The 67,767-nt window shown below is 44.6% G+C and overlaps 4 protein-coding genes across 5 annotated transcripts in view; 2 read left to right on the top strand and 2 right to left on the bottom strand.

The window, feature by feature from the left end:
- Window positions 1-7,235: 7,235 nt before the first annotated feature.
- On the top strand, window positions 7,236-33,005 carry LOC120644006. The gene is made up of 5 exons (XM_039920537.1): window positions 7,236-7,467; window positions 28,776-30,765; window positions 32,005-32,076; window positions 32,210-32,649; window positions 32,767-33,005. The coding sequence occupies exons 1-5, from the start codon at window positions 7,268-7,270 to the stop codon at window positions 32,819-32,821; spliced, it is 2,757 nt and encodes a 918-aa protein (XP_039776471.1). The 5' UTR covers window positions 7,236-7,267; the 3' UTR covers window positions 32,822-33,005.
- A 12,246-nt stretch (window positions 33,006-45,251) lies between these two features.
- LOC120645479 lies at window positions 45,252-45,749 on the bottom strand. Its single transcript, XM_039922262.1, has one exon. The coding sequence runs from the start codon at window positions 45,747-45,749 to the stop codon at window positions 45,252-45,254; it is 498 nt and encodes a 165-aa protein (XP_039778196.1).
- An 18,406-nt stretch (window positions 45,750-64,155) lies between these two features.
- LOC120644005 lies at window positions 64,156-66,869 on the top strand. 2 transcript variants are annotated; one of them, XM_039920535.1, is made up of 5 exons: window positions 64,156-64,372; window positions 64,725-64,821; window positions 65,466-65,700; window positions 65,778-65,974; window positions 66,058-66,869. In XM_039920535.1, the coding sequence occupies exons 1-5, from the start codon at window positions 64,338-64,340 to the stop codon at window positions 66,742-66,744; spliced, it is 1,251 nt and encodes a 416-aa protein (XP_039776469.1). In that variant the 5' UTR covers window positions 64,156-64,337; the 3' UTR covers window positions 66,745-66,869. The 2 variants fall into 2 exon arrangements, with proteins under 2 accessions (XP_039776469.1, XP_039776470.1); XM_039920536.1 differs by lacking the exon at window positions 64,156-64,372 and having other exon boundaries at window positions 64,379-64,894; window positions 65,465-65,700.
- A 322-nt stretch (window positions 66,870-67,191) lies between these two features.
- The window catches only part of LOC120645477 (putative nuclease HARBI1), a 1,396-nt gene continuing 820 nt past the window's right edge, over window positions 67,192-67,767 (bottom strand). Inside the window, exon 2 of the mRNA XM_039922261.1 lies at window positions 67,192-67,767. This exon is cut by the window's right edge and continues 490 nt beyond it. Within this exon, the coding sequence (XP_039778195.1) occupies window positions 67,192-67,767 (576 nt within the window).

Raw genomic sequence — 67,767 nt, 5'->3', positions numbered from 1 at the left:
AGCCATAAAAGTTATTGAATACGGCATAAAAAGTGGCTGGTTATAACTTATATTAACTATCCGCACCCTTCAACGTGTACACTCCCGAATATAGCAGTATGTACGTAACACGTCGTGGACCATTAATCTTTAACCACTCAGGTTTCTTTATTCGTTGCTTGCACTTTTAGTCTTTGTTATTATTATTGCTCCATGCTAGCTTGTAAGCGACAAAAGATTTCCTGACAGACAGCTAGCATGTTGGACAAAAGCTCTAGTCTGCTTTTATGCATGTGTAACGTTGTTTGTTGAACTACAATAACGTGCTACACCACCCTAGTATCTATGTGTGTGGTTAGTGCCCATTGCTAGGATAGCCCAGGGAAAGCCTGAAACCATGGTTTTGGGTTCGGATTCTAATTTTTGCCCGCGGATTTGCGAGTTCAGATACCTGAAAAATTTTAGATTTGGGACGGATTCTAAATCTAACCCGCGGAGCTCCATCAGCGCCCGATACAATCAGCCCAATAGAAGCCCACTAGAAACCCTAGGTATATAATCTGAAAATCCCCTTCACCCAGCCTCAGTCCCTCTCGCCTCTCCCTCACCTCGTCGACCACTCAGCCGCCATCCCCCTCCCTGGCTGCTGGCTCACTCATTCTCTCACCAATCTGGCAATCCCAGCGGCGCTTGGCGGCTCCTAGGCCGATGAACAAAGGCCGCGCAGCCGCGGCCACAGTCAGGCCGCGCTGCTGTGGCTCGCGTTGGCGCCACCTGCCCCGCTCACTCGCCGGCTCACGCTGGCGTCGCTCGTCCTGCCTCGCCGCCTGCTGGCGCGGGCTCTGCCTGCCATGCCCCCGCGCGCAGGCCGGTAGGCATCGGGCGCAGCCTACCCCGCACCCAGCCCCCACGTGGTGGAGGACCAGAGGTCGCCCGTGCCCAGCACGCAGGCACGGAGGCGCCCCACACGGCAGCCTCGGTCGCTCGGTCACTGCTAAAAAATCTAGCATTAGTACAGATCCGCAACCCCGTTTTGGTACTAGGCGGCTGACCGGTACCGCTTGATCGGTAAGCCAAAACTTCCGGTACTAAAGGGACCACTTAGTACCAATCGGTAACACTGACCAGTACTAAACGGTTTTGCGCCCAAAAATTAAAGAAAAAAAGTGATGAGCAGCTAGGAGGTCCCGCACACGCACATCGTAGCAAGACACACGTGAATTTCGCACGTAATATGCGCGTGCGCGGTCCATGAGAATCGAACTCACAACCTCCGGCCTCGTGGGAGCCTTCCTTACCATCCCACCTATGCATCACTTGTGACTGGGTGGGAGATGCATTCCATTTGAAGTAACCCCTAGAGGACCATCTAGTACCGGGCCAAACCACCGGCTGGTATTAAATGTCGCATTTTAGTACCAGTCGGTGTTACCGGCCGGTACTGTACCGGCCGGTAACACCGACTGGTACTAAAATGCGACATTTAGTACCGGCTAGTGGCTTAGCCTGGTACTAAAATGGTTTTGGGGACTTTCAAATTTGGACCCGGTACTAAACTGATGTCGAGGCAACTTTAGTACCAGACCAAAGCATGACTGGTACTAATGGCCGGGGATGAATGAGCCATTTTCTAGTAGTCGGTGGCAACCTGGACGAGCGAGCAACCTGTTATCCTTGTTGCTGGAACGTTTGTTTGTAAAAAAAAAATCAGGTTTTGGATTACCCGTCGGGTTTTGGGTATCCGTGGGTTTCAGTTTTGGGGATGATATCTGACCCGAATTGGAGTTGGGGCGGGTTCGGATTTTAAGTTCGGGTTTTGATTTTGAGTATCCAGGCACTCCACCTGAACCGAACCCGACCCGTTGCCATCCTTAATTTCTATTCACTTAAGTTTCTTTTTCTCCTCTCCGGTAAGTGGCGAAGACCAGCGGCCTAGTAACAGATTACTAAATTACCCTTGACCTATACCTTATAGCACTAAGTAGTAGTACAATGCATTGTCACACAAGTCACGCATAATGGTGTTCAATTCGTCGGCGCAGAGCCTCAATAGGTACTCCAGGTGCGCCATTGCTGCCATGTCCATGTGGCCATGTCTACGTCCTGGCACTGCAACTAAGAATCATTGCCACGCACGTCAGAATAGAAAAAGAATCTGAAAACAAAAAGAATGTCTGTGTCCTATCAGTTTATATCGGAGTATTCTCTTTTTTTTACTTATTTTCATCTCATTTTTCTGAATGATTTATGTACTTGTTTGAACTTCGATTTTGAAATGGATCCGTGCCTGATGTGTCAAAGCCATAAAAGTTATTGAATACGGCATAAAAAGTGGCTGGTTATAACTTATATTAACTATCCGCACCCTTCAACGTGTACACTCCCGAATATAGCAGTATGTACGTAACACGTCGTGGACCATTAATCTTTAACCACTCAGGTTTCTTTATTCGTTGCTTGCACTTTTAGTCTTTGTTATTATTATTGCTCCATGCTTGCTTGTAAGCTACAAAAGATTTCCTGACAGACAGCTAGCATGTTGGACAAAAGCTCTAGTCTGCTTTTATGCATGTGTAACGTTGTTTGTTGAACTACAATAACGTGCTACACCACCCTAGTATCTATGTGTGTGGTTAGTGCCCATTGCTAGGATAGCCCAGGGAAAGCCTGAAACCATGGTTTTGGGTTCGGATTCTAATTTTTGCCCGCGGATTTGCGAGTTCAGATACCTGAAAAATTTTAGATTTGGGACGGATTCTAAATCTAACCCGCGGAGCTCCATCAGCGCCCGATACAATCAGCCCAATAGAAGCCCACTAGAAACCCTAGGTATATAATCTGAAAATCCCCTTCACCCAGCCTCAGTCCCTCTCGCCTCTCCCTCACCTCGTCGACCACTCAGCCGCCATCCCCCTCCCTGGCTGCTGGCTCACTCATTCTCTCACCAATCTGGCAATCCCAGCGGCGCTTGGCGGCTCCTAGGCCGATGAACAAAGGCCGCGCAGCCGCGGCCACAGTCAGGCCGCGCTGCTGTGGCTCGCGTTGGCGCCACCTGCCCCGCTCACTCGCCGGCTCACGCTGGCGTCGCTCGTCCTGCCTCGCCGCCTGCTGGCGCGGGCTCTGCCTGCCATGCCCCCGCGCGCAGGCCGGTAGGCATCGGGCGCAGCCTACCCCGCACCCAGCCCCCACGTGGTGGAGGACCAGAGGTCGCCCGTGCCCAGCACGCAGGCACGGAGGCGCCCCACACGGCAGCCTCGGTCGCTCGGTCACTGCTAAAAAATCTAGCATTAGTACAGATCCGCAACCCCGTTTTGGTACTAGGCGGCTGACCGGTACCGCTTGATCGGTAAGCCAAAACTTCCGGTACTAAAGGGACCACTTAGTACCAATCGGTAACACTGACCAGTACTAAACGGTTTTGCGCCCAAAAATTAAAGAAAAAAAGTGATGAGCAGCTAGGAGGTCCCGCACACGCACATCGTAGCAAGACACACGTGAATTTCGCACGTAATATGCGCGTGCGCGGTCCATGAGAATCGAACTCACAACCTCCAGCCTCGTGGGAGCCTTCCTTACCATCCTACCTATGCATCACTTGTGACTGGGTGGGAGATGCATTCCATTTGAAGTAACCCCTAGAGGACCATCTAGTACCGGGCCAAACCACCGGCTGGTATTAAATGTCGCATTTTAGTACCAGTCGGTGTTACCGGCCGGTACTGTACCGGCCGGTAACACCGACTGGTACTAAAATGCGACATTTAGTACCGGCTAGTGGCTTAGCCTGGTACTAAAATGGTTTTGGGGACTTTCAAATTTGGACCCGGTACTAAACTGATGTCGAGGCAACTTTAGTACCAGACCAAAGCATGACTGGTACTAATGGCCGGGGATGAATGAGCCATTTTCTAGTAGTCGGTGGCAACCTGGACGAGCGAGCAACCTGTTATCCTTGTTGCTGGAACGTTTGTTTGTAAAAAAAAAATCAGGTTTTGGATTACCCGTCGGGTTTTGGGTATCCGTGGGTTTCAGTTTTGGGGATGATATCTGACCCGAATTGGAGTTGGGGCGGGTTCGGATTTTAAGTTCGGGTTTTGATTTTGAGTATCCAGGCACTCCACCTGAACCGAACCCGACCCGTTGCCATCCTTAATTTCTATTCACTTAAGTTTCTTTTTCTCCTCTCCGGTAAGTGGCGAAGACCAGCGGCCTAGTAACAGATTACTAAATTACCCTTGACCTATACCTTATAGCACTAAGTAGTAGTACAATGCATTGTCACACAAGTCACGCATAATGGTGTTCAATTCGTCGGCGCAGAGCCTCAATAGGTACTCCAGGTGCGCCATTGCTGCCATGTCCATGTGGCCATGTCTACGTCCTGGCACTGCAACTAAGAATCATTGCCACGCACGTCAGAATAGAAAAAGAATCTGAAAACAAAAAGAATGTCTGTGTCCTATCAGTTTATATCGGAGTATTCTCTTTTTTTTTACTTATTTTCATCTCATTTTTCTGAATGATTTATGTACTTGTTTGAACTTCGATTTTGAAATGGATCCGTGCCTGATGTGTCAAAGCCATAAAAGTTATTGAATACGGCATAAAAAGTGGCTGGTTATAACTTATATTAACTATCCGCACCCTTCAACGTGTACACTCCCGAATATAGCAGTATGTACGTAACACGTCGTGGACCATTAATCTTTAACCACTCAGGTTTCTTTATTCGTTGCTTGCACTTTTAGTCTTTGTTATTATTATTGCTCCATGCTTGCTTGTAAGCTACAAAAGATTTCCTGACAGACAGCTAGCATGTTGGACAAAAGCTCTAGTCTGCTTTTATGCATGTGTAACGTTGTTTGTTGAACTACAATAACGTGCTACACCACCCTAGTATCTATGTGTGTGGTTAGTGCCCATTGCTAGGATAGCCCAGGGAAAGCCTGAAACCATGGTTTTGGGTTTGGGTTCTAATTTTTGCCCGCGGATTTGCGAGTTCATATGTCTAAAAAAATTTAGGTTTGGGGCGGATTCTAAATCTAACCCGCGGAGCTCCATCAGCCCCCGATACAATCAGCCCAATAAAAGCCCACTAAAAACCCTAGGTATATAATCTGAAAATCCCCTTCACCCACCCTCAGTCCCTCTCGCCTCTCCCTCACCTCGTCGACCACTCAGCCGCCATCACCCTCCCTGGCTACTGGCTCACTCATTCTCTCACCAATCTGCGGCGCTTGGCGGCTCCTATGCCGATTAACAAAGGCCGCGCGCAGCCGCGGCCACAGTCAGGCCGCGCTGCTGTGGCTCGCGTTGGCGCCGCCCGCCCTGCTCGCGCAGGCGCCGCCTGCCCCGCTCACTCGCCGGCTCACGCTGGCGTCGCTCATCCCGCCTCGCCGCCTGCTGGCGCGGGCTCTGCCTGCCATGCCCCCGCGCGCAGGCCGGCAGGCATCGGGTGCAGCCTACCCCGCACCCAGCCCCCACGTGGTGGAGGACCAGAGGTCGCCCGTGACCAGCACGCAGGCACGAAGGCGCCCCACACGGTAGCCTCGGTCGCTCGGTCACTGCTAAAAAATCTAGCATTAGTACCGATCAGCAACCCTCTTTTGGTACTGGGCGGCTGACCGGTACCGTTTGATCGGTACTAAATGGCACGCCATTTAGTATCAGCCAAAACTTCCGGTACTAAAGGGACCACTTAGTACCAATCGGTAACACTGACCAGTACTAATTGGTTTTGCGTCCAAAAATTAAAGAAAAAAAAGTGATGAGCAGCTAGGAGGCCCCGCACACGCGCATCTTCACAAGTCACATGTGAATTTTGCGCGTAATATGCACGTGCGCGGTCCATGGGAATCGAACTCACGACCTTCGGCCTCGTGCAAGCCTTCCTTACCATCCCACCTATGCATCACTTGTGACTGGGTGGGAGATGCATTCCTTTTGAAGTAACCCCTAGAGGACCATTTAGTACCGGGCCAAACCACCGGCTGGTACTAAATGTCGCATTTTAGTACCAGTCGGTGTTACCGGCCGGTACTAAATGGCCGCGCCATTTTAGTACCGGTGGGTAACACCGACCGGTACTAAAATGCGACATTTAGTACCGGCTAGTGGCTTAGCCCGGTACTAAAATGGTTTTGGGGACTTTCAAATTTGGACCCGATACTAAAGTGATGTTGAGGCAACTTTAGTACCGGACCAAAGCATGACTGGTACTAATGGCCGGTGACGAATGAGCCATTTTCTAGTAGTGGGTGGCAACCTGGACGAGCGAGCAACCTGTTATCCTTGTTGCTGGAACGCTTGTTTGTAAAAAAAAATCAGGTTTTGGATTACCCGTCGGGTTTTGGGTATCCGCGGGTTTCGGTTTTGGGGATGATATCTAACCCGAATTGGAGTTGGGGCGGGTTCGGATTTTAAGTTCGGGTTTCGGTTTTGAGTATCTAGACACTCCACCCGAACCGAACCCGACTCATTGCCATCCTTAGTTTCTATTCACTTAAGTTTCTTTTTCTCCTCTCCCGTAAGTGGCGGCGACCAGCGGCCTAGTAACAGATTACTAAATTACCTTTGACCTATACCTTATAGCACTAAGTAGTTGTACAATGCGTTGTCACACAAGTGACGCATAATGGTGTTCAATTCGTCGGCGCAGAGCCTCAATAGCTACTCGAGGTGCGCCATTGCTGACATGTCCATGTGGCCATGTCTACGTCCTGGCACTGCAAATAAGAATCATTGCCACGCACGTCAGAATAGAAAAAGAATCTGAAAACAAAAAGAATGTCTGTGTCCTATCCGTTTATATCGGAGTATTCTCTTTTTTATTACTTATTTTCATCTCATTTTTCTGAATGATTTATGTACTTGTTTGAACTTCGATTTTGAAATGGATCCGTGCCTGATGTGTCAAAGCCATAAAAGTTATTGAATACGGCATAAAAAGTGGCTGGTTATAACTTATATTAACTATCCGCACCCTTCAACGTGTACACTCCCGAATATAGCAGTATGTACGTAACACGTCGTGGACCATTAATCTTTAACCACTCAGGTTTCTTTATTCGTTGCTTGCACTTTTAGTCTTTGTTATTATTATTGCTCCATGCTAGCTTGTAAGCTACAAAAGATTTCCTGACAGACAGCTAGCATGTTGGACAAAAGCCCTAGTCTGCTTTTATGCATGTGTAACGTTGTTTGTTGAACTATAATAACGTGCTACACCACCCTAGTATCTATGTGTGTGTGGTTAGTCCCCATTTGCTACCAGGGAAAGCCTGAAACCATGGTGATGGAGGCCTTACTGCCGGAAGAGTGGCTCAATTTAGCTATCCTCTGCGAGGCAGTTGCCTACAAGGCGATGAGCATCCTGGGGACGCTGGCGACCGTATGGGCGACCGTCGTCCTGCTCGGTGGATTCTCGACGCTGGTGAAGCAGACAGACTTTTGGTACATCACCATCATTGCCTTCCTCCAAACCATCGGGTATGTACATGTATCTTATATTCACATATATATGCATCATATTTAGCCCTAATACCACATGGATTATGGAACAGCGAATAATAATAATAATCTTCTAAACAATAATTCCAGTGACATTGTGTTTAAAAATAAATATCTTAGGATCCCCATTGGAACAAGGATAAACTTAACTGGTTCAAACAAGTTTATTCTTTATAAATAAGGTTAATTATGAGTTTTCACTTTTAAGAACAGTTTTATGAAAGGGACTAAATGGGGAATGCTTTGCTCTTAGAGCTAGAACCCATCCATCAATATGTGCTTTTAAATAATTAGTGGTAGAAGTTCATGAATAAATTTATTTTAATTTAGGGCCATAACTAATAAAAATTTCTTATCTTTGCACTCTCTCTTCTATTCATATCCTAATGCAATGCTCGTAAAGACATACTGTAATCTTTGTCTGGTTATGATATATATAAGTTACTAATCTCTATATGATTTTTCGCTCCTATTCATACTATTTTCACTTTACATCGCACCTCTTGGTGTGACTGATATATATGTGTTTAGTTGCAAGCTAAGCTTAAGCCATACGTTTAACATGGAAATTGATATTACTCATCCTTTCCTACATATATCTATATGAGGTCCGTGTTGTGACACATGTATTTATGTATACCTGGAGTTAGTTTTTTCTATTGGAATATTTACAGAACTATGTAATTCAGAAGCATATTACAATATAGTATTAGTATATTTTTCAGGGGCAAAGGCAGCGTACTTTAGAAGGAGATTTTCATAATGATATATGTGGGTACTTGAGATGTAAATTTAGAGGTTACTTTATATTATGTCTTATAATGGCATATGTGAGTAATTTAGATGCAGAAGGGGGGGGGGGGGGGGTTACTCTAAACTAGTTTTCATAATGGCCGAGGTGGATAACTTAAATATATAATTGGGATGTTATTTGTAACACCCCAGATGTTCACACACCTGGAGACTACCAAATAAACTAATAAAATATACTAAGTTATGAAATTAAAAAAAATTCGGCAGAGTTTCTGCTGTATTTCGAATGTCCCAGATAAAAATATATACATTCACAATAATATCCACATGAATGATATTTAAGAATAACAAAGCATCACAACCAAACCAATAATAAGCATTTAATAGCCCAACTAGATGACGGTCTCATCCACAACTACTGTCAACCAATTAAGTTATCACTCACTGTTTCATAGACAATTATTATTAAGTGCCATAAATAAAGTGTGTACTGAATAGGATGATGCTACTCCCAATTCCTATGCATGCCGTGATCACCTGGAACCTAAAAACCAAATAAACATAAAGCAAGTACAACTAAGAACAAGAAGAACGAATATAACATCACTTCTTGAAAAAACAATGACAAGAACCTTGATAACAAGAATCATCCCAGAAATAGTAGTTTTCATCTTAAACAAACAACACATGTATACATCCTTAGCATTTACCGGTAAAGCTGAGCAAATAGGGCCAGCACTTACTCACAGAAACGTGAATTTAAGAACTAATTTGCACGATCCACTGGAACATGAATTGAATGAAAAGGAATGATTTAAAAGCTTGAATAATGAAACTGGAACATAAACATAAAACCCGAATATCATGAAAAACACATGAACATGGAATAGCGAACTCAAAAGCTCAAGAACATAACAAATAAGCTAACATGTCACACCCACAAGTTCCCAAACATTCAGCACCACGCACTCAGCACTAGAACTCCCCAAACATGTAGCACGAAAAAACACTTAGAACTACTGCACATTGATCACAAGACTATATAATTATTACTTGTTATACTGAACTGGGCAAATTCAGCCTCTAGACTGGTGTGAAATAGATAACTTATTATGCATGGCTGCCCAGATTTCTTCTAGCTAGATGGCAGCACTGTTTCAACCATTACTCCAGAACTACTTATCTGATTGAGATGAAACCAGCGCCTTTAGAAAGATATTGATATCAATATCAATGATGAAACTTCGACTTTCGTTTCTGGCAAAAATTCAGTTTTCCCGTAGATTACTCGCAGATTTGGTATTGGCATTGATGCACGAAATTGAATCTTTTGGCCCACGAAGGATTCTTTTGATTTCTGAACACTTGATACTCAGCCTGAGGACGGTTACATATAGAGGAGGAAACTTGGCTTTCAAGTTACCCCTAGCGAACTTGATAGGCAAGTTTCCCCTTGACTTAGTCTAAGTCTAGGTGGCTAAAAATCTGCCGTGTGATCCAATTTATGGTCGAGATCACTGCAGGGACTATATATACCTAGTCCTATCTAGTAACATATAGATAGATACATGGACCGACATGTGAGAGACTTATCTAACATTCTCCCCCTAAGTCTCACACAGTGGTTCGGGTCATGCCAATCCTGTCCAGAAGCTCGTGGAACTTGATCTGACCTAGTGACATGGTCAGAATGTCGGTCAACTGGTCCTGCATGGCGATGTAGTCAGCCTTGATGCTTCCCTCCTCTAGGAAGCCATGGATGAACTGAAACGTCACTTGGATGTGCTTGCTGTAGTCGTGAAAGACCGAGTTCTTTGCCAACGCCAGGGCCGACTTGACGTCGACTCGGAGCTCCACAGCTGCAGCTTCTTTGCCAAGTAGGTCGCAGAGTAGCCAAGCGAGCCACAGTGCTTGAGTGGAGGCCGAGGAACCAGTGATGTACTTTGCCTCACAGCTAGACAGAGCCACTACGTGTTGCTTGACTGACTACCAGCTGACAAGGCATCGGCCGAGGAAGAAGAGGCTTTCGCTTGTGCTCTTGCTAGTGTTGATGTCTCCAGCGTGGTCGCTATCACTGTAGCCGATGAAGTGCGCATCACTGGGACACTGAGGGTAGTGCACACCATAGTCGAGGGAGCCCGCTATGTAGCGGAGGATCCTCTTAACCTCTTGGTGGTGCTCCATCATCGGTTGTTGAATGAACCGACTGACGTAGCCAACAAGAACGCCAAGTCTGGCCACGTGTGGATGAGGTAGCAGAGGCTGGAGGCTCCCAGAAGGTGTTGGTACGCGGTGGTGTCCACCACCTCTGCTGTGCTATCCCAACTCAGTTTCAATCACTTCTCCATTGGAGTCGAGGCTGGGTTGCAGTTGGTGAGGCCTCTGAGCTCGAGGATGCGCTTGTCATAGCCAATCTGGTGGAGGGTGATGCCAGAGTCATCCTGGTGCACCTCGATGCCCAGGTAGAAGGAGAGGAGGCCGAGGTCACTCATTTGGAAGGCCGACTTCATCTCTGACTTGAAGGCCTCCACTTCTTATTCTTTGGAGCCATTAATGATCAAGTCGTCGACGTAGACACCAACCGGTAGGATGTTGCCTTCTCTACCCTTCTGGTAGATCGCGGCTTCGTGCATGCTCTACTGAATCCCCGACAACTTGAGGGTGGCATCCAGCTTCATGTTCCAAGCTCGCAATGCCTTCCGCAAGCCATAGAGGGCCTTATGCAGGCAGAACACTTTGTCTTCCTTGCCAAGGATGATGAATCCCAGCAATTGTCGTATGTAAACTTCCTCCTTCAAGTCACCATTGAGGAAGGCCGACTTGATGTCCATGTGGTGAATGCACCAGCCCTCTTGTGCTGCCCGCGCGATGAGAACTCATATGGATTCCATCCGAGCAACAGGATCTAGCTCCTGCTGGATGAATCCGCGTGCGACTAGCTGAACCTTGTACTTGACAATAACACTGGACTCGTTCTTCTTCAGCTTGAACACCCAATTCAGGGTGATTGCACGTTGGCCGACTGGGAGATCAGCCAGCTTCCATCTCTTGTTCTGCTTGACCGAGTCCATCTCCTATTGCATTACAGCATGCTAGACCGAGTCGCCCTTTGCCTCAACGAAGGAACGAGACTCACTGTCTTCTTGTGCCTGGTTTAGCTTCACCTATCGCTGAGGATATCCTCCATGGTGTGGTTGTAGGGATATGGGTTGCAAAAACAAATATTTTCTACTGCATAAACCAGGAACAGCTGCAGTTATAGATCACAGATCGTTACCACTAGACCCGCAGATGCAGCGGAAACATGTCGATGTAGAAGATCGCGTCGAATTGGCAGTGCCGAGCAGTTGCTCATGTCCGTCTGGTTCTGCACGTGCGGTTCGTCCCAGTGCTCCAGATGCAGCACCTCCGATGTATCCACATGTACAAGGATGGAACGCCGTGCGCTGGTGTGCCAGCACCAGGGTGCGCGTGGCTAGGAGAGCAGGAGGCGTGGCGTGGAGGGGTGGCTAGGGTTGAGGCAGCGGCCAACTGATTAGGGTTAGCTTACCCCTACCCCCTCCCACGTATTTATAGGCTGTGCTAATGGGCTGCCATCTCATGGGCCCATTAGTACCTTAATCCCTCGTGGATCAATATCCTTTCAAGCCCACTATAGGATCCAATCCAATTGGCTCTTGGGCATATCACCAATAGTCTCCCACTTGCACTAGAGACAATCACTTAGGCAAGCTTTTCAATGTTCCAAACCCCTTAAGTGTGTGACCCTATGGGTTCACGCACACATGGACATGGCCCAAATACACCTACTCGGTCCAATAGTTGATAGCGGCCTCTAGCAAGACATGTCAACTCCCATGTGCACGTAAAGATCATATCAGACGAACCATCACAACATTATGCACATGCTATTCCCTTTGCCTCACGATATTTGGTCTAGCTCCAAGCTGACCTCTCTTTCTCGATGCTGTGATTCGGAATCCTTGGTTAACACTTAACCCCAGCATGGCCATGCATTTCTTGATCCGATCACTCGAGAGGCCTAGAGATATCTCTCTCAAGAAGAGAGGGGCAAATCCCATCTTGATCAACCATGGCTCACAGCATGCTTCTCGAGAAACCCGAAAGCTACCTTTATGATTGCCCAGTTATGGTACAATGTTTGATAGCCCCTAAGTAGGTTGATTCACATCTTGAGAACATGCGTCAATCTAAGGTCTAAGGACAAAGCGTACATGTTGTGTATCGCGAGAACCATGTCTCATGTTGGGTCAGTCCAGCCACATGTCACACATGGGCCCACATTATTGGTTTGACATCTCCATGTCCATGACTTGTGAAACATAGACATCAACCAATACATGTACTAGTCTAATATTCATGTGTGTCCTCATATGAACTCCAACTAGAGACATCTTTTAGAGTATCCATACAAGTAAAGAGTCTCACAAACAATTCACATAATTGTCAATCAATACTAGTAACCATTGTTGGATATTCAATGAACACAATACAAATTATGGATATGTCATAGATATATTACAATCATTTCCATGATCATCCACTCGCACTAGAGCTAATCTAGAAGATATCTAATACCCATAGCTCTCAAGTGCGACTCATGCTTAGGCTGTGGAAGAGCCTTTGTCAAAGGATCTGCAACATTCAAATCTGTGTGTATTTTGCATATCTTAATTTCACCCCTTCTGACGAACTCTCGTATAAGATGAAATTTTCGCAGTACATGTTTGTTCTTCTGGTGATTCCTTGGCTCCTTTGCCTGCGCTATAGCCCCATTGTTGTCACAATAGAGGTTCAATGGGCTATGCACATTAGGAAACACACCAAGCTCAATGAGGAACTTTCTCATCCAAACACCTTTCTTTGCAGTTTCCGAAGCGGCAATGTACTTAGCTTCCGTTGTAGAATCAGCCACTGTGTCCTGTTTGGAACTTTTCCAACTTACAGCACCACCGTTTAGTGTGAACACGAATACTGATTGTGACTTTGAATCATCTTTGTCGGTTTGGAAGCTAGCATCAGTGTAACCCGTTACAGTGGGCTCCTTCTCACCTCCACAGACTAGGAACACATCTTTCATCCTTCTGAAGTACTTAAGAATATTTTTTAGCGCTGTCCAGTGACTCTCACCCAGATCAGATTGATGTTTGCTCATCATACTCACCCGTTACAGTGTACTTATCATGGCGTACATGATAGATTCAATTGCCGAAGCGTATGTAATCTTACTCATGCGCTCTCGCTCTTCAGCTGTTTGAGGACGCTGAGTCTTGCTGAGGTGTACACCATGTGATATAGGCAAGAACCCTTTCTTGGATTACTCCATACTGAACCACTTTAGCACCTTGTCAATGTAAGTATCTTGGCTTAATCCTATAAGCCTCTTCGATCTATCTCTATAGATCTTTATGCCCAGAATATATGCTGCTTCCCCTAAGTCCTTCATAGAAAAACTATTTTTCAGTTAAGTCTTTACGGATTCTAGCATAGGAATGTCATTCCCAATTAACAATATGTCATCCACATATAAAATCAGGAATGCAATAGAGCTCCCACTTTTCTTCTTGTAAACACAAACCTCTTCTTCATTCTGACGGAAGCCAAATCCTTTGACTACCTCATCAAAATGAATGTTCCAACTCTAAGATGCCTGCTTAAATCCATAAATGGATTTCTGAAGCTTGTATATCTTTCTAGCATTGGTCGGATCGACAAAACATTCAGGTTGTATCATATACACGTCCTCATCAAGATTTCCATTCAGGAAAGCTGTTTTGACATCCAACTGCCATATCTCATAATCAAAATAGGCAGCTATTGCTAGAATGATCTGAATAGATTTAAGCATCGCTACGGGTGAGAATGTTTTGTCGTAGTCAACTCCTTGAACTTGTCAAAAACCTTTTGCAACAAGTCGTGCTTTATAGATGTGAATGTTTCCATCCATATCTCTCTTTTTCTTAAAGATCCATTTGCACTCGATGGGATTAACACCATCAGGCTGATCAACCAAGTTCCAAACTTGATTGTCTCTCTAGGAATCTATTTTGGATCTCATGGCACTTTGCCATGACTCGGAATCTGGGTCCTTCATTGCTTTCGCATAGTTCCTAGGCTCATCGTTTTCCATCAACAATATGTTGTGCTCTGCAGTGATAAGGAGATTCATCCTATCAGTTGCGCAACGTGGCCTTTCAGATCTTTGTGGTTGTGGTGATTCTTCTCTTGTCACAGGTGCTTCAACTTGTTCTGCAAAATTAGCATCACTCGTAGAATCTTGTGCCATAGGCTCATCTTGAACTTCTTCAAGATACACCTTCTGTCCACTTTTCTCGCTTTTGAGAAACTCTTTCTCCAAGAAAACACCGTTCCAAGTGACAAACACTTTGCCCTATGATCGGTTGTAAAAGTAATATCCAATAGTTTCCTTTGGATATCCCACGAATATGCACTTGTCCGACATGGGTGTAAGCTTGTCTGACTGAAGTCGCTTGACATATGCTTCACAACCCCATATTTTCAGAAAAGACAAACTGGGAGTCTTGCCAGTCTATATCTCATATGGTGTCTTATCCACAGACTTAGATGGTACCCTATTAAGTGTGAAAGCTGCTGTTTCTAGAGCGTAACCCCAAAATGATAACGGTAGATCCGACTGGCTCATCATTGATCGAACCATGTCCAACAGAGTTCGATTATGTTGCTCAGACACACCGTTTCTCTGAGGTATTCCAGGCAGCGTAAGTTGTGGAATAATTCCGCAACTCTTCAGATGATTGCTAAACTCGTGGCTCAGATATTCGCCCCACGATCAGATCGTAAAGCTTTAATCTTCTTGCCACGCTGATTTTCAACCTCATTCTGAAATTCCTTGAATTTTTCAAAGGTTTCAGACTTATGCTTCATCAAGTAGACATACCCATATCTACTTAAGTCATCAGTAAAAGTTATGAAGTATTGGAATCCACCTCTAGCAGTCGAGCTCATTGGTCCACACACATCTGTATGTATGAGTTCCAGCAAGTCCGATGCTCTATTTGGAAAATCTGTGAATGGCGTCTTGGTCATCTTGCCCAGCAAACAAGTCTCGCATGTCTCGTATGATTCAAAATCAAACGAAGTTAGAAGTCCATCCGAATGGAGCTTCTTCATGTGTTTCTCGCTTATATGACTGAGACGACAATGCCACATGTAGGTAGGATTCAAATCATTAAGCTAAGGCCTTTTAGCACTTATATTACAGACAGGTGAATCATCAAGATTTAAAACAAATAGCCCATTCTTAATGGACGCCAAAGCCACAAACATATTATTCTTAGAGATCGCACAACCATTGTTTTCACTCGCAAAAGAATAACCATCCTTCATCAAACATGAAGGAGACACAATGTTTCGACTCAAACTAGGAACAAAATAACAATTATTAAGCTCCAAGACAAATCCTGATGGTAGGTGTAGTTGCATCGTCCCGACGGTCAAAGCAGCAACTCATGCATTATTGCCGACACGGAAGTCAACTTCTCCTCTTTCAACGCTTCTACTCTTTGTCATTCTCTGCATCGAATTGCATATATGATCAACCGATCCGATATGAAATACCCAAGAATTAACATAAGAGTCAGCGAGTAATATTTCTGTAATATGAACAACAAGCGTACCTCAAGTGGAAGAATGGTTCTTCAACGAGGCTAGGTACAGCTTGCAGTTCCTCTTCTAGTGTCATGGCTGGTGACAATGAAAGCACTCCTTGTCTGTAGCTTGTCCAGGTTTGGCCTTGGGTGTTGGGTTTGGCTTGGGGTTCACAACCTTAGCCTTGCCTTTCTTCTTCCAAGAAGAACCTTTCTTCTTGAAGGTAGGCTTATTCTGGACCGCCATCACATGGCCGCCACTAGCACTTTTCTTGATGTCACTCTCTGCTGTTTTGAGCATGCCACACAGCTCATTCAAGCCCTTTTCAGCCCCGTGCATGTGGTAGTTTGAGATGAAGTACCCATAGCTCGCCGGTAAAGATGCAAGAATAAAATCAGTGGCCAACTCTTGGCCAAGTGGGAAGCCCAGCTTCTCCAATATCTGTGTGTAACCAACCATTTTAATTACATGTGGCCCCACTGCTGCGCCTTCTGCCAGCTTGCTCTCGACAAAGGCCTTGGACACTTGGAACCTTTCAGTCTTGGTCTGAGTCCGGAACATATCCTTGAGCGCCATGATCATATCATGTGCCTCATGTTTTGTCTCGAACTGCATCTGCAGTTCAGGTTCCATGCAAGTGAGCATAAGGCAACTCACTTCAAGATTGTCGTCACATGCTTTCTTGTAAGCATTCTTGGCTGCAATAGTGGCATCATCAGCAGGCTCTTCTGGTAATGGGGTATCCAGAACGTCTTCCTTTTTCTCAGCCCTGAGAACAATTCTCAGATTGCGGATCCAATCCGCATAATTAGTCCCATTCAACTTTTCCTTCTCAAGGACCGAACGTAAAGTAAAAGATGAGGTGGTGTTGGGTGCCATTTATCTACAATAAAATAGTAATGCAAAATACTACAACAAAATATCCATGATGAAGTAAATTAAGGAACAAAATTTACTCCCACTAAAATCAACATCCCTCTATTAATACTTAGTGATTCAAGACCCACAACTAACATGTCTACTAGTGAGCTTTTGCATCACCGCAGGAGATGAGGTAGATCGGTAAGCAACTCCTTGCTAATCATATCTCATATGACTCTTGTTGTTGGGTGACATCTCTATGTCTGATGCCCAACCTTTATGCCCCAAGGTCCTTAACCATTAAGATGATCTTGTCAAGCTAACCAACCCTTATGCGCGTGAGTATCCGATACAAACCTGTCTAGCCAAGGAAGTCTAACGGTGCCCTAGTTTCATAGACCCACCACCAATCGTGCATGACATAGGATAGTGCAAGTTTTAGTTGGTAGGGCATGATAACTCAAAATTTGTAAGGAATCGATCGTTATACTTCTATCGTATGCAAAAACTCATAGTCGCTGGTGGAAGTAAAATGACAAGAACGGCAATCACATAGTTGTGAATCAGTATGGCCCATGTTCTCATGGTGACCTCGATCTCCATAGAACCTTGTTCACCATGTTGATCTCCATCTCCATGTCCCATGTGCGCCATCCTTCAGGCGATGAAGCCTCCAAGAACTATAACTATCTTAATCTAGTTACATTGTTGGAACGGATCATCACAGGTTGGCGCGCAAGCCATTACACAAATTGACAATAAATTTGGCTCCTGCCGTATTGCATTAATCACGACACACAGGTCACAAAAATTACATACATGCATCACATACACATAAGGTCCATACCGAATACACCTGACCCTACAAAAACAAGTTAATCGTTTCTGACGTCTAAACTTGAATCGCAGAAAACTCGATCTTCCAAGCCAAATTTGTGAAATCTAATTTCGTCGAAAACAGAAAAGCTGTTGAAATGCATGTGTAAAATTTTATGTAGATGAATTTTTATATAAAAATTGTCTCAATCCGAGTTCATATGCAAAAGTTATGGTTGTTTTACCGAACATCATGTTTTTGCCTCCCCAGGTGGTAGATCCAATCTACCTCACGCATCACATGCATCTGGCGACCCATCCTCGGTTCTAATTCGACCAATCTCTTTGATCTCCTCCTGCTGTGATTGGGTTTATGTGTATCACTTAACTCAGATGGCAGATACCCGACCGGTATGAGTAAATCGTTACACGACCATCGCAGCGAGGACACGAAATAGGATTAGGGTTTCATCTACTCCACGCTTATCTCCATATTCACACATCCGAATCTATAACGAAGCAGCTACGGCTCTGGTACCACTGTAGGGATATGGGTAGCAAAAATAAAAATTTTCTACCGCATAAACCAAGAACAGCTGCAGTTATAGATCACAGATCGTTACCACTAGACGCGCACATGCAGCGGAAACGTGTCGATGTAGAAGATCGCGTCGAAGTGGCAGTGCCGTGCAGTTGCTCACGTCCGTCTGGTCTTGCACGTGTGGTTCATCCCAGTGCTCCAGATGTAGCACCTCCTAGGTATCCACACGTACAAGGATGGAACGCCGTGCGCCGGTGTGCTAGCACCAGGGCGCGTGCGGCTAGGAGAGCAAGAGGCGTGGCGTGGAGGGGTGCCTAGGTTTGAGGCGGCGGCCAACTGATTAGGGTTAGCTTACCCCTACCCCCTCCCACGTATTTATAGGCCATGCTAATGGGCTGCCATCTCATGGGCCCATTAGTACCCTAATCCCTCGTGGATCAATATCCTTTCAAGCCCACTATAGGATCCAATCCAATTGGCTCTTGGGCATATCTCCAACAGCAGTAGCGCAGGGGCTCACCGTCGTGGAAGACATCGATATGGTCCTCATCATTGGATAGTGGTATGATGAACACCATTGTGGGCTGCATGTTAGAGGTCGAAGTATGTGGAGTAGAGCATAGAGGAGCGGTTAAGTGAGTCAGGGTCGGAGTAGGTTGACTTAGATTCGACGCTGCAGTGGGAACTGAGTGAGTCTGAGTCACCGCTGAGTGACCCTAACTCGGCTCTGAGTGACTCAGCTCAGTTGCCAACTAACTCAAACTTGGATTAGATTCAGTTAGGGCAGGCTAATTCGGCACCGGATTACTCGGCGCAGAGTGGCTCGGTGTCAATGTTGTCCAGGGTGAGTCGGGGATGACATCGAGTGGATGTTAGCTACCCCGGCTCCCACGAAGCGGACATACTTGATGATGAAGTTGTCGAACGATAGAGTCGAGTTGCCATCATTCTCCGAGTTTCACACCCGACCGCATCCTTCAACGGACACGACTTCGTGCACCATGCGCACACGCCGATTCGTCTGGTCAAGGATGCAGTAGGCCCTAGATCCTTCCATGTAGCCGATGAAGACCCCAGCCTTGCTCCGATCTTCAATCTTGCTGACGTGGATCAGCTACTTGATAAAGGCCTGGCAGCCAAAGCCTCAGAAATAGCTGATTGTCGGCTTGGGCCCGTACCAAACCTAGTATGGTGTCTTAGCGTTAAGAACCTTGGTCGGCATCCGATTGAGGACGTGGATGGCCATCATGACCACCTCTCCGCAGAAGATAGCTGGCATCCTTCTCTGCTTGAGCAGAGCATGCACCATCACCACCTGCATCTGGTTACAGTGTTCAACGATACCATTCTGGTGCGTTCAGTACAACATGGAGTAGTGGCGTTGGATCCCTTTGTTTGTGCGGTATGCTACGAACTCAGCCATCATGAATTCATCGCCATTGTCTGTATGCAGCACCCATAGCTTATAGCCATACTCTTTCTTCGCAGTGGATTGGAGTCACTTGATGGCGTCCATTGCGGCTAACTTAGTGTCAAGGAGGACAACCCACATGTAGTGGGACAAGTGGTCGACGAGGAGAAGGAAGTAGCATTGTCCTCCCTGAGTTACCGGAGTCACAGGATTACAGAGGTCATTGTGCTCGAGCTCCAGCCTCTCCTTAGCTCGGAAGCTCGCTTGACTCAGGAAAGATCACCTCTTCTACTTTGCCAACATGCAAGTTTCATAGAGCTGCTCCACATGGTCGACCTAGGGGATCTCGCGCACCATCCCCTTGATGCCGAGTTGCTTCAACACCTTGAAGTGCAGGTTCCTGAACCGCTCGTGCCACCGCCTTCGTTGTCACAGTGAGTGACAAGGTAGAGTGGCTGGACCACCTTAGCATGGAGGACTGTTGACGCTCCTTAGCACCCCAATTTATATACCGCAAGCGCACGGGATCGTGTAGCTTTTCCCTTAGAGTATTCCCCCAAGGTTTATCAATCCGTGGATCGACAAAGAACTACCCAAGGTTTTCCATCTAATCTAATGGATCTATCCTAACATGAAGCATGAATTGCACATATAGAGTAACCTTTAATAGATATGAGTGTTGTGTAAAGGTTGATCTTATCCATGAACATAGGCGTAACCATAGCAAAACCAAAGACATGACTAGGCCTATTGTCATCTAGTTGTAGTTCAAGCTAACGAGCAAATAAATCATGCATCTCAATCAATGGCATCTTTAAACCCAAAATCTCCAATCCGATCCTTCGATACCCTATCTACTTAAAGCAACGCCCTGTCACGACGCCCCCTTTGGACGAAAGCACCCTAAAGCAAGTCGAACCCCTTTTGGTAGTTCCACCATGAACCTCTAGCCACCATGACTATAAGATCATGCTAAGCAATCTATCTCGATAATAGATCTAGGATGAAGCAAACCCAAAGAAAAGAACGAAATCGAAAGAGAGAATATGGTCGCTAAAAGACTCGGAAGACATGATTATCATTACTCACATAATAGATTCGTTTGGATCGTCACAACCGAGTACATACCATTGATGACTCCAACTAGCTCATGAACTCCACCATGGCACAACCACGCAGGGAGGCTATGGCGGCTAGAGGCGGCCTAAGCCATCTCCTAGACAACTTCGAAGACTTGCGGCGGCCGTCGTCTCCCTCCGGTCTTGGCCCTAGGTTTTCGTTGAGTTCTGGGTGGATGGATGCCCCGAGTTGAATAAGGTGCGAGCTATTTATAAGCCGAGGAAGCCACCGGTTGAAGGGGAGGCCGAACTGCCTCGGAAATGGGCTAGGTCGGCCGGCTCATGGGCCTAGGCCGGCCGGCCTACCCTCTTTCGGGCCCGCTTCGGTCTCATCTTTCGCGTATAGACTCCTCACATCTTCTAGAGTTTATGTCCTTCACGATTGCACCCCTTTGGACGTCGTTATCTTGGAGATATCTTCGAGGAAATGATAGGATAGGGAATCCTTCCTTAAATCTTCATTTGCTTTGCTTAATCCCGACGTATCTTGATCTCATCTTCGTGGGCTCGGTCCTTTGGGCTCTCTTGGAGGATGGATGTGCATGAATGGGCTTTGAATCAACATGGGCTTTGGGCCTTCCTTTGGGCTTTGGCCTTCGTCTTTCTTCATGTTGGAGCTTGATCACGGGCCTCATCATTTCATGCTCCAAAATAGGCCAAAAACCTGCAAAAAACGAAGTTCCTCCAAAATATATGTGCAAGTGTGAAAATGACCAATAATTAGGCCGGGGTTAGGACGGTTAGTAATTTTGATATTAAATTCGTGCCATTATCAAGGATAAACAAGGGATAAAATGGGTACTTAAGGAGCGCCAACAAGGACATAGAGGCGGTTCTTTGCCCGGTTCACCCTGGCGAGGAGTCGCTATTGGTGATCCCAAATACAGAGCACTCTAGCTTCGATCTCCATGCACGAACTGCCCTCATCCAGTTGACCGAGGCTGATGATAGAGTTCCGAACCGCTGGAATATAGTATACACCGGTGAGGAGCCTGTTCCTGCCCATCTTGGCACTGAAGAGGATGGAGCCAACTCCCTCGATCTCCACCTCTGAAGCATTGCCAAACTTGACCAAGCCATAGATGGTGGTGTTCAACTCGGAGGACATCTCCTCCTAGTCGCTCATGTGGTGAGGGGTATTAGTGTCGAGGTACCACCTGTCGAGCTTGTCGTCGATGGATTTGTTGCTGAGGAAGACGTGGGCTCGTGGCTCGTCGAGGTGGAGTAGAGCCACAGCCGCCGAGTTAGAGTGACTCGGTGCAACGTCAGTCGGCTCCGGGTGACTTATGTAGGTGCCTCTTGCAACTCCATGGTCCCATGTACCAAGAATAGAACTGGCTCACCTTCCTCCACTGCTTCCACGATGTGGGCTTGGCCTCCGCGCTTTGGTTGCTAGTAGTCCTTGGCCCAATGACCAGCCATGTCGTAGTTGTGGCAGGTGTCATCCCGAGTCACCTTTCACTCGCTGACAGCACCTCCACGCACCTGTGGCGCCTTGCCCTTCTTCCATGGTTGGTTCTTGTGCTCGATCATCGCCATACTTGAAGCCTCCCCCTTCTTCTGATCCTTCTCCTTGGAGCGCAAATGCTCCTCGGCATAGAAGAGCTTGCTGCTGACTGAGATCGGACCTTTGGGAGCTTCATTGTGGTTGTTGATTGGCCTTGAGTCGCCCGGTCACCTCCTTAATCATCAGCTAGGACAGATCCAGCATCGTCTCAATCAAGAGGTGATCTACCAATACTTCTTGGGGACAACTCGGAGAAGGTTCTCGACAGCCTTATGATCGTCAATGTTCTTGTTGCTGTACTATGCCATCTGCTGCACTAGAGTAGTCATCCGTAGCATGAAATCATCGACATCCTCACCTGTCCGGAAGGCCATGTGATCCCAATCCTGACGTAGTTGCTGCTGCATGTGTTTGTGGGCGCGCTCGCTGTTGACTCATGACGCAGCGATGGCGTCCCAAGTCGCCTTCGCCGACCACTTGTTAGCAATGGTGGATGCTACCTCCGGCTGTACTGCAGTGACGAGGACCTCCACTGCCCGCCGATCCTCGTGTAGGTCGGCGTCATCGTGTCAAACTGCGCCCCATAGCTGTCAAGACTCTGGTTTCTCCATCACCATGCTCCACTTGGCATAGTTCATCTTGGTGAGGATGGCCCATAGTGTGCCACCACCGGACTTCTTGATGATGTGGATGATGGGTCGGTCGCGTCCCCACTCCAAAGAGGGAAAATTACGCCGTCGTCACTCCGAGGAAAGATCGAATCGACGCTGCCGATCCAGATTTGGATCCACTCGGCATCGCTGATCCTGCTCCAGATCTGGTCGATGAAGCCACTTCGGAGTAAGATCTACTTGGTGAGGTCGCTGCGGAAGAGGATCTGGTCGATGAGGCGAATCTGGGGAAGGAGTAGCACGTAGTCACCTCGGTAGTCTGCCGACCTCCATCGCGAGCAGGCTGCTCGACCTCCTTGTCCTCGTTGCATTCTGACTGCTCTCTCCAAGCCACGCTCGATGGTGCTACATCCACGCGCAGGGCGGCTACGGCGACAGCTGCCAGCCTTGCCAGCTTGGCTAGCTGAGCCGCCTCCCCGCAGTTGCGAGCCAAGCTGCTCTCTCTGCCACTACCAGACTCGCCGCCGCCCACTGCCTCCGCGCCTGTGCTGCATCCCTTGGTAGTTCCAAGTCATGCGTTGTCTCCACCACTGGCTCCACGTCGGCCGCTGTCTGCCGACGCCGCACACTCAAGGTGACCGAGCCCTGCGAGGACGCCTAGTGGGAGATGACTAGCATGCTCGGATTTGGTGCTGGGTAGTGGATCTTGAGTCAGATTTGGGGAAGAGCACCCGCGTGCCGCTGCCACCGCCGGGTGGGAGAAGGGAGGAGAGGGGAGTAGATGAAAACCCTAGACTCTGATACCAATCGTTGGCCCAATAAGGATTATTTTGATTTCTTAACACTTGACACTCGACTTGAGGCCGGTTATATATAGGGGAAGATACTCCTAACGAACTTGGGAGCCAAGTTTCCCCATTGACTTAGTCTAAGCCTAGGTGGCTAGAAAATCTGCCATGTGATCCCACTTACGATCAAGAACACCTCGGAGGACTATACCTAGTCCTGTATTGTAATATATAGATAGATACAAGGACCCCATGTGAGAGACTTCTGTAACAGAATTTGACGATTACCAATATTAAGCGACAAATTGAACTCTCCTAATCTATCTATAAACATCTAGGGACTAATTAGAGATTACCCTTGCAGCGAGGAACACAAATTTGAGAAGAAATTAAGGGAATTCACGGAACCCCAGCTGCTTCCTTCCCCTTTTTCTCTACCTTCTTAATTCACTCTTCTCCCAGCTTTCCTCCCTTCCAGCTTCCTGTCGATGTGTCCCTTAGCTTCCTTCCCAACAACAGCAACGCTGCAGTAGATCACGCACAGTAGCCACAGCATCACCTTTGCTTTTCTCCTGGCCACACAGCACGGCACTAGCGACAGCCAGCGAGCAACAACCTACTGAAGGAGAGGTGGCGGCACTCGTAGGGACGCCGCTATGGCAGTGGCAGCTTGCAGCGACGATGTATTGGGACAGGCAGGCGGCAGCACAAGGATCACAAGAAGGGCGGCTGCGGCGGCGGCACAAGTTTCGGCTCGGCAGTCTGCCCTCCTTTATATTTTTCCCCTCCAAAATCATAAGAAAAAAATGTAAATCCGATGGTCCAGATTTAACAATAGCATCACTAACTCATTTGATATCTGAATGAGTGATACGAGTAGTAAAACGGGTTCGTTTTGATGGGCTCTATGCATCAATAGTCTCCGATCATCGATACGAGCTTTTACTCAAAAGGTCAAATTTATTTCCTCTCGTTAGTCCACATGGTCAACATTTTATTTTACTTTAGTTTATTATAAATTTGAAATACTACATTATTTTAATATTTTATTTCATAATGGTAGAGTTGGGTAATTTTTTAGAAAACATAATAGTTCCAATGCCTAGATCATTGGAATCTACAAGATTAATGGCCGGATGTTTCTGATTTTTGCAAGAATTTCTATGATTTATCTTTTTTTTCTAGCGCATCTTGTGAGGATTAACATGGATCCTTGAAAGGAGTCTCCAATTAGTAATACTAAGATAGTAAGAGAGGTAGGTAATTTAAATGCAAATAATTTAGGATGTTACTTTGTATTTTTATAATGGCATATGTGGGTTATTATTATTAATGGTAGAGGTGGTAATTGTTTTAGAAAACAGAATATATCAAATAGCTGTTATTATTAAATATGATTGGAAAATAGTGAATTAATGTATGAATGTTTACGATGGTGGTGAGATTTTCTTGGATCTGTGTCTTTTTTAGCATGTCTTGAAAGAATTAATCCGGAGGATCCAATTAGTAATAATAATGATAATGATTTATCTCTTGTTTCTACCATCCCAAAATAAGTGCAATTCTTTTTTAGATAAAGGAATATTTCAATATTCCGGCCTCTACATCACAGTTGAAATATCCAGCCATTATTACAACAGAGAACCATGTATATGGAGGGAAAAAACGATAAATTTATTAAATAGCTTATTAAAAACAAAGCCTATTACTAAACCGCCACCCATTTTTTGCGAAGATCTCCATAGCCATGGACTCCAAAACTCGACAATTCTCTGATATAGTAGTCTTGTCCAACTCTTTCTGAAGCAAAGCCCAAAATCTTATCCAATATGTCGCCCTGAAAAGGATCTGCAAACAAGGTTGTGGGTTCACTTTATCAAAAACAATATCATTTCTGCTTAGCCATATGGCCCAGCAAACAGCACTTACACCTGTAAGTATTAAATTCTTTTCCTTCCACCTAATCCCTTGTAGCCAAGTCCCAAACATATGAATGACATTGTTAGGTTTTTGTAGGCCAAAGGTGGTATGAATTATTCTCCAAATTAATTTAGCCATATGACACTCAAAAAAGAGATGTTGTATAGTTTCATTATTACTACAATAACAACATTTCTCGTTCCCGTGCCAATTTCGCCTAACTAGATTATCTTTAGTTAGAATAACCCCTCGGTGAAGGAACCACAGAAAGACTTTTACCTTTAAGGGGAGTTTTAATTTCCACAAAGATTTATTAACTGGAATGAAACCCCCCAATTTATGATTTCTCTATACATTGATTGTACAGTGAAGATACCATTTTTATTCAATGACCATATGAACATATCTGGTTGGCCCACAAGTTAAACACTTGCTACCTTTGTTACCAACTCATGCCAGTTCACAAGAATGTTTCCCCTTAGAGCCCTCCTAAAAGAAACATTGAAAGGAGTCGAAGACATAACTTTTCTTACTGTGTCATGCTTCCTAATAACCAGATTGTAAAGTGTTGGGTATCGGCTTTTGAGACTAGTGTTTCCTAGCTATTTGTCTTCCCAGAATCTGATTTGTTCCCCATTTTGAAGTTTAAATGTTCCACAGTTAAGGAAATCATTTTTGACATCCATTAACCCTGACCATAAATGTGAATCCCCTGGTTTTTTTACATGTGCAAACGTTTTGGAGCCTAGGTATTTCCTTTTAAGGATTTGTTGCCAGATTCCATCTTCATTAATAAGCTTGAAAAGCTATTTACTTAAAAGATTTCTATTCTGGACTTCTAAATCCAAAATTCCTAGACCTCCTTGATCTCTCGGTGTACACATAATGTTCCATTTTGTTAATCTGTATTTTCTTTTGTGTCCATCCCCTTGCCAAAAGAACCTAGACCTAAAATAATCTAGTTTCTTGAGAACTTCTTTAGGGATCGCAAAAAAGGAGATCATGCACATGAAAAGATTGCTAAGAACTGAGTTGATCAGGGTTAGCCTGCCTCCATAGGAGAGCATCTTGCTTTTCCATGTACTCAGTTTCCTTTCAAATCTTTCCTCTATTATTTTCCAATCTTTGTTGAGGAGTCTAGTATGGTGCATTGGGATACCAAGGTAACGGAAATGAACCTCCCCAACAGGACACCCAAAAATATTCATGTATTCTTGTTGGGCCTCCTTTGCCTCTCCATAACAGAATAATTCGCTCTTATGGAAATTTATCTTGAGGCCAGAAAGATGCTCAAAAGTTGTAAGCACGAGTTTCATATTCTTAGCCTCTTCGAAGTTATGTTCCATAAATAGAATTGTATCATCTGTGTATTGGAGTATGGAAAGACCGTCGTCAACAAGACGTGGAATTAAGCCTGAGATTTGCCCATCCTGTTTTGCTCTTTCTATCAAAGTTGCCAGCATATCCCCAACTAGATTAAAGAGTAAAGGGGATAGTGGGGCTCCTTGTCTCAAACCTTTCTTTGTTTGAAAGAATCTTCCAACATCATCATTTACCTTAATGCCCACACTACCTTTTGAAACGAACGACTCAATCCACTTACACCATTTTTCTGTAAAACCTTTCATCCTCAAGGTTTGTTGAAGGAAGGACCAATTAACTTTATCATATGCTTTCTCAAAATCAAGCTTTAGAATAACCCCATTCATTTTCTTCTTATGAAGTTCATGTATGGCCTCATGCAAAATGACCACACCTTCCAAAATGTATCTTCCAGGCATGAAAGCCGATTGATTAGGCCGGACTATCTTGTCCGCGATGCCCGTCAATCTATTAGCTATTACCTTTGTGAAGATTTTAAAACTAACATTAAGAAGGTATATTGGTCTAAAATTCTGAATTTGAGTTGCATTTGTTTTTTTGGGTAGGAGAGTTATGATTCCAAAGTTGAGGCAATGGAGGGGCAAAATGCATTTATGGAAGTCAACAAATAATGCCATTAGATCATCCTTGATAACTTTCCAAAAAGCTTGCTAAAATTCAGCTGGAAAGCCATCTGGACCAGGCGCTTTGTTGTGTTCCATTTGGAAAATAGCCTCTTTAACCTCTTTCAAGGAGAACTCAGCAGTTAAGGTTTCATTTTCATTTTGTGAAACTTGTGTTATGTCATCCCTTCGACTTTCATCTAAAGTTAAAAGACTAGTCTCAGAAGGTCCGAACAACCATTGATAATAATCAGTAATATATTTCTTTAACTCTTCATTGCCTTTAATAATTTTTCCTTCTTCTTCCAACCGGAAAATCCTTGTTTTTCTTTGTTTTCCATTGGCTACTAGTTGGAAGTATTTTGTATTGCTATCTCCTTGCAAGAGATTTGTGGTCTTTGATCTTTGGTACCATTTTATCTCCTCTTCCCTAAGGAGTTGGATCAACCTTCTAGGTCCTTACATTTGTCTCAAAATAAATGCACTTCTAGTTTTGGACCGGCAGAAGGCCCACCAGTTACCTGCCCGCTGACCTCCCGAGTACCACACCATCCATTAATTTCTCATCCACCATCTCTGCTGAGCGCCCCCACCTGGTGGTTCCTTCTATTCGTTCCTCATCAACCATCTTTCTTAATCTATCTGTGAAATTCTAGGATTGCACTTATTTTGGGACGAGTACATCCTCTTGAGGATTAATATGGAGGCTTTAAAAAGTGCCTCCAATTTTTTAATGGGAAGATTCCTCGCGTTCTACCGTTAATTATTTTGGATGAGTCCTATGCCAAAGATTGGATCACATTTCTCAGAAATCTAATTGGAGCTCAATGTTGGAAGGACTCGACCCCCTCGAACAATGGAATGAAGTTTACCTTCACTAGGTCAAAAGAAAGTGGATATTGACATCTAAAGTAATATAATTTATTAAGCATTGCTTTTTTAGGTGAAAAGGGATAATAATATATAAAAGGACTGCCACTCAGTCTTCCATGTTGTGTTATATATTTACAGAAGACAATAATATGTAAGGCTAATTAAGGAGCATCGTAACTACTCAGTTGTCATCGTTTTTTTGGTTGGTTTGGTTTTCACAAATTATAAAAGTGTCATGAGACTATAAATTTGATTGATAAATCTCCATGAAAACTATAACCAGAAGGTGTCACGTTAATCCATGACCACAGGTACAAATTATACATGTGTTGATAAAAAAAGTTATATATTTGAAATTATATCTATTTACTCTATAAACTCTAAAATGCACTATATTTGTGGATGGAGGATGTATTTATTTACTTATCTTGTAACGTCCGTACTTATCGGCAGGATTTTCGGCGGCTATGAGGATCCCGCGCATCAATTTTTCATGCGCGCACCGGATGCGCTGAGAAGGTACAAGAAAGGTTTGGCGGAGGAGCACGGGGTTAGTTGGAGGCGACGAGAAGAAGAACCACATCAAACTGGAGGCAGAAAAAGAGCAGCCAGCCGTCAAGACAAAGAGGAAGTGGGGTTTTTGGGTATGGACCAATTCCGCTCCCGCCTGGGGACAATCTTCTATCTGGGATTCATGTTGACGCAGCTGGCCGCGGTCACCACATTGATGGCCCTGTCCTACAAGCGTCTGATGAAGCATGACTACGTCGACCAACAGTACCAGGGACACGATGACCACAGAAATATCAGGCGGTCCTTGAACATTTTCTATGGGCTGGTACTTGCCCAGGGTACCATCTTCACCCTCTTGCTGCTAAACCCATTCACGAGACGGCAAGTTGTAAAACTCCAGAGGGAGTACATGCTATTTGGCCGTTCAGGGCGTGACATTGTCCACCGTTACAAGAATGACAGCTACATGGAATTCATCATGGGTAATGTGCGCCCCACCTTGTACATGGACTTGGTGACATTTGCCAAGAATCTGGTGGTATCCAGTTCCATCGACGACCAGCTACTCGGCGTCCGCACCATCGACAGAATTCTAAGATCTTTCGCTGGTGGCAAGGCCAGCAACAAGGTCCTGGCAAGGCTTCAAGCATCCCTGGATCCTGAGGCCACATCCACGTTGGTCAGTATGCTCGGCCTGGCCATCAACATCGACGATGAGGAAGACATAAGAGGTCACGCCGCAAGATTAGTGCTGCGGCTTGCTCCGGGCCTCATGGTAGAGAGCTTTCCCAGAATCCTGAATCTCATATCCTCTTTACTTAGCACAGAAAAGGAGATGACGAGAGACAAGGACCTAGTTTGGTTTGGCCTGAGAATTCTAGACAAGCTTACAGACAATCCAGAAAATTGTAGGCAAGCCAAAGATTCTAATGATCTGCTGTCCAAGATCATAGACCTCACCAATTTGTGTGGTCATGCTGCAATAGGTGGCAGGACCTCTGAATCATGGATGAAAGAAGAGGTTCTTCCTTTGCTTCTAGCCGAAGAAGAGATTCCTACTTCTTTCCAGCAAAAGATTGATGAAGAAATTATTGTTGGCATGTCACTTAATGTCTTGGGAAAGTTGCTTGCAGCACCTGGTAAAGCTGGCAAAGAACTTAGATGCAAAACCTTTGAGAGTGTCCACTTCCACAGAAGTGCCAGGATTATATCTGCACATGTTGAAGCAGCAAGGGTCATATCATGCTTAGCGATGGATGACAAACCAAAGACGGAGATCGGGAGGTTTCCTGATATCATCAAGATGCTTAAGAATTGTCTACATCCAAATAAGGCACATGCAAATATGAATAAAGTGGCTGCTAAATTGTTGCTTCTAGAGTACGCTAGCAGTGAGCAGCTGCATGAAATTCAGTTGTTAAGAAATCATATTCTGGATGAAAATCAGGGAGTGCTTCCACCAGTGTTGGCCATCTTAGAGGAACTTGATCTTGAATATCTGGATGTGCCAAGATGGGTGAATCGCATAATACAAAAACTTGATCTGGAAGATTTACATTCAGCGCCACGAGTAAATACTGCAGAAGCAGCTGCTCAGGCATTAGTTATGCTCAGTACTGGTTCTACTTCTACTGGCTGCCAGGAAAACATTGAGGCCATCCTAGAAGAACTTAATAATGAGGAAGAGCTGCAGGAGATAGTGAATATGCTCTCTGCTAAATACGGAGAGAAAAGGAGAAGCACGGAGATCAACTTAGAACAATATCATCTGAGCACAAAAATGTTTCAAGCAATCATGAAGATAGTGTGTACTGAAGATAGAGATAATATAAGAAGCATGGTCGCCAAACTCATGCAGAATTTGCGTGGCTACGCAGGGGCAAAAGATTTTAAGAAGCAGATGGATATAATTGACAAGGCACTACCAGAGGTTACTCTCTTAAATTTATGCTCCTTATGCATGCATAACCTATTTCATAACTTTTGTATGCATTAGCTAACTGATAAAGTGTCCATAATTGATCTTCCTTGGTATAGAAAATTGCAGCAATTAAAACAATATTCGGACTGTTGCAGCCAGCAAAGCCTTTTGTTGTTACACAGGGGAAACATGCTACTTTCCCTGGATAAAAGGAAAAAAAAATCAATCTTGTAGCCTCAGGGCTTCTTGGGTTTTTTTTGTCCCTTGTTTTCTGTTTCCCTTTGTTTCTTTGTAACTTGTATTAGTTTATTTGTACTAGCGCATAAACCTGTTTTCCTGCACGGGCTAGTGAGCCCATAGTTAAATAAAGAATTTGAGGGCCCACAGCTAATCAAAATTGCTTATCATTGTTCATTTTTATTTGTTCAGACTCTAATACATTACTCATGTAAATACATTTTATCTTTATTCAGTTGTGATAGACTTTAGTTACTACTTACTTTATATATTTTCTTCCTCATACATAGTTTTTCCCCTTTGCATCACACATCCATATGTGTTGGTCATGTAATTGTCAAAACGTTATTATCTTCAGCTATGTGTTTTACATGGAAATTGATATGTTCATCACTTTTTTGCATTCATAAACACATAGTTTGCAAGGATGACACACATATAAATCTGGGATATTTTTTCTATATTAAAAGGGCAAAATAGGTAATTTATAAAGTACTTTGGATTATTTTTTTTATAATGACATATCCTCCGTCCTGTGGGACGGAGTACGTAAGTTATCTAGATGTACATTTTGGGATTATTACAGGTTATTTCAACAATAGCGGAGGTAGGTAATTTAGATGCAAATAAATTTAGTTGTTACTTTTGATTGTTTTTATAATGGTAGAGGTGTGTAATTTATATATGAATTTAGGGGTTATTTTAGACTATTTTCAAAATAGTAGGGGTGAGTAATTTTTTTAGAAAATAGGATAGATCCAATTACTATTATTAATCTTTGATGATCAAAGTCTATTAAATTAATATCGAGTTATTTCTGATGTTTATGAGAATTTTTAGGATTTATCTTTTGTTCCAGTGTGCTTGTGAGGATTAACATGGTCTAATTGGTAATATTAAGATACCGATTTTATTTTCTAATATGTTGTAGTTAGCAGGGCTTCTCTCATTTGTTTTTCGTAACAAAATAAGCAATTCGCTAATCTAATATTTTTGGACAAAATGATTCAGGTGTTGAAATCAATTATACATGAAGTAGTGAGGTTGGAGAGTGCAGAATCTACAAGTGAAAATATGGTCAAAGTAAGAAAAATAATCTTTCGTTTCGTGCCTTTCTACTTCTTAATATAGTTTACCTAATTCAAGTTGCTTCTTATCTCACCAATTCCGTTTTGAGAAAAATAAATTTAATAATTATGTGTCGCATACTTTATAGGCAAACGATGAACTGAGAATCAAAGAAGGCAAAGTACTAGAAAGCCTTATCAGCCTCGCAGCGAAGATTTTCAGCTCCATGGATGCAAGAGATGTCATCAAAACCCTCGAGGATCCCAATATTACTGTGTGCCTATTTGTCCAGAAGCTTAAGAAGGTGTTAGAAGTGTACAAGTCTCCAATTACTGCATATCCAAGGATACGGAAATCTACAATTGAATTGATGAATTGGATGATAAGAAACAATAGCAGTTACATAGAGATCCTCTTGCAATGTGGGGTGTACGAACAACTAGAAGTGGTGATCAAGACTGCTAGAAAACTCGAGAATTTTGAGCTGTTTTACTATGATGTTGGGATCGGTCATCATGAAACACCTATCTCTTCCCTTGCCATGGCATTGCGGGATCAGCTTTCCCTCAGCCCCAAGTTCCAAGAAAGGTGATATATTATTTTTATTATATTACAATACCTTTTTAGTTACAAAATCATCGATTTGAATTTATGATGCTTATACCAAGCTAACTGAAGTATCCGTCCTCTGCTTGCTCTTTACAGGACCCACTGCTACAAAGAACATGAAAGCTCCATATCTGTCGTTCTTATTGCTTAAGTTATCTTGGTATTTGACTTGATGCATCCGATCTGTTTGTGGACCATTCTTTGTTGGTGCCTGAATAAATGTGAACGTTCGATAAATACCACGGATACACAATATCCAAATGTCTTAGTGTGATGTTTATGTGTGTGTGTGTGTATTATTTGGGAACATTTGCAATGTACTCTTATATTATGAACATTTGTGCTTGTTTGCGAATATTGTGTGATTGTACCATGTATCTGTACAACTGGATAGATTGTTTTGGCATAAGTTTCGAGAGATGTGTTAGCATAAATCACCGAAACTTCATAACTACAGTTCGATCTATGCAGCTAGGAAAAAGTGTGCCGGCCATAGCAGAATCGGATCCATTAAAGAACCAGTTCTGCTAGGACTACAACCAGTTCTGGTATGGGCGATACCAGCTGCAACCAGTTCTGCTGCTGCTCGCCCGCGCCACGGACCACCAACCAGCCTCAGACCAACCAAACTCCCTCCGTACTTGAAAAGAATGTCGTTTTGGATAAAGTTTGGGTCAAATATTGAGAATATATATCATGAATAAATTTTAAGTTGTTGAGTTCCAAAATACAAAAATCATATGAATAGATTTGTCTTGAAAAATATTTTCATAAAAATATAAAAATATAAAAATATCACTTTGAGAAAAATATTTTATAAAAATAAAAAGACAAAGTTAAGCTTTGGAGACCGACTTTTTTTTCGAGTATGGAGGGAGTATATCTCTTATCCGCCACAGACCAACCTTATCTCTTATTAGGAGAGCAACTCACCTGCGCCCCACCCTCTCCTTCTCGCCCCTCCTTCGCGGGCCTCCTCGTCGTGCCCGGCAAGACGCACCCCACCTTGGCGGCGCCGGTGGGCCGCAACCCTCCTTGGTGGCTCATGCTGGCGGGCACGAGCACAGCGGCACAGGCAATGTGGGTGTGGCTATCTGGGCGGCACAGGCGCACGCAACCTCCATGGCATGTGAGTGGGCACTGAAGAGGATCTTGAAGGATGGGGAGGGAGCTAACGTCCTACTCTAATAGCTTAGAGCCGGCAACAAGTACATACTGCGAAGGTCATTTTGCTTTCCCCTTGCTCTTGTGATTCCTTCATCAGATTTGTTTCTGTTGACGAAAAATGCAGTCAGCATGCCGAGTTGCGCTAGATCACGCGGTTGTTGAAGGAGCTCACAGTCACCTTGCGCCCAAGTCAGTTAGGCCGACTTGGGACTCAGTCAGGCTGAGTTTCACGGGGCAGCCATGAAAACCTAGATCTACCACCTTGGGAGGGGGCACGTCGGAACAGGCGCATCTAGGATTATTTTGAGATCAACAGGCCACTCAAAACATCCTAAATCGCCATCGAGACAAAAGGAAAGTAATAGGGTTTGGAAAAAGTTAGGGTTTAGAGATTAAAAAAGAAGTACATATATTGATAATTGATTGGCTAGTTAGGGCTTAATCCACCGTGGCCCTTTATATTTATAGGGTGGCGAGGTCTTGCCATGCAAGAAAAGCACCCAATTCAACTCATAATCAACATGGACTCGCTAATTCTACTCGAACTCTCGGTCAGTCCAAGATGCATGTTGACCCGACCGACTTGATACACCGACTCGGACTCTGACTCAGTCATGTAGCTAAACATAAACCGAGTCGAATTTGGCCGACAAGTCGGCTTTGATCTATCCATGTCGGGCTTGGTCGAGTAAGCCTAACTCAGCTAGACCGACTACAGGGCCAAACTTGGCCCGACCAACATGAAACTCCGTGTACAAAGTCGTACCGTGACTGCACGAGGCATTGATTGTCCGGTTCCGATTAGGATTCCGACTGATTTCTATGGATTCCGATTAGGATTCCGACTGACGGACCAAGCAATTATTGTGTTGACGCAAAAATCTGACGAATTACTGTTTCATTGAGTATTTTCACCAGCGGTCTACAATTGGACTTGGTGGTGAAAATGGGTATCACCATCGTATCGGAGTCGGAGCATGGGGTGAAGGCAAAAGAATAAAAGGCATGTGCACTTTCTTCCCCCACCGCTTGCTCCCTATCTATACTCCACCCCACGCCGGCATGCCCCACATCCACAACTACGCCCTGGGTGCCCTGTGCCACCACCGCGATGCACGGCCACGGTCCCCTTCCTTGACACGCCGCTGGGCCCTTTCCTCAAATGCTGCTGGCACAAATCGGCAACATGGGGCATTCCCCCGACCTTGCTGATTGCTGCCGACCACCATCTCGATGCAGCCGCACCGACCTCGCTGCCCATCCAGGCCTCCGCGCCATGCTCCTGGAGGTGCCCGACTAGGCTTCCCCCGACCTCACAACCCCGCCGGAGGTGCTCCGATACCGGTGCGCCTCCTTCCATCATGCGGCCCCCTTCCCTGATTGTCGGCCTCCATCCTCAACCGCTTCAATGAGCACGCCGGGCTTGTCCACGATGTCCACTTCCACACCACCCTATCGTTCTTCGTCCCCAGAGGTAACCCGCTATAAAGAGAGGTAGCAAAGCTCGAGGATAAGAAGAATGAAACCCTAACCTGTATCCAGGACTGGTGTACCGCCATGTAGGAGGCAAGAGCTAGAGTTGCTTGGGGGAGGAAGGGCACCCTGAGCTCGCCTTGGCCTCGACAGCGCTCGAGCACCCTGGGTCGGCCGTCGCCATGGCGCTGCGGTGGGATCGACAGAGGCGAAGAAGAAGATGACTCCACCAACACCGGGGAGGGAGAGCGTGCACACTTTGCCTTCCCCAGATTTGATTAGTTCTGACCATTCGCCGGGGCACCGGGAACCTGCGCTGCCCCAGCCTGGCCGACGCCCCCCGCGCCACATTGAGCCATGTGGATAATGGCCAACCCCTGCGCATCGGTCGCCAGCAGACGATCCAGGATGGTGAGGCACTATGCTTCCTCGCATAGGACATGGACCTCCTGAAGCAGGGCTGCCGCCATGTCCTTCACCTCTAGGATCACGTCCAGCCAGAACGCGATGACCTCCTGGGAGGGTCTAGCCTCGGCGTTGTGCACAAGGAGGCAGTCGTCATCATCACTGGTCTAGAACCATGCCGGGCGAAGGCGAGCCTGAAGTGGGGCGAGATGGCGCCGAAAGAAATCCACCGCCACCATTACTGCCAACAGCCCATCCTGGCTCAGCGAGGTGATCCAGGCAAGGGCCGGGTTCCACCCGGCTCCCAGCGCATGTGCCTCCGTCCAAACGGGGGGTGCTCATCGCCGGACTAGGAGGGAGGCGGAGGTGCTCGGAGTTGTTGGTGACCACCATGTATAGCCTTTGCCACTCCCAGATGTCCCACTTGTCCCGGAGCATCATGGCAGTGAAATCCTAGCATCGCCTCTGGAAGTAACTGTTGACGCCTTTTTTGGTCAACACACGAACGCGCTAGATCGTGCGGCGCGAGGAGGGGCTCCTTGCAGCACCTCCTGCATGGAGTGGTCAGACTGGTCAGCGGAACCGGTCAGACCGGTCGCCGTGCAGAATGGCGACAATCCGACGAACGCTCACCCGGGAGGGACCCCGTCGGGGCAAACGCGCGTAGGGTTGCCCTAGGCTCGGCAGGCCAGCTAGGGCATCCTCAAACACCATGGAGACGAGAGAAGAACAGCATGTCAAGATTGGAAAAGCTAGGGTAAAGATAAAAGGTAAATACAATGAAAAGTAGATGTATTTGATAAGTTCGATCGGATTGGATCCCCTCAATCGGCCGTGACCCTTTATATTTATAGGGAGGGATGGTCTTATCCCATTAGGAGTTGAAACCCTAATTAATTTCATGTCAAAATACAACTCCTAACTCGGACTGGGCTGTCCAGACCGGTCTGACCGCCCTAGCCAATCGGTCTGACCGGTCTGGGTTTGGGTCAAATCTTCCCGAAGTCATAACTCTCTCATCCGAAGTCCAAATCGGACATTCCATATATGCATTTTGATCGTTTCGAAGAGAGCTATGCAATGGTAAAGTCAAATTTGCATTTTGACAAAGTCACCGCGACCGGTCTGACCGGTCTATGCATACTGGTCAGACCGGTCTGCACAGCCGTGCCAATTTTGGTCGTCAACATATGCCCCCTGTTCTTTGGCAAAGCTTGCATGCCAAAGAACACTCTTCTGGACCAAAATTGTCTAAGGGCAATGATCAACAATACATCGGCCATTTTTGTGCTAAGGGCGATAAAAAATTACCTGCCATGTCTTGCTTTACTTCAAGTTGATGATGAAACAATTTGCTTCGGTCTCCAAATTTTCTTCATGGCTACTGGCTTTGTTGGCTCGACCTCCACTTGTTTCTCCATTGATTCTTACTTGCGCAAATGTTGCAGCCTCCTTTTTTGGGTGTGAGATAAACCTGAGGGACACCACCTCGGCTGTAGGTACTTTGAATTTTCCTTCACGTCCTTCTCACCCTTCTTGCTGCAATTAAGATCATTTTCGACCAAATTATTGCTAATCGGTCTTTAGGAGATACAACTTGGATACATAGAAGGATATTGAATATAATATAGTTGTATATACATGCTACTATAATCCAAAGGTGTATAATAAAAAGGATACGGCCAAAGCCATGGAACAACTGGTCTTGAGTATAACATAGCAGCATAGTTACCTTGAGATGAACGAAGATCCAATTGCTCGCCTTTCCTTACTAACCTTAGCCTTGGCCAAGACTACCCTTTTCTATCTGGGGTCTTAAGCTAAGATCAAATGCTACTCGCTTGCATACACATCAACTAATATAAGGCAGAGATGATAACTTGCGATCTAAACTCTAATTCTAAATAAACAAACAAAGAAAGTCTCGAACACTTACAACCGAATAAGCATCCGTCAAAGTACAAGCGGAGAAGAGTGCCGACAGACCCGGCACTTCCCCCGACTCCTCCTCACTATCCTCCTCTTCTTCTACACCTCCTAGTCTACCTATGCATCTAGGGTGAAGGCCTCAAGCTCCAAGGGAGAAGGTGAGTTGAGTTGGGTGCGGTGTGTTGTGTGTTCCTATTCTCACTCCTCCCCTTGTATTTATAGGAGGGAGCCACCCTGGGAATGCAGCCAATCCTCCTCAAACCGCCTTCTAGAGCCAATAGGGAAGTGACACGTGGAAGCTAGAGGCGAGAGGGCCCAGTGCTAGGTCAGCCGACCAAGAGGTCGGCCAACCTCTGGCCACCGCCTTTTGCCCCCAAATTTGGACACGTGACTGATGAGTGGTCCCTTAGGTTGGTTCTTGGTGACTTGGCGCGAAACTATGTCGGTTGCATGCCCTGGTGGGTCTATGGATCTTCTTGCTCGCGTCGGATTGGTCGAGGTGGAATTGCTTCGGATCGATGATGTGTCACGCGTGTGGGCTGGGTCTCCTTCTTGTGTGAGCTGCCAAACATGCCCATTTTTTCCCCTGGGCTTGCTTATGCTTGGCCTAGGAATTTAGTCCTTCGATAATATGCTTGTTACATGCAGTTTTGACCCAAATTTACCTGCACACATTCTCAGACCAGCATCTGTGGAATTCATCAAATAATCATCCTATGCTAACATTTATTCCTTCTGATGCTCAACTTTTGCACGATAGTTGACGGTCAAAATGGGTCGTTGGTGACTGTCAACAAGATCCCCCACACTTAGTTCGTTGCTCGTCCTCGAGTAAAGCCAAAGGCGGACCCGACTTCATATGACATGGTACCTGCATACAGATTATTCTGAGCTTTACCCTTACCTGTGAATTTTGATGTGTCTACCATGAATTGTTTGGGAAGTTGAAGAGCGGAATGGTATTGACTTTAGTCTCCTCCACTTTCCTGCCATATGTCTGGGGTTTTGAAAATATTTTTGTAGAGCCCAACCATAACTTTATTTCCCTGTAGGATCTCTCATGTATCTCACTGTGTATATATCCTCACCAAAGCATTGCCTCTTTTCATCCTACTTCTAATGATGGCTTATGTGGAGCTCATTGTAGGGGAAATGGAAGCATGCACTTGTGTCACATATATTGCAAAATCAAACAAAGTATCCATCGAGATGACAAATCACACAAGCTGATCAAGATCGTGCACATATGTGGAAGGTGGATGGTAGATGGTGGAAATAGAATGAAATACTCCTTTTATGAATCTCTCTCCCTTTTATTTGGATAACATGAGGACATGGCTATATTAATATACATATCCCTTTTTTTTCTTGGACCTTTATGTGTCCAATTTTTTTTTCAACACTAGGACCTTCATGTGTCCCTATTTTTTTTGGGTCATGCTTCTTGGGTATGCCATCTTTTCTCTCTTTTTTTTTTGAATAGCTCATGCCTCATTTGAACAATACTAGAGAGAGAGAGATCATTAAACATGGAGTTTTATTTTGTGGACGGATGGAATGGCATAGCTAACTTCCAGTGTAGAAGTTTAGCTGGTGGAGTGCACGTGATCTTGATCAAACAAGTATGAAAGACATCTCACTAGGGTCACAAAGTTTGATGAAGATCAAAGAAACAACAAGGCACATATGTGTAAGATTTGTATCATGAAGGTCAACATATGGCTTTGGTAGGACAAGCACGTGGAGTTGTAAAGCTATGGAGGTTTTCCTTTTGATAAAAATTTCCCAGACACATAAGCAGATAAAGCAAGGATTCTTCCATCAAACCATATCTCACTGGTCAACAACTTAACAATTATGGGTTCCCTAAGATATGATTCACAAGCTCAGGCTTAGCAAAGAATAAAAAGTACGCAAGCCAACCATTGAGAAGCACAAAACCAGAGGATACCTTGAGTTTAATTTTAATGATTAAGCATGGCTTCCATTTAAACTCATAGGTTGGGGAGAGTATGAGGGATAGAGTGCAAAAACCGTCGCGATGAAGATGAGCAGAGTTAGTGCTAGCCAGCCAAACCTGAGGTTACACTGCCCAATACTAGCTCTGATTCATCTTGGCGTTTTGCATTCTAGTTCGTTCAGTATTGTGCACGTGTTGTGGGAGATCTCGAGTGTATATGCATGAAAGTTCTGAGAGATCTCCCCCACACTTGTTCTTGTACCTGGTGCTTATTCAAAAACAAAAATATGGAAACAAACTAATAGCTCTACCTGTTTTAAGAACCAGGGAGCTCCTAAAATTTTATTGAAACTAAAATTTAATCTCACCAAGATACTTACTCAAGCAAGGCTAAACTAAGATTGCATCAACATGAGTATGTTGTGCAACATTAATCCAAAACCTTGTCTTACCTTTCCATTTGAATTCAGCTCATCGACTCACCCAATTGGATTTGATTTTTCTGCAAGGGTTAGTCCATATATGCAACCAACATCTATGCAAGTATTAACTCCAGAACATCAATCAAACTTGACACAAGGTCTAGTTTGACTGAAGAGGACATTTTAATCCAAACATCATGCTTGATTTAAAAGGCCTATGAATGTGTTTCATGACACACATTCAAACTAGAGCGTACGAGGATAGATAAAGGGAGCACGAAGCATGATTGAGCATTATTCAAACAAGGGATAAGTATGAGTCCTGGTGATCCTCGGGCGACCTCCCGGCAGGGCTTTGTTTAATGTCAAAAGCAGGACATTGAGAGTACTTACCATGACATTTTGTTGATGGAGATAATGTTGTCACCATGGCAACTCCTCTCATTTTTTTCATATTTTTTTATAGAGCAAGATACGAGGACATACACCAATTCCAGGACAAGATATGAGTTGAGAAGGGAACATACTTTGGAGTTTGCAAAGCTTCAAGTGTATAGAGTTCAGGTCTCCTTCAGTAATTGTTCCTCCACCAAGACATATTGAGGCGTTGTAGTCGGTGTAGCTCTCATGTTCGTAGGTATTGTTTGTCCGTCATTCTTCTTGATCTTCCCCTAGAAAGGTTAGCGACCAAAAATACCCAAAGGAAAACTATATCCTAGAACATGCTCTTGTTCTTTATTGAAAAGGAAAATAAATAAGTAAATAAATAAATAATAGTCCGGGCTATCTCCCAGCAGTGCTTTGTTTCTGGTCATAAGCTCGACCATGAAAACCCTTGTAGCCATCATTGGTGATGGGTCATTGTTTCACCACCAATTGTTGAAGCTAGCTGCAAGGTTAGTGCCACGGTGCACCCACGAAATCTGCAATGTTTATGATAGACATATACATCTATAACCAACCTCCTGAAGATTTTGCAAAAGAGGATTATAGGGTGGCTGTAGTCCTTTGTGCGTGCACGGTGCACTAAGCGTGCCTGACTCTTGAGTTGCATTGAATGTGCATGGTTTATGTGGTATATCCAGAGTGAAGTTCCCATGCTCATGTGAGAAATCCTTTTCGTTGGACTCCATAGTCGGCGCCTCACAAAATTCTTTGGCCCATGATTTCTCCATCTCAAGAGATTTATCATCGAAGCTCATAGTTGTAACTCGATAAAGATCGAGAACAACGTATTCAGGGCCAGCGGGAAGAGGCTCGCACTCGATCGAGGGGGACGATGAACGTTCATCTTCACAAAAGTGAAGGCTATCTTTCGAGTCGTACTCTTCAGAAGATTCTACATCTTCCAAGAGGACAGGGTCGGATGATATGAACGGAGATGTATGCACCAGGGAAATGCTTTGCCATAGGATTTTCTAAACAAGAGGCAGCAGTGGCAGAAGCATTTTCCCTTAGCATTTCATCTAGGCTCCCATGAGATGCTAAAAGTTTTTCTAGCGGGTAGCCTAGGAGAAGATCAAAATCGAGGATATCGTTGATGTAGAAATCCAAATGCACCTCGATTTTGTCTACCATGATAGGCACGTCCCTTGCAATCCCCCGACATTCAAAGAATAGTTCGGATGGACTTTTAAAGTATTTGTTGGTCGGTGGTTAAAGGCTTGTTACCCACAAGAGTATCCAAAAGGTACTCGGGTATAATGCAAACCTTAGCAGTAGGGTCATGAAGAGCTTCTACGATATTTCCTTTCATAGAACAAGTGATGGTTGCAGAGGTTGGGCTAATCTGAATTGCTTCGGAAGCACGCTTTGCCTCCTTTGACCAATCAATTGAAGGTGTATGGCGGGAAATTATATCGAGGGTCTCATAAAGACACATCGATTTCATAGGCTCCTCGTGCCAAAGATGATTTGAGGTGTTTTGGATGTTTCGTAAAGTGTTGGCGCCTACCAACGTCACCACCGGTAAATAGCGATGACGCCCGCAGACGCCAATTTTGGATGGCAGTATTTCACGTACCACGAATACATCCGCAAGCACACGGAATACCACAGTACCATTTTACCCGAGAGTATACCGGGGTGTCATTTATATTTCCGCAGGGAAGGCGGTGAGTGAAGAGATATATATAGACCAGTTGATGAACTTTATCTAGATTGGATATTCTCATGCATAAACAGGGGTAAGATAATAACATGGTAGGAGATATTGTGACACACACAAACTACGCTCTTGGATAAATAAATAAAAGAAAGATAAAAGATGCTCTAGGCCGGGAGCAAGGCAGAAGTTAGAGCTCGAGTCAACTGTGCTAGGCTAGCTACATCTACACTTTCTCATTGGTTAGCTCGTCAGAGATTAAACTACACAACAGGGAGATCGCTATCGAAGCAACGGGAGGAGCCCGTACACCCCGGCAACTTTATGTACCTCCTACCCCCCATACCGAACGTGGAGGATTACTCAGGCTCGGACAGGGCTATCACCACCTGCCGGCTACCTCTACAAACCGTGGGTATAGTTGACATCCAGCAACTCTTAGCTAATCTAGACACCATGTCTACACTAGTAAGGGATACTCTAGCGTCCCGCGCGGAGCCCCCACCCTCCGGATGGACAGACATCACACTAGAGCAATCATACGAATACTGCAGCAGTTGATAGAGTTCTAAGAACAAAAGACTAATCATCTCCAGCACAGGGCGATCATGCAATGCAAGCATTGAATAATAATGCAACCATGACAAGAAGCATATAACCGATAACTCAAAACATACTTCAAGCAGATATCGGTAACCATAGTTTAATTCTATTATGAACGATCGAATATTACAAGAGAGAGCTAAAGATGAACCCATACCAGACTCTCGAGCAACTCCGGCGACTCGATGACTCCTAGACTTCTCCTAAACTCCACTAAGCCTAAAGACTATGCAAGATGAGCAAGAGAGGAGAGGTGTGAGGTGTGTGTGTGTCCTAATTCTCTACCCCCCCCTTTGTATTTAATGCAGGGAGCCACGGGTGAGAACCACTTCAACCGACGTAGGGGACCAATGGGGAGGCGCCACATACCTTGGTTGAGGCGGTGGGGCCCACGGGCCAGGTTGGCTGATCTGTAGGTCGGTCGGCCTGCCCGGGCCACCAACCGCCCCCAACTTCTTATGGCAGGCCGTCCTGGGGCTCCTTGTCTGATCCACGTTGGGGTTGGCCTGTCTTGACTTCATTTGGATTGTTTCTTGGGCTACATTTGGTCTATTTGAGCCTGAATCATCGTTCTGATATTTTCTGTGATTTTATGTCGGGCCAAGATGTGCTTGCAACCTGCATATTAGCTCCAAAATACAACTTGTATTTTCTAAAAGGTAAAGTGTGGTTTAGGGACTTTATTGACTAAGGATGCATGTAAGAAATGCAAACTCTCATGATTTTCTGATCAAGTTGACGCCTGTAAATAATCGTTAGTTAGCGTCAACAAGATCCCCCAAGCTATCATTTGCTCGTCCCGAGCAAAGTAGGACAAATTAGGTTGTTGATCAGAAAATCACTTTGGCTCGTACCTTACCTGTCATGTCATAGTCTGAAGTAAAGAGATTCATCTATAAGCTTAAATGAGTTGGCTATCATACCTTTGCACAATTACCTTTCTCTTGCATGGCGCTTTTTAGCTGTCTCCTTGTCTTGGTCTATTGAGAGTTAGAATGGTGCATAGAGTAGTACTTACTTGCTCATAGATCCGCAATCCATCTGGAGATACTTTTTTGAAAGATTTTTGAAAACATGGCAAAGTTCTCAGAATAACTCTCTCGAGGCACTCAACTTGTATTTCCTTACCAGGGCAGTATCTGCCTTTGATCTTTCCTACTAGTACAAGCCTTTGTGGAGCTCAAGGTAGGATAAGAACGGGCACACTTGTGTTCTATATGTACTAAAGTCAAAGAGATGATCCATTGAGAAACAAGTCATGCAATCTCGATCAAAAGGTGCAAGTGTATGAGTGGATGGATGGATGGATGGATAGATGTGGCTTACTGCTTGAGGTAATGGCTTTATCTCTCAAGTTATCCCAGTGTCTCTCTCTTTTTTTTTGAGACATGGTTACCCCTTTTTTTGTCATGCTTCCTTGGGATGCCATCTTTTCTCTTTTTGGGGCAACCATAGTCTGACTTTATTTTATTTCAGGGATGTTCTACGAGAGATATCACCAAGACATGGAGCATTTATTGATGTGGAATGGATGGATGGTGGTGCCAATTCTCAGTGTAGGAATGTAGCAAATGGATGGGACGTGTACATGATTATGATCGAGAAAGCATGAAAAGCATCTCACTAGGGTCACACAATTTGACAAAACTCAACAGAACAACAAGCAGCATATGTGTAAGGTTTTTCATGGAATATGACATATGGCTCTGGTAGGACATTGCATATCACTGGGAACTTGCCTTTTTAATTTTTTTCGAAAACAACTCCAGACTTCAAGTATCACTAGAACAAACTTGCACAACCTTATTTACCATATCTGAACTCAAAACAATTTAGACTTGGATCAAGCATATGCAACCCACAGAACTTTCAGGTTCATTGGCAAGATATTTGCATAACCAACGGATTTAAACTCGAGAGAACTCTCATTTTCAAACTAGGCACAACAGACATGATAGAGCAAAGTAAAACTCATCCTTTCAACTTATCATAAAGAGTTAAAACATTCTTACTGCGCATGATGAAAAAGGGAAATAAAGCAGTAATTTTTTATTTTGTTTTTTGAAAGTTTTTATCGTATTTTATTGAAAGCAAGTAAAGGGATACAGCTGACTTAGGGGGGGGGGACCTCCCCCAAAATATCTCTTGGTTTAGGGTCCGAAAAGCAAGACCTTTCTCCATACCTGATCAGGTTGAGGTCGTTTCGTCCGTACCTGGAGAAGTAGTAGCAGTCGATGACGTCTTGTTCTTCTTGCGCCATACCTTCTTGGTCTTCTTTGATGGCGTAGTCGGCGCAGGAATAGGATCATTAGGTGTATTAACCTTTGTTTTACCCTTCTTCTTAGACCTTTTTGAGCTCGCTGGATCTTCTTTCATAAGTGTCCTCATAAAAGGTATAAGACTATCTTTCTAAGAGGGTGTAACTTCAACTTCTTTAATTTTTTGAGGATTTGGCCCAAATTTGACTCGAATCATTAGGCATTGCTCCTTCTTGGGTCGGAAGTCAAATTTCTCCTCTTTACCATTTGATATGAAGTCGGATTTCTCCGGACCCAACATCAATATGTGCATCTGCTGTATTGAGGAATGGCCATCCTAGAATGAGAGTAGTCTCCTTCTGATTATCCATGTCAAGTACCACAAAGTTGACTGGGACAAAGCAGTCCCGTATTCTCACTGGGACATCCTCAGTGATTCCTTCATGGTGCCGTACTGAGGAGTCATCCAGTTGCAACTGCATGGGTGTTGGTGTCAATTTGGTGTAGTTGAGTTGGTCAAAGACCGCCTTCGGCATCACACTAACACTGGCTCCTAGATCACATAAGGCCATGTCGGGGTTCTGTGCCCCTATCGAACATCTAATAGTTGGGAATCCTGGATCCTTCTTCTTCTCGGGCAATTGTTGAAGTATAGCTGCACTGCATGCCTCAGTGAGCTTGATTACTTCAGTAGTTGGCAGCGGTCGCTTGTTGTTGATTATGTCCTTGATATAGCGAGCATAGGTCGGAACCTTCATCGCATCCATCAAAGGCACATTGATGTTCACTTGTTGTATTATCTCAACAAAGCGGTTGAACTACTCATCTGTACTTGGCTTCTTTGCCCTCATAGGGAACGGCAATACTTGAGTATCATAAAATTCATGCGGAGCTGTCTTCCCTTCATGAACCTTCTCGGGTTCCTCTTCTTGAGGTGGTTCTTCTGCCACCGGGCTTGCCATCTTCCTGTTGACATGGTTAGGATAAGGCAGATCTTGAGTAGTTTTACCTCCTCGTGTAGTTATCGTCTTAATGTTCTCCATAGTAGGGGGCATGGCAGCAGCCACTTGAGCTAGTTGAGTCTCAATCATCTTGTTGAAACTCAGTAGGTTCTTGATGGCAGTGGAGAATCCGTCCATCTTGGAATGGATGGTCTCCATAGATTTGTCTATAGCGGCCAACTTCTTCTGAAGGGACTCATTGATCTTCGCTTGGCCGTAGACAAGATCTCTCAAGGTAGGATGGTTAGGATTGAAAGAATTTGAATTTCCATTACCACCTTGGTAGTATGGGCGTGGTTGATTCCACCCCTGACCTCCTTGTGGACGAAACCCATTATTGTTGCCATTGAGGAATAATGCTTCTTCCAGGGTTTCTGGGCAATTGTCGCCCGAATGTCCAACATTTCCACAGACCTCACATGTCATGCGAGTTTCCAAGGCTTGAAGTGGTTGCATTTGAGCCTTATCTTGAGAATAATCCTCAAATTTCTTGAGGAGGAGATCAATCTTCATAGCGAGCATGTCGGCCTCCTTGACGGAGTGCATACCTCGCTGGCGTAGTTGGAGGCGATCATCGCGCCAACCTTGGTTGGAAACCATCTTCTCGATCAATGATGTAGCTCTTTCAATGGTTAGCGAGAAGAAAGCTCCACCCGCAGCGGCATCCACATGATCACGGGATGACTGTGTCAACCCATAGTAGAAGTTCTGTAGAATGAGCCAATTATCCATTACATGGTGCGGACACGCCAGAATGTACTCATGAAGCCTCTCCCAAGCCTCAGGAATTGACTCATTTGCTGTCTACTAGAAGTTCGAAATCCGTCCACGAAGAGCATTGGGTTTGCCCGTCGGGAAGAACTTCGAGAGGAACGCCTTGGCACATTTGTCCCAAGTATCCACAGCAGCCTTGTTAGCATAAAACCATTGTTTCGCTCTCCCCAGAAGAGAGAACGGAAACAGACGGAGCCGAATTGTATCTTGCAATACACCCTTGACAATAAAAGTACTACAGAGCTCCAGGAACTGCTGGAGATGAGTGCTGGCATCCTCATTGGCCTTGCCACAGAAAGGGCTAGCCTGCACCATCGTAATGAGACCCGTTTTGATCTCGAAATTTTCCCCTCTGGTGTTAACCTCGGGCCCGGTAGGAACCTGGTTAGCAGACGGAGTAGAGTAATCACGGAGTGTCTTCTGGGCCATAGCTCTAGGAGCTGACGATGATGCGATGACTGGTTCGGCTGCCAAGAGTGATCTCCGAGGTGATACGAGACGAGCTCGCATCCTCCTCAAAAGTGACTCTGGATCGGAATGAAAGTTTTGCGGCAAGTCGAAACTGGTCATACACTACCCTATTTTCATATCATCAAAGACAAGAAAACAAAGCCAAGTTAGCTTGTTCAGCAAGCGAATACCAATTTCGATTTCCTTCATCACTTTGTCTATATTCTTCAATCCGTGCCTTCCCCGGCAATGGCGCCAAAAATGCTTGTTGGCGCCTACCAATGTCACCACCGAGAAACAGCGATGACGCCTGCAGACGCCAATTTTGGGTGGCAGTACTTCATGAACCATGAATACATCCGCAAGCGCACGAAATACCACTGTAGCATTTTACCCGGGAGTATACCGGGGTGTCATTTATATTTCCGCAGGGAAGGCATTGAGTGAAGAGATATATATGGACCAGTTGATGAATTTTATCTAGATTGGATATTCTCATGTATAAATAGGGGTAAGATCATAACATGGTAAGAGGTAGTGTGACACACACACAAACTACCCTCTTGGATAGATAAATAAAACAAAGATAAATGATGCTCTAGGCCGGGAGCAAGGCAGAAATTAGAGCTCGAGTCAACTGTGCTAGGCTAGCTACATCTACACTTTCTCATTGGTTAGCTCGTCAGAGATTAAACTACACAACAGGGAGATCGCTATCGAAGCAACGGGAGGAGCCCGTACACCCCGGCGACTTTATGTACCTCCTACCCCCAATACCGAACGTGGAGGATTACTCGGGCTCGGACAGGGCTATCACCACCTGCCGGCTACCTCTACAAACCGTGGGTATAGTTGACATCCAGCAACTCTTAGCTAATCTAGACACCATGTCTACACTAGTAAGGGATACTCTAGCGTTCCGCACGGAGCCCCCACCCTCCGGATGGACAGACATCACACTAGAGCAATCATACGAATACTGGAGCAGTTGATAGAGTTCTAAGAACAAAAGACTAACCATCTCCAGCACAGGGCGATCATGCAATGCAAGCATTGAATAATAACGCAACCATGACAAGAAGCATATAACCGATAACTCAGAACATACTTCAAGCAGATATCGGTAACCATAGTTTAATTCTATTACAAATGACCGAATATTACAAGAGAGAGCTAGAGATGAACACATACTAGACTCTCGAGCAACTCTAGTGACTCGATGACTCCTAGACTTCTCCTAAACTCCACTAAGCCTAAAGACTATGCAAGATGAGCAAGAGAGGAGAGGTGTGAGGTGTGTGTGTGTGTCCTAATTCTCTACCCCCCTTTGTATTTATAGCATTGAGCCACAGGTGAGAACCACTGCAACTGACGTAGGGGACCAATGGGGAGGCGCCACGTGCCTTGGTTGAGGCGATGGGGCCCACGGGCCAGGTCGGCTGATCTATTGGTTGGTCGGCCTGCCCAGGCCACCAATCGCCCCCAACTTCTTCTAGCAGGCCGTCCTAGGCCTCCTTGTCTGATCCACATTGGGGTTGCCTCTCTTGACATCATTTGGATTGGTTCTTCGGCTACATTTGGTCCATTTGAGCCTGAATCGTCGCTCTAATATTTTCTATGATTTTATGTCGGGCCAAGATGAGCTTGCAACCTGCATATTAGCTCCAAAATACAACTTGCAATTTCTAAAAGGTAAAGTGTGGTTTAGGGACTTTATTGACTAAGGATGCGTGTAAGAAATGCAAACTCTCATGATTTTCTGATCAAGTTGACGCCTGGAAATGATCGTTAGTGAGCATCAACATAAAGGTTCATCCTCGAATCTAACACAGAACTTCGGATGTTGAATTTCTTCTTCCCCCGATGTTCCTATGTCGGGCGTGAGTCCTATGGCTGAATCTACGGATGTAGAAGTTGAAGGACTGGATTCAGCTGCTGGGAGCTCCTCTTGATGCGACTCGCACCCTTGTTGGATGGGTTCATTGTGGTTGGTTGGGAAGGAAGATTTTGCTAAGAGAAAATCTAAGATATCTCTTTCTTCCATTGGAATTATCTGGGCAAACGAACCTCCGGCGGTGATGTCGAGTTTGAGGGCAGATTCCATGTCTAGACCCGAGCAGAAGATGTTCAATGATACATCCTCGGGTAGAGACATGTCTGGATTAGATGCCAAAAGGCATAAGAATCTAGCCCAAGCTGCACCTATGGACTCCTCCTCTAATTGCTCAAAATCGAGGATGTCGGTCGGTAGGGAGTTTATGCGTTTGGTGAGGGAGAACGAGTAACAAAAGTCATCTCGAAGCTCCTCCCAATCACCGCTCATACTTCCTATCGTGCGGGTGTACCATTGATCCACCCTCTCTATGAGAGAGAAAGGAAACAACTTCCACCGCACGGCCTCCTGTGTCATGCCTGGGATTACCAAGCTTGAACACAGTCCCTCGAACACTCTCAAATGATCGCCGGGATCTTCACTAATTGTTCCAGAAAAGAGTTGAGTTCGAACCATAGCTTTGAAGGCAGGATGGGGTTCACCGCTTGCCGTAAGAAATGGATTCGATGAGGATGATGGCTTCCAGAACTCGCCCTTGGGGTTAGAGAGCCGTGAAAGGGATGGCTGCTCCATGGGTAGCAGGGGTAAAGGTAGAAGGAAAGAAAAAGAAAAAAGAAGATACGAGGACGACTAAGTCCGTAGATAATATAGCACCGTTCCCTAGCAACGGCGTCAGAAAGCCTGTTGGTATTTTGCAACGACATGAATAAAATCCGCAAGTGCACGGATACTGCTGTAGCTTTCACCCAAGAGTATTCCAGGGTATCGTATCCACTGAGGAACGTGAGTACGCTCTCTACGGGTTCAGGCTCATCCAAGGACACACATACCGGGGTGGAGAAGACAGAAGAGAGGACTTTCTATATCTAGAATCTATGCCTAGAAGAAGAGATCACATCGCCATTATACTTTGAGCTACCGGTTTCGACCGGCTTATACAAGCCGATAGCTCCAGTAATAGTGCTCTATCCAATATCCGAACGTGGAGGATTAATAGGGCTCGAACAATGCTGTCACCACCTGCCGGCTACCTCTACAAATCGTGGGACTATTGGACAACTGAGTGGTATAGTCCAGCCTAGACACCACGTCTACTCCTTTCCTTACTAACCTTAGCCTTGGCCAAGACTACGCTTTTCTATCCGGGGTCTTAAGCTAAGATTAAATGCTACTCGCTAGCATACACATCAACTAATATAAGGCAGAGATGATAACTTGCGATCTAAACTTTAATTCTAAATAAACAAACAAAGAAAGTCTCGAATACTTACAACCGAATAAGCATCCATCGAGGTACAAGCGGAGAAGAGTGCCGACAGACCCGACACTTCGCCTGACTCCACCTCACTCTCCTCTTCTTCTTCTGCACCTCCTAGTCTACCTAAGCATCTAGGATGAAGGCCTCAAGCTCCAAGGGAGAAGGTGAGTTGAGTTGGGTGTGGTGTGTTGTGTGTTCCTATTCTCACCCCCTCCCCTTGTATTTATAGGAGGGAGCCACCCTGGGAATGCAACCAATCCTCTTCAAACCACCTTCTAGAGCCAATAGAGAAGTGACATGTGGAAGTTGGAGACTGTTGGCGCTCCTTAAGTACCCATTTTATCCCTTGTTTATCCTTGATAATGGCATGAATTTAATATCAAAATCACTAACCGAACTAACCCCGACCTAATTATTGGTCATTTTCACACTTGCACATATATTTTGGAGGAACTTCATTTTTGCAGGTTTTTGGCCTATTTTGTAGCATGAAATGAAAGCCCCGTGATCGAGCGCCAACACAAAGAAAGATGAAGGCCAAAGCTCAAAGGAAGGACCCAAAGCCCATGTTGATTCGAAGCCCATTCATGCACATCCATCCTCCAAGAGAGCCCAAAGAACCGAGCCCATGAAGATGAGATCAAGATACTTTGGGATTAAGCAAAGCAAATGAAGATTTAAGGAAGGATTCCCTATCCTATCCTTTCCTCGAAGATATTTCCAAGATAACGACGTCCAAAGGGGTGCAATCGTGAAGGACAAAAACTCTAGAAAATGTGAGGATAATACACACGAAAGATGAGACCGAGGCGGGCCCGAAAGGGGGTAGGCCAGCTGGCCTAGACCATTTCAGAGGCGGTTCGGCCTCCCCTTTGACCGGTGGCTTCCTTGGCTTATAAATAGCTCGCACCTTATTCAACTCGGGGCATCCATCCATCCAGAACTCGACGAAAATCTAGGGCCAAGACCGGAGGGAGACGACGGCCGCTGCAAGTCTTCGAAGTTGTCTAGGATATGGCTTAGGCTGCCCCTAGCCGCCATGGCCTCCCTGCGTGGCTATGCCATGGTGGAGTTCATGAGCTAGTTGGAGTCGTCAATGGTATGTACTCGGTGGTGACGATCCAAATGAATCTGTTATGTGAGTAATGATAATCATGTCTTCTGAATCTTTTAGCGACCATGTTCTCTCTTTTGATTTCGTTCTTTTCTTTGGGTTTGCTTCATCCTAGATCTATTATTGAGATAGATCGCTTAGCATGATCTTGTAGTCATGGTGGCTAGAGGTTCATGGCGGAACTACCAACAGGGGTTCGACTTGCTTCAGGGTGCTTTCGTCCAAAGGGGGGCGTCGTGACAGGGCGTTGCTTTAAGTAGATGGGGTATCGAATGATCGGATTGGAGATTTTGGGTTTAAAGATGTCATTGATTGAGATGCATGATTTATTTGCTCGTTAGCTTGAACTACAACTAGATGACAATAGGCCTAGTCATGTCTTTGGTTTTGCTATGGTTACGCCTATGTTCATGGATGAGATCAACCTTTACACAACACTCATATCTATTAAAGGTTACTCTATATGTGCAATTCATGCTTCATGTTAGGATAGATCCGTTAGATTAGATGGAAAACCTTGGGTAGTTCTTTGTCGATCCACGGATTGATAAACCTTGGGGGAATACTCTAAGGGAAAAGCTACACGATCTCGTGCGCTTGCGGTATATAAATTGGGGCGCTAAGGAGCGTCAGCAAGCTTTTCTAGCACCGTTGCCAATGATCGGCAACTCGAACCCTAGGGCAATCTATCTTGTTTTTTGGACTAACCCTAATTTTTATTATTGCATATACCCTTATTTTCTTGTTTGTGTCCTTGAAAGCAGGTGGAAAAAGCTAGACACCAAACTTGGACTTCGAGAAGTCCATAATCTACTTCAACAAATTCCAACAATCAGCAACAAGATGATCGAGGAGCCTCGACATGGAACATTGATAACGTCCACATCGACATGACGGCAACAACATCAAGATTCGCTCTTTAGTGGTAGGTGCTAACTTTTGTTAGTGGCCCAGCATCCGCTATCGAGTTCCCACTCCCCAAAGCAAAAGCTGATAAATAAGGTACGCCGCCGTGTCAGTTAATTTTAAAGACTAATGTTTTTGGGAAGAATTGTTTGTTCAAGCAATAGATATGAAGCATACCCGCGAAGAAAATTGTACGATCATCATCATCTATGAAGTGTTACTGTTGTGATGAGTTTTTCATCCAAGATTAGAGAAGTACCATGAGAAAATAATAGATTATTTTGAAGCTCCATCAAGTCTTCTTTCCAACGGATCAAGAACTGTCAACTTTGGAGATCGGTGTTAAGAGTTATGGTAAAATCTTTCAATGCTGCGCGTTCTGAAATCCCTCTGGACAGATTGCAGCGCCGTAATAAAACAAGCATAACTTCTTTATCCGGAGTTCAATTGGGGCGAATGACCACTTGTTGAAAAGATAATTTGATGCACCTTGCAATAGAGCTGAAGTTTGGTACATGTTCTGCACTGGATGAAGGGGAATTCAATGAGGACAGAGGTAGTAGCAATCGACGAAGAAGGTGATGACGATGTCAAAGGATGATTGGAAGGCTGTGAACGCAAAAGATGATGATTCGAAGTTGACCAAAGCTGTAGGCAACAAGAATAGAAGAACAACGACACCACCTATCTTCTCTAGTGGGATGGTCAATATACTTCTAATCGAGTGATGCTATCAAGGAAGGAAACCGTTCGGATCATCAACACGAAGCACAGGAGCATCTTCCAATCCCGACACCTTGGGTAGAGCAAGAACAATGGAGAAGACACATCATTGAAGCCGTGATATTTGCTGGTAATCAATGGTGATGACCTTGAAGCCTAGGGACGCACGACACTACGTTCCAAAGACCACATGATCGAGATCATTGACATCTTCGGTTGAATTCACAAGAAGATATTGTTCTCATCAATGTCCAGCTCGACCTCAGAAGCAAATAGCAGCATATTTTTGGATATTCAAAAGCTCCACGAAGTTTTCATTCCAACGAATCAAGAACCAAGTCAATCGGAGATTCCTACAAGCAGTTATGGCCAAAACATTGAAGGGTGTGCACTCTGAAAATTTCTGGACAGCACGCAGCGCCAAAAGTGAAACGGGCATAACTCCCTCGTTTGGACTCGGTTTAAGATGAATGACCACTCGTTGGAAAGGTAATTTCATAAAAATTTCAATAGATCTATATTTTGGTATATGTTCTGTTGAGTATACAGGAGATATTCCACGAAGAAGCGGCGGGAGCAACGAGATGAGAACCAGATAGAGAAGATAACGATGACAACAATGAAGGGGAGCTTGGGCGATGCTTTCATCAAGCGTACATGATAAAATTCAGAGGCTTGGAGTAGAGGAAGAATCCCAATGATATTGGCAAATGAAGGTACAAGCGGTCGACTTTCGACAAACGAAGATATTGCAAACAAACCACGACGGATTACAAGAGCGCAACATTCAACACATGGAGACGTGAGAAGAAAACCACGACGGACCACGAAGAGTGCATCAAGATGATATCTCGCACAAAGCACCACAACTCCAATGAGTATGAAAAAGCTCCGAGGCTAAGGTATACATTGAATTCTCAAGCTTCTGTTGGTTTTGTTGATAATCTTTAAAAATCTCATGCTCGAACTGATAGTCGGAATGAAAGTTTAAATTCTATGCCTTGTTCTTTTGATGATAGGCTAGAGTTTCTTGAGAATGTTGATTTCATGCTTAAAGAACCTCTGCCTAATAATGAGCTTCGCGCTATGCAAGAAACACATGCTGCATTTAATTACACCATGCCTTGTTGATGAAATTTAATTGAGGATGTGATTATGTTGCATATATTTTCAAATAATTGCAAATTTCGATCTTGCTTTGCACTTGGTCAAGCTCATGACCCTAAAAGAGCACATGTCGGGAGAAGTCCCGAATTTCACTAACCATGCAGGACATGAAACTCAAATGATGAGGAAGAAAACCGTGCCCAAAATTTTGAACGGTATCATCAACATCTTCAAGTTTCAAGAACGACGTCGCTAAGCCTCATCAATTTTGTGCAAAAGTCCAGAGATTTACAATACAAGAAAGTTGAATATTCAGGATCTCCATCAAGTCCTCAGTTCAACGCATCCATGATCGATACAATTGAAGACCCACGGGAGGAGCTATGTCTCAAACATCGGAGATGCACGTGCTAAAATCAGTACAGGGCAGATTGCAGTGACGGGGAAAAAAGGGCATAACTCCCTCAATTGGAATGAGTTTTGGGCAAATGAAGACTTGTTGGAAAGAAGATTTCGTGCGCCTTGCATTGGACCAATTGGTTGGCGCAACTCCCAATCTGTACAAAGAGGAAAATCCGTGAAAAGAAAGGTAGCGACGAAGGACAACCAAGAAGGAGGTGACGATGATGTGAGAGACGATTGGACAAATTTTCCATTAAGCGTGATTGATCATGTTCAACATGTGAAGTGGAATAAGAGCTGCATGGAACACCTTCACCTCTTGCATGAAGGACCATGGCTTCGCATCAATTTGAATGTAAGAAAGTCGAGCTCTATGACTTTAAAAGAAGCGCTTTGCGGGAGGCAACCCGATCTTTTATTTTATATATATTAATATGGCCGTCTACATTGCACTCTTTAATCGGAATATCAAGTAACATTGTACCATTGCTCTAACAAAAACCACAACTTCATGTTGTTAATTCTAAATGTTATTGAGGGAGGACTTTGTTATTTGATCTTGGGAAACTTGTAGACCTTTTTGTGTGCCTATTAGTGTTTAGAGTCTTTTTATTTGTGTCCTTTTAGAGGGAAATATGAAGTGTTGCACCACCCTTTGATTCTAAACTTGTGGCTAGTTAACTTAGGCTAACTTTTTGTTTTGTTTTAGACCACCTCATCATGTCATATTATTTTGTTCACCCACCCCGTGTTGCTTTGCATACCATATTGTTCGTCTCACCCTTGCATTGCATTGCACATTGTATTAAAAAAAACTTTTTTCTAAAAACATTGACTAGCCTCGCTTTTGAGATCCTAAAACCCTTAGGAAAACCACTCATAGAGCAATCCTAAAAACCACAGGTTATGTTTTTCTTTCAAAAAAAATCTAACTTTTGTTTCTCTCTAGTTTTTTTAAAAACCACCTTAGATAGAATTTCTATACCCAACACTCTCTCTTCAATATTTTTGTTTTAAGCCAAAAAAAATATAGAAAACCCATAAACCTACTTCTAAAATCTTGTTAGCTCGGTTGCTTGGTTCTTTTCGATAAAAAACATTTTCATTGACAAAAGCCTCACTTCTTATGAAGTGTCGCGAAGGCTTTTTGTCACTCTTAACAATTGTTTTTGAATAAGCTAGTTGCAGAACAACATCGAAAGGTCCTTTCAACCTTGCTAACACTTGTTTTTGCTAACTTTGCATTTGCACTTTGCATCCATTACATTGTTCATGCCACAAGTTGAGTCTAGGGATGCTTGGTTTGTTGGCATTTGTCTCTACTTCCGACCATCACCCCGGGGGTAGTGTGTGCACTTGATTGTTTTGCAGGCATGACAAAGCGTTCCCATGAATTCGTGATCAAAGAAGAAATCAAATTCGTCAACATCTCCAAAGTTCAAGAGCAAGCCCCGCTGTTTTCATCAAATTTTGCATATGGACAGAGATGTACAAGGAAGAAAAAGTTGATATTCAGAAGCTCCATGAAATTCCCGTTCCAATGCATCCAAGATCAATGAATTTGAAGACCCGTACAAGGAGATATGGCAAGAATATTGAATGTTGCGTGTTCTGAAATTCGTCGAGACAGATTGCAGCGCTGGGACGAAATAGACATAACTCTCTTGTTCGGAATCAATTTTGGGCGAATGAGGACTCGTTGGAAAGGAAAATTCGTGCACTTTGCAATGGAGCAATGTTTCAGTACATGTTCTATTCTGGAAATTGAAAGAAAAAATCGTGAAGATGAGGCAGCAATGGGACAACGAGGAATTGAAGGAGGTGACGACGATGTGAAGCAATGATTGGGACCATGACTTAGTACAAGAAGAAGTTGAAAGAAATTGAGACAACCAAGGTGAAGACACATTGAAGATGATATTCATACACATGAGGGAAGGACTTCAAGAATTACAAGATGGACCATCTTCTCCTTCCACGCCTAGCATCATGCTAAGCATGGGGGAGGATTTCGTGGACAAGAAAGAAAGATCTCATGGAGTAAGATAATCACGGTTGCCACAAGATGCTCATGATTCTTCTTCCATGCTTAGCACAATGCTTAAGTATGGGGGAGGCCGCACTACACTTCATTACGAGCATCGAGAAGGACGGTAATTCTTCCTCAACTCTCTCTTTTTCTAAATGCTTGTACACATATGCCTTCAACTATAAATGCAACCTTTGTATATCTCTCCCTATAATAACATGGCTACTAGGAGTACAACCTAGATTTATTTTTGTTTTCAATGAATGATAACCACCATCACTTTGTGCTCACCACATTGATACATTTTGGCAATGCCTTATGCTTATGGAAAAATGATGAAAGTTACTGCTTTGTTTTACCTACGCTATGTTGTATATGACTTGACCATTTTCTCTCAATTAAATGGAATTAAAATGATTAAATACCGGCTCTTTTATTTGTGGAGGTTGAATGACTAAATTCTAGACCCACATATTCTATGTTGCTCTTTGATTTAAGTCTACCGATGACCTTACACCTTGTGTTGTTTAATTTGAAAACTTAATTCCTATGCTATCCACATTTGTGAATCTCTTGCAAAGTTCTACCTACCAAAGCCTATACATACATATTCTTTCATGATGAAACCTTTAGATTGCAAACTTATATTTTGATGAGCTGGATTAAGATTGATTTCTTTGGTATGAGACTAAGAAGCTGGTCATTCTGTTTTTTGTGTAACCTTATTTTTTCTAGCCTACTTATCCATGCATTGTGAGTTTCTACTTCGGGAATTTTGCAAACCTCGCTGGATATCCACCCTAAACCAAAAATATTTTTTTGTGATTACCTCCTTGACCACAACCCAATTTGAGTATGGATTATCATTTCGACGGAATCAAAATAATCAAGGGCACCATATAAATAAAAGTTTTGGGAGACAAGGCTCCCCGGAGATTCAAGAGGTTCTACGAAGAAGAAGGTGAATTTGAGATACTTACCCTAGCTAGTTGGCTCTCCCACTATTCATACTCGAGGACGAGCATTCGTTCAAGCATGGGGGGATGGCTGGGTAAGTATTCTATGTTATCAAAAGTTCTAAGGAACAAAAAGAAAGAAAAATAGAAAAATGAAAAAAAAGGAGAAAAGAAAAGAAAAATGAAAGAAAAAAAAAGAGAAGAATAAAATGCTCCTTAGTTCTTTTTTGCTTCATTAATTTTCCAAGTTACTTTGAAGAATTATTCCATACTCAAATCTTCCAACCATGTGCAATCCGATAACGAGAACTTCATTTGTGTCTCGGGATCATCCATTTGTCACTTGCACATGTCCACCTATCTAAACGTGTGTGTTTCATCTTTCTGCCTCTCCAACATTATTTTCCAATGGCCTTTTTGACTAGTCTCGGTAATTCCATTAGATCTCTCTCTCTTAGTTTGATAATATTTCAAGTATAATGTTTTACTAGGATTATTTTTACCTACCAAGCTCCACATAAGCTTTCCACTTTTATATATGAATAGAATAGGTTGAAGACAATCTAATGTAGGCTTGAGCGACTTGATTAGATGAGTGTTTCCATGATCTTTTGCAAGAGAACCTCACTTATGTTTGATATTCATTCTTTTGAAAACTCTTCACGATGAAACAAGGTAAAGGTTTGAAGTTCGCTTAAGTTTGAGAGCATTGCATTTATTTATTATTGTGGCTTGTTCTTTAATTGCTAGTCTATCTTTCATAATGAAAAAGTAGCCGGTCACAACATGAACTTAAATGCTAAATACTTGAGAGAGAAATATATCTTGTTATGTATGACTAAGTGCGGAGAGGACATTGAGGGGCAACGCTGATTTCTTTATAAGCAATGCCCCTGGACTTACTCGAGGACGAGCAAGGTTTAAGCATGGGGGGAATGTTGGCGCTCCTTAAGTACCCATTTTATCCCTTGTTTATCCTTGATAATGACATGAATTTAATATCAAAATCACTAACCGTCCTAACCCCGGCCTAATTATTGGTCATTTTCACACTTGCACATATATTTTTGGAGGAACTTCATTTTTGCAGGTTTTTGGCCTATTTTGGAACATGAAATGACGAGGCTCGTGATCGAGCGCCAACACAAAGAAAGACGAAGGCCAAAGCCCAAAGGAAGGACCAAAGCCCATGTTGATTCGAAGCCAATTCATGCACATCCATCCTCCAAGAGAGCCCAAAGGACCGAGCCCACAAAGATGAGATCAAGATACTTCGGGATTAAGCAAAGCAAATGAAGATTTAAGGAAGGATTCCCTATCCTATCCTTTCCTCGAAGATATCTCCAAGATAACGACGTCCAAAGGGGTGCAATTGTGAAGGACATAAACTCTAGAAGATGTGAGGAGTCTACACACGAAAGATGAGACCGAGGCGGGCCCGAAAGGGGGTAGGCCGGCCGGCCTAGGCCCATGAGGCCGGCCGGCCTAGCCGTTTCCGAGGCGGTTCGGCCTCCCCTTCGACCGGTGGCTTCCTCGGCTTATAAATAGCTCGCACCTTATTCAACTCGGGGCATCCATCCACCCAGAACTCGACGAAAACCTAGGGCCAAGACCGGAGGGAGAGAACGGCCGCCGCAAGTCTTCGAAGTTGTCTAGGAGATGGCTTAGGCCGCCCCTAGCCACCATGGCCTCCCTGCGTGGTTGTGCCATGGTGGAATTCATGAGCTAGTTGGAGTCGTCAATGGTATGTACTCGGTAGTGAAGATCCAAACGAATCTATTATGTGAGTAATGATAATCATGTCTTCCGAATTTAGCGACCATGTTCTCTCTTTCGATTTCATTCTTTTCTTTGGGTTTGCTTCATCCTAGATCTATTATCGAGATAGATCGCTTAGCAGATCTTGTAGTCATGGTGGCTAGAGGTTCATGGCTGAACTACCAACGGGGGTTCGACTTGCTTCAGGGTGCTTTCGTCCAAAGGGGGGCGTCGTGATAGGGCGTTGCTTTAAGTAGATGGGGTATCGAAGGATCGGATTGGAGATTTTGGGTTTAAAGATGTCATTGATTGAGATGCATGATTTATTTTCTCGTTAGCTTGAACTACAACTAGATGACAATAGGCCTTGTCATGTCTTTGGTTTTGCTATGGTTACGCCTATGTTCATGGATGAGATCAACCTTTACACAACACTCATATCTATTAAAGGTTACACTATATGTGCAATTCATGCTTCATGTTAGGATATATCCATTAGATTAGATGGAAAACCTTGGGTAGTTCTTTGTCGATCCACGGATTGATAAACCTTGGGGGAATACTCTAAGGGAAAAGCTACACGATCTCGTGCGCTTGCGGTATATAAATTAGGGCGCTAAGGAGCGTCAACAGAGACAAGAGGGCCCAGTGCCAGGTTGGCCGACCAAGAGGTCGGCCGACCTTTGGCCACCGCCTTTTGCCCCCAAATTTGGACATGTGACTGATGAGTGGGCCCTTAGGTCAGTTCTTGGTGACTTGGCGCGAAACTATGTCGGTTGCATGCCCTAGTGGGTCCATGGATCTTCTTGCTCGCGTCTGATTGGTCGAGGTGGAATTGCTTCGGATTGATGACGTGTCACGCGTGTGGGCTGGGTCTCCTTCTTGTGTGAGCTGCCAAACAAGCCCATTTTGTCCCCTGGGCTTGCTTGTGCTTGGCCTAGGAATTTAGGCCTTGGATAATATGCTTGTTACATGCAGTTTTGACCCAAATTCACCTGCACACATTCTCAGACTAGCATCTGTGGAATTCGTCAAATAATCATCCTATGCTAACATTTATTCCATCTGATGCTCGACTTTTGCACGATAGTTGACGGTCAAAATGGGCCGTTAGTGACCGTCAACATTGACCGTTCCATCTGTTTCTTCTTCTTCTGAGTAGCTCCTTGCTTCTCATATTTGGCCAAGAGTTCCTTAAAACTCGGCCTCATCTTGCTTTTGGAGGAACTCTCAGATTCACTGGACGCACCAGTCAGACCGGTCTGAATACCGGTCAGACCGGTTGGCTTGTCGCTGGTCTTTTCTTTCTTGTCTTGCCCCCTAGCCGAACTTGATTGTTGTCAGCCATATCATTTGAAACATGTTCAATATCAGGGACAATTTTATCAATAGAACTAACCGATGTTTCTTCAATAGTTGGCTTTTCTTTATCTTGTGTCAAATCTGAATTTTTATTCAATCGTCCATCTTTTTTGACACGATAGATTTGCTTGATCACCTTGTGTTTTCTTTTCTGCACAAGCCGAACAACAATCAAGGTGATGGCTCACTAATTGCCAGTTCCCTATAAGTAATATAATTTGGGCGCAAATACGGAGGAAGAGACGGCATATATGAATTATGAAACCATGGTGCAGAAGAATAATGTAAACTCAAATCAGCACCCCATGGCATATTCATAGGGAATCCATGTGACGGAAACGGCATTGACATAGGAGCATAATTCCATTGCCAATTCTGATTATAGAATTTCTGTTTTGGAATAAACTTTGGTTGTTTGGAATTTTTAGCTCGACTAGCATGTTTGATATCCTTTTGTTTTGAGGATTTAGCCAGAAGTTCTTATTTGGCTTCGGTTTTTCCTTTTCATGCTTATGACGGCTCTTGGATTCAACAGTTTCCAAACACCAATCTCAGGTTTCTTGGATTTAACCATCTTTGGTTTTGATTTATTTTGCAAAACCCTAGATGAGGCGGTTAGACCGGTTGGAGAACCGGTCAGACCGGTTGTGATACAACTGGTGCCTTTGCCTTTGTTTTGTTGCCCCCGAGCGTAGAAGTACTTGAACTAGTTTATGTGTACTTGCTAGGGGAATTTGGTTTGACTAATTCGGCTTGAGACTGCCGAATTGCATCTTGATCAGCAACATCAGGCACACTTTTGCAAGGATTATTAGCCGGCTCTTCAATAGCCGACTTTTGAATAGCAGGAACTAGAACTGAACTATCTTTTTGATCGAGCAAATACTAGACAAGTTCAGATAGAGCATCGGATAAAGTACCTGAAGATTGTACCTCTTTTAATAAATCAATGGTGGATGGTGGTGTCCACTCCTTTATCTTGATGATGCCTTCTTCGGTTTTACAGTAACAGGATAGAAGCAATCTTTCATCCGCCCAATTACATTCTCGCTGATACTTCTCAAGTAGTTCCTCATGTGACGATATATTGCTAGGGTTTGACGGATCTGCCATGATAGCCAGATTTTCGTCCCCAGCGGAGTCACCAATTTGTGTTGACGCCTTTTCTGGTCAACACTCGAACGCACTAGATCACGTGGCGCGAGGAGGGGCTCCTTGCAGCGCCTCCCGTCGGGGCAAACATGCGTAGGGTTGCCCTAGGCTCGGCAGGCCAGCTAGGGCATCCTCAAACACCATGGAGACGAGAGAAGAACAGCATGTCGAGATTGGAAATGCTAGGGTAAAGATAAAAGGTAAAGACAATGAAAAGTAGATGTATTTGATAAGTTCGATTGGGTTGGATCCCCTCAATTGGCCATGACCCTTTATATTTATAGGGAGGGATGGTCTTATCCCATTAGGAGTTGAAACCCTAATTAATTTAGTATCAAAATACAACTCCTAACTTGGACTGGGCTGTCCGGACCGGTCTGACCGCCCTAGCCAATCGGTCTGACCGGTCTGGGTCTGGGTCAAATCTTTCCAAAGTCATAACTCTCTCATCCGAAGTCCAAATTGGACGTTCCATATATGCATTTTGATCGTCTCGACGAGAGCTACACAATGGAAAAGTCAAATTTACATTTTGACAAAGTCACCTTGACCGATCTGACCGATCTATGCATACCGGTCAGACCGGTCTGCACAGCTGTGCCAATTTTGGTCGTCAACAGTAACACCCCACCAGTGCGGGGCTAGGGGGCGGAGCCTGGTCCCGGGGCCACTGGCCCCGACTGGCAGAGGCTGAAGAAATGGCGGAAGAGCTCTACCAAAGGTTGCATGCTGATGAACATCTCGCAGGCATGTGCGAAGAGTGCCAGGGTTAGGACGGTGTTGGGGTCAGGTGCAACACTACTAGAAATTTGGGCTTTTGCAACGCTAAGTAATTGTGGCAATAGGGGCCAAATCATGGAAGTAGATCTCAATTGCCACAACAATAATTGTGTGTTTGCTTCGTTGCAATAGCTATAGTATTTGCCAGGTAATGAAGCATTGCATTAGATAGTAGTTGCAATTACCGATATCATGCCAATAGTATGTTAACATTGCAACAACAAGTGGTAACAATTACAACAAACATGATGGTGGAAATAAAAGTGCGATAACCACCATATTTTTGCAAATGGTGGCAATATAGTATTCTTGCAATGATATATTTTTGTGGTAAAAAAATAACTAGAAGTAAAAAAATATAAAAGTTGCTTCTTGTTGCCTTTGAACCTTGGACCTAAAGGATTACAAATCCTCCTTTACCACTACAATAGAGCAACTTTTGTTGTATATTTTGCTAATAATCTACTCTTATCCTCTCTATTCACCATGAGAGTGAATAAAAACCATTGCAATAGTTAGAAATATTGCAATGCTACTTCACTCGTAGCAATAATAATTTTTTTGTTGCAACCATTTTTTAAAATATTACCACACTAGATTAGTGTGGCAAAACATTCACCTTAATGCAACAACATAAGCTAACGTTGCAATAGATGTTAGCCTATTACAATGAAAGTTGAACATATGGCAATGCAATAAAATTTGTGGCAATGCGACAGATATATTACCACCAATTTTTAAATTGTATTGTGGCAATATCACCTACTTATTGCAACAATTTATATGTTGTTGCAATATTTTTTGTGGCAAAAGCCTATTTTTCTAGTAGTTTGGATGGCATACGCCTCCAACACCGCGACAAAGAATGGCAAGAATGGCGGTACCAGGCCCACCATCAAGAAGGGGACGAAGATGACCACTTCCCCCAAAGCCTCGAGGTGAGGGGAAGGGCGTCCTGGCACGAAGAACGGTGGAGGGGGTTCACGAGCCCCCTCGCCCGCGCCACCGCGCTCGCGCCGACCGTCAATGAGGTGAAGTCCAGGTTGCGGCGGCTGCTCTCCTTGGCGCTATGACGCATCATGACGAGAGCTTGGGCTACTGTAAGCGCCACCGGGTCCCCTTTGCCCTAGACAAACCGGGGGTATGTGGGCTCAAGACGCCATCCTGACCCACCGTCAAGTGGCGGACTGAGGCAGATCACCCGCGCAGGGCACTTAAGACTGACTCCAACCGACTATGCAACGGGCCATGCAAAGGCAAAAAGCCTGGGTCGGGTGCACTGTAGCACGAGGCATCATCTCCAATCGACCATGCATACCGGGCGTGCAAAATGATCCGAGGTGAGAGAAAGTGCAAAATAGCACTCGCTCGGCCGCGAGGCAAAGGACAGTCCTCCAACCGTCGACCCAGGAGAGAGAAGAACAGGCAGTCGCGGGTGCGTTCGGGACTTCGGCCTCCACGCGCGGCGGGACTCCAGGCGGGCGACGATGAAGCGCGTGGCGGAGCTCCTGGCGACCGACGATGAAGGAAGCGGCGGGGGCAAGGTGGTTTGCAAGGTGAGCTCCGCCATTCCCCACCTCGATTCGTTCTTCCGGCGCTAGGGTGTAGGGAGATTTTGGTCGCGCGGTGCAGATCCATGGGATTGGAACCCAACCTGTCTCGATTCGCAGTGCTTCGAACTGATTGGTGTCGGATTTGGTTGATTCGATTGCATTGCTCGGCCATGGTTGCTGTGCCTAGATCTAGCACGCTGTGGGTGGGGGTCCTCACTCCGTGTGTCGGATAACTTGTTTCTCCCTTTGCAGTTGTAGATGACCACCCCTGAGAACACCCTTCAGTACTCCGTGTGTCCGATAACTTGTTTCTCTAATCTATGACACTTTTTTGTTTCCTACTCTCTTATGGCAGAATGGATCGTCGATTCAGCGCATGTGGTGGTAATGGCCAGGCCTTCCAAGTGGGCATGGACAGTGAATTTCAATTGGACCTAGATGTTTCTCCCATGGTACCCTGCAGTACTTGTTTGTTCATTCTTTGTATGTTGAGTGTCTAAACAGGTTTTCATTTTATTTTGGGCAGTTTTGTGCAAGGTTAACCTAACCGGTGGGAACCGGTCCGGTTTGACCGGTTACCGGTCAAACCGGTCCGGTCCGGTTCCGGTTTCGGCCGGTACCCAACCGGCCAAAATTCAAATTTTAAATTTGAATTCAAAAAATGAAAAATTCCCAAAAAATTCCTAAAAATACTTCAAGGTGTGATGAATCTAATGGTGTCAAATTTTCTCAAAAATTCATTCATTTAGTATAGTTTGTGGGAATTTAAAGTTAAATCAAAAAAGAAAAAGAAAAAAAATGGGCCGGCCCATGAAGGCCCACCGATCAAACCGGTCAAACCGGCCGGTAAACCGGTCAAACCGGCCGGTAAACCGGTTGCACGGGAGCTTTTGAATTTCAAACCGGTCAAACCGACCGGTAAACCGGTCAAACCGGCCGGTAAACCGGTCGGAACCGGTTGCATGGGAGTTTTTGAATTTATTTGAATTTAGATTTGAATTCAACCGGTTTCCACCGGTTACCGGCCTAACCGGTCTGGTAAACCGGTACCGGAGGGCGGCGGTTAGGCCGGTCCGGTCGGTTTTTAAAACCCTGGTTTTGTGAGCAAATTCATGAACAGAGCTTTAGTACCCCACCACATGTGCCTATGAGGTCAGGTGATCAAATTGAACCTCCAAATTGTGAAGATATTCAGGAAATTGATGGCGACCAGTTTGCCAACGGCACTGGCAACAAGAGAGGTGTCTCACAACGACGAAAAGCATTCCTGCCTCTAGAGGACAGAGTTATAGTGTCTGGCTGGCTGAACATTTCTACGGATGCAGCCACAGGTATCATCTGGAATACACTTCTATTGACAAGCAGTTTGTGTTTTGACAACTATTTAATTGTTGCTTTCTCATTGCAGGTTCATCTCAGACGGGCAATGCCTTCTATGCAAGGCTGCATCGTTATTTCGTTCAAAATTGTGAGACGGGTAGCAGTAGAACCCAACTGTCTATTCAGTACCGATGGACAACTATACGAAAGGAAGTCAGCAAATTCCAAGCTATCCACTCGGCTATTGTTAGAAGGAATGAAAGTGGCAAGAACGACTATGATAAGGTATGTTCCGATAACTATATGCTGCATGTTCCTGAATTCTATCTACTTGTTCATGAACAATTTTATTTCTATTTTGGGTGCAGATAAAAGATGCTATCAAAGTTTATGAGCAGAAAAAACCTTGGCATTTCGCGCATTGTTGGGAGATTTTGCGGGATGAACCGAAATGGAATGATTATATGTTGGAGTGTAGCAAGTCTAAGCAAACAGAGAAGGATAACCAGGCAACTCAACCCTTGGACACTCCCCCTGCACCAATACCTACTACTGGTGCACCTATTGAACGACCAGAAGGGCGTGATAGCGTGAAGAAACGTCGAACATCAGTAGAAGAGTCCTCATCTAGTGTTGCCGTAGAGATGTTAGAGAAGATACATGTGAGAGGTCAGCAGATGGATGAATTGGAAGCAAAACAGAAGGAGGAGTTGATTGATATCGAACGAGCCAAGTTTGATCTGCAGCAGAAAGCATTGTTCGCGAAGATTGAGCAGGGCAACAAGAAACTTGAGCTCCAGAGGGAGATTTCTCGTGACAAGAAGGAGATTTCTCGGGAACAGATCAAACTTCAAAGGGACATTATGGAGACAACTAGGTTCCAGACAGAAGCCCAAATCATGTTCACTGATCTGAATTCATGGCATCCTGCTGTTCGTTTCTGGATTACCAAGAAGCAGAGGGACATTTTGATCAAGGAAGGTATAAACCCAGATGAAGTTGAGTCCGCTTCTGGTGCTAGTACCCAACACCAAGAGCCATCAGGGGACAACTAGCTTCTGTTAATTCTTTGCTTCTGTTAAAACTGCTGTACTGTATGAAATTATTTGTTTGATTTGGACACCTATTTGTTTGCTTTGAGAAATGTTGTAATGTATGAACTGTTTGCTTGATCTGGACACATATTTGTGTACTTTCTTCATTAGATCTTGGTTCACAAATACATGCTACCATCTACACTACTTGCAGGGAATCATTATCTTGGTTCTCCCAGCAACAAAAGACATCCAGCTGATGTAATTCACAAATACATGCTACCATCTACACTACTTGCAGGGAATCATTATCTTGGTTCTCCCAGCAACAAAAGACATCCAGCTGATGTAATTCACAAATACATGCTACCATCTACACTACTTGCAGGGAATCATTAGATCTTGGTTCTCCCAGCAACAAAAGGCATCCACCTCATGCATACAGAAACAAATACCAACAGGTGCATACTAGTGTCGAGATCGGCGTGCATATGGCCCTAATTCATTGCCTTTTAACATCCAATGATGCTCAATTAGATCTTGTTGCAGGCGGTGGGATGTAAGGCGGTCCTGGATCTTGCGGTATGCGGACATGAAGGCGTTTAGCTCGGCAACATTCCTGTCCCTTCGAATTGGTGGATCATTGGGTTCAGCAAACTCGTCCTCATCCAGCTCCCTGTCTCGCTCGGACTCGATGATCATGTTGTGAAGAATGATACATGCTTGCATAATCGTGTTCATGTCCTGAGCACTCCACAGTCGGCCAGCTTGTTGAATTATCTGGAACTTCGAGTGGAGGACACCGAAACAGCATTCAACATCCTTTCTTGCAGCTTCTTGGGCCTCGGCAAATGCCTTGTCCTTGGGACTGATAGCTTCACTCTTGGTTTTCACAAAGGTCGCCCAATCGGGATATATCTTGTCCGCGAGGTAATACCCCATGTCGTAATTATGGTTGTTCACTGAAAATTCAACTTTGTGAGTTCTTCCATTGGCAAGATCATCAAAAACAGGGGAGCGGTCCAAAACATTGAGATCGTTGCA

This window comes from Panicum virgatum, chromosome 8K (assembly GCF_016808335.1).
Source record: "Panicum virgatum strain AP13 chromosome 8K, P.virgatum_v5, whole genome shotgun sequence".
In the NCBI taxonomy this organism is placed as follows: domain Eukaryota; kingdom Viridiplantae; phylum Streptophyta; class Magnoliopsida; order Poales; family Poaceae; genus Panicum; species Panicum virgatum.
This window is presented reverse-complemented; position numbering and strand designations above follow the sequence as displayed.

Coding starts and splice junctions, on each gene's coding strand:
- LOC120644006 (XM_039920537.1), top strand. CDS start 7,268: ATGGTGATGGAGGCCTTACTGCCGGAAGAGTGGCTCAATTTAGCTATC. Junction 7,468..28,775: donor GCCTTCCTCCAAACCATCGG/GTATGTACATGT, acceptor ACTTATCGGCAG/GATTTTCGGCGGCTATGAGG. Junction 30,766..32,004: donor TTGACAAGGCACTACCAGAG/GTTACTCTCTTA, acceptor AAAATGATTCAG/GTGTTGAAATCAATTATACA.
- LOC120645479 (XM_039922262.1), bottom strand. CDS start 45,749: ATGAAGGTTCCGACCTATGCTCGCTATATCAAGGACATAATCAACAAC.
- LOC120644005 (XM_039920535.1), top strand. CDS start 64,338: ATGAAGGAAGCGGCGGGGGCAAGGTGGTTTGCAAG. Junction 64,373..64,724: donor GGGGCAAGGTGGTTTGCAAG/GTGAGCTCCGCC, acceptor CTCTTATGGCAG/AATGGATCGTCGATTCAGCG. Junction 65,701..65,777: donor TTCTACGGATGCAGCCACAG/GTATCATCTGGA, acceptor TTCTCATTGCAG/GTTCATCTCAGACGGGCAAT.